Source organism: Antechinus flavipes, chromosome X (genome assembly GCF_016432865.1).
Source record: "Antechinus flavipes isolate AdamAnt ecotype Samford, QLD, Australia chromosome X, AdamAnt_v2, whole genome shotgun sequence".
Classification (NCBI taxonomy): Eukaryota; Metazoa; Chordata; class Mammalia; order Dasyuromorphia; family Dasyuridae; genus Antechinus; species Antechinus flavipes.
Window position 1 is genome coordinate 57,604,832 of NC_067404.1, and position 59,058 is coordinate 57,663,889.

General features: G+C 38.7%; 1 protein-coding gene across 2 annotated transcripts; it reads right to left on the reverse strand.

Moving 5' to 3' along the window:
- Positions 1–7,276: 7,276 nt before the first annotated feature.
- On the reverse strand, positions 7,277–40,036 carry RLIM (ring finger protein, LIM domain interacting). 2 transcript variants are annotated; one of them, XM_051969271.1, is made up of 6 exons: positions 39,874–40,036; positions 20,874–20,964; positions 20,696–20,749; positions 16,417–16,608; positions 15,197–15,280; positions 7,277–14,659 (listed from the first exon to the last, which is right to left on the reverse strand). In XM_051969271.1, exons 4-6 carry the CDS (start codon positions 16,583–16,585, stop codon positions 13,065–13,067), a joined length of 1,848 nt encoding a protein of 615 aa, XP_051825231.1. In that variant the 5' UTR covers positions 16,586–16,608; positions 20,696–20,749; positions 20,874–20,964; positions 39,874–40,036; the 3' UTR covers positions 7,277–13,064. The 2 variants fall into 2 exon arrangements, with proteins under 2 accessions (XP_051825231.1, XP_051825232.1); XM_051969272.1 differs by having other exon boundaries at positions 20,639–20,749.
- Positions 40,037–59,058: the final 19,022 nt, after the last annotated feature.

Consider the following 59,058-nt stretch of genomic DNA (forward strand, 5'->3'; position numbering starts at 1 on the left):
ATGGAAGAAAGGAGGCCAGAAAAGATAAGGTTTTAAAATTAAATAGAGGATTCTGGGAACATGGTAGAGTAGGCCAGAAAATTCTAAGCTGTCCAGATTTCCCCCACAAACAAAACAAAATAATGCCTCAGAGCAAATGAAGAACAGTAAAAATCAACAAGAGTTGGAGAGGAAGAGTGGTCCTCCTGGGATGCTCAGAGGATCCAAAGAAAGATGCCTGGATGGAGATTTGGCTCATGTGACATATAAACACCTCCAGTCTAGGTCCCCTGAAACAGCAAGCAGAGAGCCCTGGAACCAGTTGGGTTGGGAAGCAGCCTTGGCCCTAGCCACAGGAATTTTCACCTTCCAGACAGTATATGGGGAGTCAGGAGCCCCCACTGAGTTGGGAAAAATTGATAATTTGCCTGATAATAAGCTAATAAGCAATGCCCGGCCTAACTGTGCTAAGACACAGCCCCAGATGAGAAGGAATTAACACAAACCCAGTGAGTGCAGAAGCAATAGGGCAAGGAGGACAGAGTTGTGTGTTTCAATTCATGCCATCTCTTATACATTAAAACTAAGGGGGGGGGAGGTTACACCAACAATCTGCTACAATTTTTTTTAATAAGCAGGCAAAATAGGGGGAAAAAACAACCATAGAAAGTTACTGTGGAAATGGAGAAGACTCAGAGGAGAATACAGAAGCAAAAAAAAAAAAAAAAAAAAAAACTTCTTCTCCCCAAAGAGTAATGCCAAATGGTCACCTGCCCAAAAGAATAATACATAGAACTGAAAAGACTTTAAAAATCAAACGAGAGTGAGGAAAAAGATTTTTTTAAAAATAAGAACAATCCAAGAAAAACAAGATTTTGAAAAGAAAATCAACCAACTGGAAAAGATCTAGAATCGTTTTTTAGACCCATTTTAAAAAGAATTTATTGTAAATTTAATATTCTATATCAATACAACTAAAGTTGTTTTAAAGCTTTTAATCTCAAGTAAATGAATCACAATGCATAAAATCTAGCTACACCCGTTCTGTAACTAAAGTGCCTTTTTTCTTTTTTGTCAGGATTTCTGGCATTTTCTCCTGATATTGTTACTCTTGTGTGTATTCTAAGAAATCTGCCATCGTTTCCATCTTCTGTACACATCTTTGAAATAGAGAGTCACTATCCTGTACGATGATGTCTCATTAGATAGTTCTTCTTTCACTAGAATAATTTTTGTTGTCAAAACTTCATTCTTTAGGTCATTCACGGGTTTAGCTTCCCTCTACAATGTTAACCTACCTGAAGATCTAGACTCTTAAGCAAGAAATTAATTCCTTGAAAACTAGAATTGGGCAAGAGAAAGCCAGCAAAGTTAGGAGACTAAGAAATAACAAAAATATATATAAAGAATGAAAAAAAAAAAGAATGTGAGATATCTCATAAGAAAAACTTCTGATCCGGAGAACAGATCAAGAAGAGAAAACATAAGAATAATTACAATAATACAAGAAATAAAGAAAAAAGATCCTATGAGGAAATCTTAAAGGAACATGATAGCCAAATTCTGAAATCCTCAGATCAAGGGGAAAATATTATAAGCAGAAAGAAAAAAATAATTCCAACACGGTGGAGTCACATTTAGAATCATATTAGATCTAGCAGGTCTTAGAACACTATATATTGAAGAGCAAAAGCTCCGGAGTTATGGCTGAAAAGATCATACCTAGCAAAATTAAACAATCCCGAGTGAAGAAAAAAAGGACATTTACTTAACTGGCAGACTTTCGGGATTTTGTTGCAAAAAGAACTGAACTTAATAAAAAAAAATTACATGCAAGATCCAAGACAAATATCAGGTAAACATCAAAGACTAATTACAATGGTTCAGTGAAGACAGTTTGTTTTTTATACAGAGAAATGCAAACTGTCCAAAATTATCATTAATAATTAGATCATTCAAAAGAAAGATTGAAGTAGAGTTGAGTATGTGAAAAAAAAATGAGTAAAACCACACAGAAAAGGCAAAAAAGAATAATTATCTTGTACAAATGAGGTACGAGAGGAAGAACTGACAGAGGAATTAGGTGGGGGAAGGAGGGCTGGTAATTCTGGAACCCTACTGGCATGGGGAATGGATTAAAGAGAGAACAATACATGTACATAGAGTAATGAAAGTCTTCTAAATTCAGAAAGAAATAAGAGGGTAAAGAAATAAGGAGGTGGACAGGATAAGGGAGGGATTTGTAGAGAGAACCCTGCTACATCAGATCAAGGGTAAAGAGAGAACAAAATATACATTTAGAAGAGAATAAGTCTTCTAAATTTACAAAGAAATAAGAAGCTGAGGGAAATAGGATAAGACAGGGGAATAGAAAGGTGTGTAAATTAACGGGAATGGGATAAAGAGAGAAAAACATATATATTCAGAAGGCTTCTAAATTCAGATAGAAACAAGAAGGCGAGGGGAAAGGATGGGGAGAAGACAAGGGAGGGATCCTTGGAAGGGGGGAAGTTAAATAATAGGAGGGCAAAGTAGCATGGAGAAGTAAAGCAGAGAAGTCTGGAGGGACAGGAAATAAGAGAGAAGCACACAAAAATAAAGATCAAGAGAAGTTATGTTACTGCAACATATTTAACATATATAGGACTGCTTGCCATCTTGGGGGGCGGGGAGGAGGGAGGGAGGGGAAAAAACGAAACATAAGTGATTGCAAGGGATAATGTCGTGTAAAAATTATCCTGGCATGGATTCTGTCAATACAAAGTTATTACTAAATAAAATAAAATTTAAAAAAAAAAAAAAGAGAAGTTATGTAAAAAACAAAGCACAAGTAGGAATCATGATCTCAAAGTTAAAGCTAAAATAGATTTTGATTTAATCAAAAGAGAAAAATATACTATACTGTATTAGCCATATTAATCAATAGTGTTTTAGACAATTTAACTAGAAAGTATAAGGTTGGAATATTGCTGTGGTATAGGAAATGATGAATTGGTAGAGTGAAAAAAATATTCTTGTGAGACTTCTTATAAAGGAAGATATTACTCATCTTCAGAGAAGCAGAGTTTTATATAGATGCATATGAATGTATATCTATATCTACGTGTGTAATTATAAATATCTATGTATGTAAATACAGATGGATGTATATATCCACACTTAATTGTAACCTTCCGGGACGGGGGAGGGAAAAAATCAAGTTAAAAAAGTGCACAGCAGAGAATAAAAGAAAAGCTTACAAGGAAGCAAAGAAAAGATAGTTCTGAGCACAATATGTAGTATTTATTCTATACATGCTTTCTTGAAATGGGAATTTATTGCTTTATATTTTGAATCATCTCTTCTGTGCTACTGTGCACATAGTAACTTTTTCTTTTCCTATTTTCTGTTTAAGTTTAAAATAATTTTTTTAAAAAAGAACTAAATAATTATTGTTTCACAATGAGGCACAAACTATTTGTACTCATTTTATAGGGACAACTAATTTTCTAGTTGTCCCTGAAACTCTTTTTGTGCTATTCGCTTTGGGGGGGAAATAGGGAAACTAAATAAAACCGAAGATTTTTTTTTTTCACTTAAAGCTATTTGAATGCAAATAGTCCCCTTCATTTGCTTTCTCTCTCAGGAAAAGGGAGCGATAACTCTAACCGATTTAATTGCCACCACTCCTATCTCCCCTATCGAGCCACCATTCAAACTGTATGTCCAAAGTTTTATATACTTTTCAACTAAGAATCCTCTTCAGAGCATGCTTAAATATTTTACCAGTATTCACTGAGACATCATGGGATCATCATGTAAAAAGGGACAGGTTTTTTTTTTTTTTTAAAGAAAAAACCTCTCTTTTATACATCCAAGGGTCATCTTTTAAAAGTAATCACATTGATAGGCTAAATATTCCATCCTCATTTGGACTCAAAGAAACTGTTTGAAACTCTTCTTTGGGAATTGCCTTCAAAGTCCATAGCCCACTTAGATGCCCTTTGAGGTGGCAAATGTTTATCTTTTGAAGGCAGATTTCATTTTTGCCAACAGTCAAAAGGCCTTTGGAGCCAATTGTGAAAAATGAATGATAAATCAGGGTTTTTGGTGAAGAACAAAATTGAAGTCATAGGACTACTTTCCTCACGTGGGAGGATTCGAACCCAGGATCTTGTGATTTAAAATTCAGAGCTCAAGAAGACATCAGACTGCCTTTTCTCATTTGTACACTTTAGGGGGTATGTGCGCACACATGAGTGTGTGTGTGTGTGTGTGTGTGTGTGTGTGTGTGTGTTACTTTATATTGGCAATTTACACAGCCCCAGAAGTAAAGCCGTAGCAAAAGCTTCAGACGATGATTGATCTACCAGCAGGGGGCTCATGCAGTATCGGTACTAGCAATAAAAAGGGATTGTATGGGAATTGTGACTGGAATGTTGGACTTCAGAAAGTTCAAGTTGCATTTCAGACTTCTACTACTGTGTGATACTGTGGGATACTGGCTTCGGTTTCCCCATCTGTAAAATGGAGATAACAGAATGAACTATCTCCCAGGATGGAGGCTCAAACAAGAAGATCTATGTGATGCACTTTGTAAATCTTAAGGTGCTATATAAAGGTGAGCGGTTACTGTTATTGCCTTGTTTGTATCCTGAGCACCCAGCATCGAGCCTTGCTTAAGAGATACCTAAGTTCAAGAAATATTAAGCACTTATTATGTGCCAGGTACTGCACAGTGCTGGAGCAGACATGAGAGACGGTCCCTTTCCTCAAGGACCAAAGTGTGATGGGGGAAGACAATGATCAAAAGGAAGCTGAAAAGCAAAGGGATGGCCAGATGGAATCTGGCCCAAATCAAGCTGACATGCTGAGAGAATGGGGTCACTTGGGAAGGTCCGGAAGTCCTGGACCACATAGAAAGGTAGGCTTTTTGAACAGTGTACTGCTTCGCTCTCAAACCCTTCGATAAGAAGGGAGAAGCAACTGAAGGAGCTGAGGTGTGGAATATCAAAAATGAAGTCAGTGTGCACCAGCCATTGATGGTCAACGGTGGAGGAGATACACTCGTTAAGGACTTAAGCCACTAGCTTGAGAGGAGACACTTCATCCCCTCTAAGGACAGAGGTAACTGGCCATTCCCTAAAGAGTGAGCCCGGACTAGAACATACTTGTAGTTTTATATGAACTGTGCCCAATACTTGATGAATTGGGGGAAAAAAACCCAAAATGTTAAATTGAACTTGCTGAATTCTAGCATTCACTCAGAATCCCAGAAGAGACATGCTTCCAAAAACCCATCTGAGTTTCATCCCTCTGACTGCGTTTATAAAGACCCAGTATGTGGCAGAAAGAACAAAAAACTTGAGTGTCTCTTACTAGATGTGTGGCTTTGGGAAAAGCAAATAACCTAAATTGGGACAAATAGTTATAGTTCTTGCCCGGGTTCTTGTAAGCAAAACCCCTTTAAGACAGTGACCTACCACTGCTGTCATTTTCATGGTTCTAGGACATATCGGGTTGTACTGTCCACAGTAGAACACTATTTTCAGCAAAGCTCTTCTCATCGTTTCTCTTTGGCAATAAGAACAGCCAGTTATTGAGAGGCAACCAGGAGCTACTCTTCATCTCTTACCATTTGAGTAACGCTTCAGCTTTGCCATCACCGATTTCTCTGTCCAAGTGCTATTTGTCTCGGGAATCATCGCCTGTAAGTCAAGTGTATGGGTGTGTGTATTCTTGAAGGATGAGTTCTTTCCCTTTAGCAATCTAGGCTTAAAAAACCGCCTGGGATGAAGGCTCCAAAGGGAAAAGAGTTCGATGATCCCCAACTCAGTTCTCATCTGCTCAGCAAGTCAGTGTCTAGATACCAATAATGGACCATTGAGACTTGCTTCAACTATGTAATAGTTCACCTTCTTAAATCACTCAATTGACTGTTTTGAAACAAACAACTGCTCCTTGTTGGGAAAAATAAATGTTGAGCCACAGTTCCTAGCCCAATTTACCAGGTAGATTTTCATAGGTGGCTGAGTGGCCCAATTTTAGCTGAAAACACACACACACACACACACACACACACACACACACACACAATCTATCCCTCTTGATTAGGTGATGTGAAAAAAGTCCAGTCACACAAAGAAGAGAAAATGTATAGCACCTCCTCCCAATCGCACCCCTGGCCATCAAAGACCCCCTTCTCCCAGCCTCAGAATTAAAAGGATGTAATGATTTGAAGTCTGAGGGCCTGAGCTTGAATACTGGTTTCGCCCATTTACTAGCTGTGTGACCTTGGTAGACACTCTTGTGGTCTCAAGCTTCCTACTCTGTAAAATTAGTTCTGGGATTTGTAATCTTACAAGGCTTACGAGGGGAAAGGAATAAGCATTTATATAGTGCCTACTATGTTAACAGGCAGTGTGGAGTTTTTTATAAGCATTAGTTCACTTGATCCTCACAACAACCCTAACGAAATGTGTGTGTCCATTTTACAGCGGAAGAAACTGAGGCAAACAGGTTCAATGACCTGCCCAGGATCACTTGGCTGGTATCTAACTCAGTTCTTCCTAATCCCAGGCCTAGCACTCTAATGACTTGCCCCATCAAACTGGGAAACCAATTTTATTAAAAAAAAAAAAAAACTCATCAAAATGTTAAAGATAAGTTCGCAGAATCCAAGTTAGAACTGCCTGGAATAGATGTTCCCTAAAACTCCATCCAGTACCCTCCTCCTTACCTGCGATGCTCCCCCCAAACTAGTAAATCAACAAAAAGGGCTATGGGACCACAGGAGGTACAGTGGGCACATTTGAGAGAGCAGGGATGGGTGTGTGTATACAGCAAAGTGGAGGATTCAAGAGCTGCATCCTAAGGCTAAGTAACACCCTGAAAGGGCACAGGCCTCACTCAGCTCATTACTGAGAAGACAACATCAGCAAGAGCTAAGACATCTAGAGAGATGTTTCGAGACCCCTGATAAATCAGAAAAAAAATCTGACTGTTGAAGTTAAACTATTTCTTTTATACGCTACATAAAGAGAGCTAAAGTTCCACGGGCACACAAACCAGTAGCAGCCTACCCTTTTGTCCCACTGAGCCCCCAATGAGAAGCAAGAAAATTCAAGCCCACGTGGCACTGCAATTCCACTTGTTTAAAGTTCAGGCGATGGAACCGGGAAGTAGAAATAAAATGGCTATCACATCCAATCAAACGTTTTCTTTCATCCATTCAACAAGCATTTGTTGAAGTGAAATGGAACGTTCCCCTTGAAAAGAAAGTTTTAAAAGCCCAAGGAGTGATGGTCAAGCACAAATGATCACTTCATGCATTTTATTGATAGACTATAATTTAAATTTGCAGTATGACATTTACATAGGAAATAAACTCCTCCCAAAAGATAACTATCAAGAATAAACTGTTTTAATATGGCCCTTCAGGGTTTTGCTTTGAAATAAACAAGTTCATTTTTAACAGATTTAAAACATTGTACAAAAAAAAAAGGAAATGCAATACAATCTCATTTAAACACAGGACTTCCCAACCAAAAGATCTGCTGGAGGAGAGTTTTGAGTTCAGATCAAACTGAAGGAAAAAAACCGAGAAATCAGGGAAAGCAAGGCAGCCAAATAGATTCATTCTGAGCTCCATTCTGTTTCTGGAATGAAAGAAGGGAGAGCCTCTCCTGCAGGTCGGGAAGCCGCGGGATGACAAGCACTGGTTAGTTTTCACACGACAGACGTTTTCTAGGCTTCGTGGACGGAGACACAAAGCCAGGTTAGTTGTTCTTCCCCGGTTTCCCCCCCTCCCCAGGTTCTCATGGGCTTCAGAAAGTTCCCAGGTTTGTCACATAGACCCAAGTAAACATCTACCCATAGCAGCACGTCCCCGAAGAAGATAAAACAGGCAGATACAGAAGCCAATTGCACACCTACTGGACTAGATACTCGAGAGTATGACTCGACCCTACTCCCTAAAGCAGCACCAGAACACAGGAGCTAAGAGGAGAGAAAGTCTCAGGGCTCTGCAGGTGCCCACACCAAAGCACAGCAGTATAAGGATCTTTAGTAAAGGAGCGCTAACTATTTAGAATGAAGGCTGGGGAACCTTGCAAGGTACTGCAGTAAGTTTACAAGACAAGGACTGGTAGACGAGCCTTGAAAATACCAAGGCACAGTGTGGCGTAATAGGATTGTTAACCACCTCTGCATCTCAATCAAATATATATGTATATATTTATATATATATATAGGTATATATGCGTGTATGTATACATGTGTTTGTGTATAGATGTGCGTGTGTATAAATATATACATATAGAGAGAAATATGTATATATATATACACATACATACATAGTCACATACACACATTTCTCTCTCAACCCAGGTGGCTATAATGCAACCTACGGGTGTGCTTTCTGAAAGCTGTTTTCAGAACAAAAAACAAATCCTCACTGCAACTGTATTCGGGAACAGATTCGAGACACTTGATTTGGTGCCTATAGAAACGACAAGAGATCGTAATCAAAAAGGTTAAAGGAACAGAATGCTTTCTGAGTCGCCTTGATGAGATGGCGCGGAGCGCACCAGATGGCCGTCTCCAAACTCCAGAAACTGGTGGATGCTCTCACTGAAATCAAGTGGTACAAACTCGCTAAGGATAATTGTTTAGCAATTTTGGTGAAACCAAAGGCCCTTGATTTCAAAACTGGAAAGTTAAAGAAAGGGCAGGCAGCAAATCACCATCAGTTTAGGATTCAAAGAGTCAAAAAGAGTCGCGCACGTCTTTCTGCTACTCGGATCTTTGCCATCGCCCACGACTTGCTGCCTTATCGTCCCGAAGGTCATCCCCCACCCCGATTACAAGTATATGTTTCATCTACCCCGTGGATGGGTAGATAACAGCACTGTCATTATTTATCAAAAGAAAATACTGAAATACATTATACCTTAAAAATAGGTGCCTTGTATGTTTAAGGAGATGATATAGTCATCAGTTAGGTCCATGCCAGGCATATTTTGGCTTTTTTGAACTGAAAAATTAGCACATTTTTAACAGGGAATCATTTAAGGAAAAAAAAAAACCTTTAACAGCTTTTTTTTTTTTCTTTTGGTTTTTTTTTGTTTTTTTAAGGCAGAAAAACCTATCTTATTTTTGAGACTTCAAAGTCCTCCCTTGTCGCAAATGTTGATAAAATTTTGGCCACAAGGTGTCACTATAAGCCAGTTCAAATAAATTACTGACCATAGAGAGAACAGCTTTGTGATGTTCTTTACCCTCCCTATGAGACAGGTATTTGGATTATGACTAAGCTTAAAGATAGCCTTCTTCGAGCCATCCCCATTTGGTAAAGACAAATCAAATTCAAATCAGTAAATAAAATTTCAGAAATCTTGACACTAAGCACCTGAAGGATTATTTATTTATTTATTTTGAAGGGGACGGAGGGAGGTGGGGCAAGGAAGGGACAATAAAAGAAAAATTACTTGAATTAAGGCCAATACCCGACCAGTTTCTAAAGATTCAGATAAAGGTCAACATCTGAGAAAACAGCTTAAAAGATTACTGAGTCAAATGAAATTCTAAAGCTTAAATATCTTGTTACTAGTGTGACAGGAACGATCTGTCTCTCCCCCCCCCACCCCTCCCCCCAAGCAAACCTTCCAGAACCTTCATTTAAGAGTGAGGGAGGTGTACTTTTCTGAGCAGTTATTCAAAGTGCTTCAATATTAAGTGTTACTGAGAAAGCTTGCACTTGTAGAACCTAACACTAACAAATCTCAGTTGAGTTTAGCAACTGCTTAAGTCTCCAAACAAAAATCCTTCAAAACATTTGTAATTAGTTAAAATAAAAACACTCCAGAAAATTCTTTCTGGTTTTCAGTTACCCCCCCGCCCCAACTTAACAGTTAAATCATATTTCTAGGGGTGTTTTGTGGTGGTCGTTGGTTAGCCAAGACCCGATTCCACTGGTGTAGGGAACTTCCAGCATGGAACTCCCCCTCTTCCTCTGCAGTAACAGTCATAGAGAGTTGCTTTAAGCACTGAGAGATCAGTTAAGTGAATCTGCCCAGGGTCACAATGTGTGTCAAAAAGGATTAGAACCCAGGGCTTCTGGCCCCAAAGCCAGCTCTCTATCCACTATATAATGCTGCCTCTATCTTGTTGCTACATTGCACACAGACTTGAGAGAGAGAGAGAGCTGTTATGCAATGAACTAACACTAGAGATGTACAATGAAAAAAAAAGAGAGAACAGGCCCTTCAAAACAATAGGCAAATTGGGAAAATATATATAAATTTTTGCTCTCCACTGTACATCTGATCTGACCCCAGCTAATGTTTGGGGCTTAAGTCAATCTCCATATTCCCAGTAAGATACATAAGTTACAAATTTGTAAAGTTAAAAAATAAAGTATTTATAATTAAGTCACAAACCCCATTCACAATCCAATAGAAGAGTAATGAGTGCTTCTGAAAAAAAGGTGCTTCTATGTTAGAAGCGTCATGTGCATTCTACCGCAAAATAAAAATTCAAACTGTTTCCAGTGCCTATGGAGAACAGCTCCCACACCCACGTTCATTAGTGTTAACTTTCTATATGAGCCGCTTCTTTAATACTTGCTAAAAGAATACATCACAGAAGGTAAAGATAAACGGCTAGAGGTGCTCTGTCCTCAACGAGAACTGCTTCTATGCCTAAAACGTGCTGCATTTGGTTTGGTTCAAAGGCGGCTGAGGTTGGCCATGTCCCACTTCTTCCCCGGGCGATGGAACGCTCCGAGGGAAGATCACTTCTAGCCAATCAGAAAATCAGTCCTGTGGACTTAGAGTGGCTTGCGCAGCCTCAGAAGAGGCAGCAAGGCTGTGTTCCGGAACGTCATGGAATTCCGGAACGTCATGGAATTCCGGAACGTCATGGAATTCCGGAACATCAACATCCAATTTCACTTTTAAACATAGGACAAGATTGGTCATGGATACAGCACAAAAATGACCTCTGCTCATTTTTTGTTGAAATGAGACTTTGGATCTTTTGGACCTTCATTGCAATAGCAGCACAAATTCTTAGTAAACTGCCAGGCTAATGCTGGTTAAGGTACCTAGATAATGTCCAAAGCAGACTCGATTGTTTACTTCGAAGGACATTTGAATGTGCCTGGCCCCCTTGGCCCATATGGTTAGTACTAGGCCAAGGACTCGAAGCTCGATCCCAATTTGAGCTGTTTAAAGTCGCTCTTTGTAAAAAACAAACAAACAAACAAACAAAAAAATCCCGTTCTATGAGCTCCCCCGAGGCAGAGATCTCGGGCGCATCTCTTGGTCACGAGTGGCACCAGACAAGTCGTTGGGCAACATCACACATCCTGCCTCACTACCGAGAAAACAAGCTACAGGTGTGCTTGTGTGCTAGTGCTAGACCACCAACGGGTGGAGGAAGGGGAATCTCAGTAGTGAAATCTTCAACTACAGGAATGAACAGCGCATTTGAGTTCTGAATCTCAAATAAAGCCCGATATTATTAACACTTCAACAAACTGGGGGAGGGGGAGCGGTGCTTAACTTTTTAAATGGACTTTAAAGGAAGAAACATAAGATGGCGTATATATAATGGGACAATAACTAAGATAGACTGAGCATGTTGTAAATTTTAAATAGCAAAACTCTGAAGTGATAAAACCTCAAGGCTCTTCCACTCAGAGCCCGTTTCTGTAGCAACTAGAATTCTGCTAAAATGATTTTAAAGTTTTGCACCGCCACTATCACTTTTGGGGCAGATTAGCCTGTAACATTGAGAAAAGAGTGACTATTTCAGTTCTGTCCCGTGTGTCTGGTGGTCGTTTTTTGTTTGTTTGTTTGTCCGTTTAAAAAACAACACAAAACAAAACCAAAAACGCAAAGTTGCTGAAAATTCAACACAGCCCCTTCATCTACATAAATGGCATCAAGCCTGTGTTGACCTCTTCGTGTAAAACTGGCACATTGGAATGACTACACCTGACCAAGTGCAAGTTAAGCTCTTCAGAGCTTTCTCTCCTCTTACCTTCCTCCTACCCAAAGCTACCCATCACTTCCTTCCTTACTGATGGCATTCCTGAAGTTTCAAACATCATTGCAAAAATGCTCTTTATTGGTCTTGAATACAATCATAGGACTAAGTTCTGAACTTTGCCCTGCTCATTTCAAGTTACTATAGCTGTTCATATAAAGAGTAATTCTAGATAAGTTGTTCTTGACAATCATATATGTAACAAATACAGCTTTGTATCATTGTGTGTTTCTACAGATACTGGCCCTCATTTGAAATGTCATCGTTTTTACATCTAAGCAGAGTGCTTTTTAAATTTTCATTGAATACAACACTGAACTGGAAAAAGTATTGAGCCTCTACAAAAAAAGCCTTACATTTTTAACCCCACCCCCCCAGTGATTTTTATTTAAGCAAGCATAGGCATTTTTATTATTTCCACAAGATAAATATCCCAATTATACTATCATAGTTCACTCTACAGTGTGTGCCAGTGATTGGCTTAGGAGACAGCTATACAATTAGAAGACCCTACCTTTAGTGTTATTTACACTGACATGCCCATCTAATCTGTAATTATAACAAATTATACGATCGATTTAGGTGAATTTAAACTAATGGCTGGAGATGGTAGAGCTTGAATGTAAAAAAACAAATTTACATGAAATCTCATTCCAACCTGGGCTTCCATTTCACATGGCTCTCTCCTGGATGGGATGGGGCTGGATCTTTCAAGATTAAAATGAAAACTGAGAGGACCCATCTCTAAGACATCTTGTTAAAAATAATTAAGAGAAACCAAAACTATGATAAAATTATGTTGAACAAAATCAAGACTTATCGGTATTCAGAGTCAGATTTCCGGGCCCTAAAATGTTGCTGTTTAAAGTAGCTGGCTTTTATTTCAAATAGGAGTTGGGAAAAGGGGTGAACATTTTATTGGAAGCAAAGATGCACTCCAGGATATTACACTTAACACCACTCAAAAAGTGGCCATAAAACAAGTGACATCTTATGTTCGGTTTTTGCCCATTGCTCTAAACAGCCAAACAGCTAGCTCAAAGTCCAGATCTCAGTTAGACCATGCTTTCTCTGTTTCCAGAGGTTAAGACCGCTCTCCGACAAATGGGACAGGTGGAATTTTCCGACAACCAGCGGTCGATGCAGTGAACGTGGTATTCGTGAGAGCAAGGCAGTTTTCGAAGCTTGTTGCCTTCAGTGTATTCAGTGATACAGACGCTACAGGTTTTGAATGCATCGCTCTCACCAAAATTTCTCATTGCCAGGTTGTCGATCTGTTCTTTGGTGAGTCCTCTTGGTTGGTCGTCATCTTCCTCATTCAAGAGGAAAAACTGAGCTAGACTAAGAAAGGGTAAAGAACCGCTTTCTTCAAATGTAACCGAATTCCTGTCTCTATTCCTACCTTCCCGTCTAATGCCTGATGAGCTTGCTTCGTTGCTACCGTCATATAACTCAGAGCTAGTTTCTAAACTTTCAATGCTGGAGCTGCTGCTGCTGCTACTGGGACCTCCGCCGGCACTAGTGCTAGCGCTGACACCACCTCCGCTGCTGCTACTGCTACCCAATCCTGCATTCTGAAGATCTGAGTCTTCGAGACTTGGGCTTAAAGATGGGCCACTAGGGTCTGTATCACTATCACTGTACATGAAGTAGCTTAATTCACCAAAACCAGTCATAATCTGTCTTAACATTGTCTGAATTGCAACTGAAGTTGTCTCGCTCAATCCTGTGTTAAGGATTCTACGAATGGGAATTCTGATAGTGCTGACATAAGTTCTTACTCCAGCTCTCTCTGACCGTGAAAATGTACGCCTAAACCCTCCACGTTCACTTTCGTAAGTGACCGTGTTGTTTGTTGACTGAGATCTCGAGCGAGTTCTGCTAGCTATGCTATCTCTCTGTCTATATTCTCCAGGACGAACTCTTCTCACTTGAAGATCGAGGACTATAGTTGGCGGTCTCTGTCCAGGAGCCAGAGATTCATTGCTGCCACTGGTTTCTGAAGAACCTGATGCCTGAGGGATGTTTCTCATCTCAGAAGCTGAAAACGAAATGGCATTTTCATTCGACAGTTCTGCTCCCATCATGTGTTGTCTTAATGTCACATGCTGCCTGGTTCTGGAACTCCCTTCAGCGTCACTTGTCATAGCATGGTCAAAAGTCTGAGATGTGACGTTGTGATGGCCTCTTCGGGGAAGCTCAGTTACTGAAATCAAAGGTGACCTACTTCTGTCGGTCCTCGCGCGGATCCTCCGTTGCTCTGGGCTCCTGCTTCTTGCTCTTCTCTGGCCTCTGGGAAGAGTTACTTCTTCAGTTAATTCTTCAAGGGCATTCCTCTCAGATCCATGCTGTCTGATGAACGATGACTCGGATGTTGAACTTTCCATGCCACTTGGGCTATTATTTTCTATATCTTCTCTATTGGAAGATTCTGCGGACGGCTCATTTTCGTTCTCTGAATTCTGGGTCCCGTTACGGTTCACGTTTATTTCCAAGCTGAATCTGAAATCACCACTATTTGGATTAGTCCTGCTCACTGCTCTCCAAGATTGATTTCCTCTCTGTCCACTTCTTGTTGTATTTCCGGTCTGTCGGACTGAATTAAGCCAGTCGATGATGGAATCGCTGTTAGAGACATCATCTGTTGATTCTATAAGGAAAAAAAGAAAAAAAAAAAAAGAAAAATAGGAACTACAAAAATTAGAACTATCCAAAAAAAAATGCTGCTTCTTAACTTTCCTAAGATTCCAAAATAACAAAATGAAAACTTAAAAGATTCACAGTAGATTTCACATTGATGGAATAATAGTGATTTACATGCATAGTATTAGCACCTAACTTGAGCACAGTACACAAGTGGATGAGCTCAGAAACAAAAAATGGATCGCTGGCTTCAGCTTCCCTACCTCCCACTTGCAGGGAAACACCATAAAAGCTGAGAAGCAAAGGCCAGAATATTTTTATGTGTTTGAGAGGAAGTAACTGTTCTATGGAAAGGAACTAGCAAGCAATGGGAAAATTCAGTGTAGTTGGGGAAATTACACTGACCAGTCCACTAAAAACATCACAGCAAATATTTCACTCATCTGAGAATTCATATGCATTTGCCCCCATTTACGTATAATTTATGGCCCCTAGTCAATACTTAAGTAGTCCCCCCTTTTAATCTCCCCCAATTATTATATACCTCTATTCTCATCATTGTTTTGTTGTGGGGGACCTTCTTTGATTTGATGAAGTCTTCTCAGTAATTCTTCTTCAGTAATTTCACCTGAAAACAGTTTGAAAATAGTGCTCAATTACAGAGGAAAGAGAAGCAACGAATGCTAATCCTAAAGGGGATGAGATTGAGTTTGGTAGGTAACCTTTTAAAAAAAAAAATCGGGGGGGGGGGGCGGGAAGGAAAGGACCGAGAATAAAGGAAACACACTGCTTCATTCTTTTGGGTCTAGAAAGCCTTGAGAGTCCATAATTAAAATGCAAATACTCCAAGGAAGAAAGTCATTTTGGCAGACCGTGAAATCAGCTAATAAACACAACAGCAGAGAGGCAACTGGAGGGAAGGGTCTGGGCACATCAGCAAAGCCAGAAGGGGCCAAAGACTTTTTTGCAATTTTGCCTTGCAACTCACATACCTCCACCCCCTCCCCATTCCCACCTTACTTTTTATTCCACAAACTCATTTCATTGGTCCACCTTCATTTTGTGTCTTAAGGTATCAATTCCTAGTCTAGACTTTGCTTATAAACTGTTTGCTTAATCTATCACTTGCTGCTATATAGCTAAGGCTAAAACTCAAGTAAGACCCACACTTATTTCATCCTAACCATATTCACAGAAGTGGGCTACGCATATTAGAAACAGCATTATTAATCTGTGCACATCTATAACTGTATTCATCGACGTAAGAGGGATTCTAGAAATTTAAGGCCATCTCAAGAAGCAATGCTTTGTGTGAATCAAAGCACTCGGGGATCTGCAGTGACCAAATTCAACGTCCACCTTACTACTACTCTCCAGAAAAGAGGATGAGAGTAAAATCATAATTAAGCAACATTCGTTGGGAGTCAGTACATGGCAAATGGTGGTAACATGGCTGTGAGTAAGATCAGATAATACAAAGCAATTGTTAGTCAATTAATATAAACCCAAGTGATCTTAGGCAAGTCATTTAAACTCTCAGGACCGTGACTTCCACATCTGTAAAATAAGAGGATCAGGCAAGATGACTTTCAAGTCTCTTCCAGATCTAAACTTCTGATTCTATGAACAGCAGGAGCAAATTCTTGCAAATATTCAAATACAGCGATATAATGGTTAAAGAAACTATCAGGTTGAAAAATCAAATTAAACATTTTCAGGTCAATAATTTATACATGTAAATTCTCAAAACTGTACATAACATACCTGGAGTACCTAGTAAATTGTTATCTCTCATAAGCCTATAATCTTCTTCACTCAGATTATTTACAAAGTGGTAGAATGCTTCTTCCCGATCCAATCGATCCAGTTGACGTCTACGTTGTGTTTCAGACTGGTCAACATTTCCTTTATCGTTAGAATCTGAGCTTTCCATTGTGGCAGATGAATGCAAATTATCTAAGAGACGGAGGGAGGAAAAGAGGTTGCTCATCTTGAAAACAGCATTCAGATCAACCTGTCCTTCTACCGTTAATACTGACAGAATTTATCAGATAGGTAAATATATTCTATATGACTTAGAAATCTGCCTCAAGATTTGATGGTAAGAAAATAAGTTTATTAACAAAGTCAGCTATCTAACAGCTAACCCTTGAAAAGTACAAGTATTAAACTTCTGAGTAAGAATTCAGAAAATACAGAAGCTCGCCAGGAAAATTCAATAACTGTAAGAACTTAAAAGAATATTTTGCCAGGTTTCTATGTAGTCAGCTAGCCATTTTCCATGCTAAAGAAAGTGTACATTTTATAGAATCTAAAGACTGTGAATGATACAAAAATCAATTTTGTTTGGTTTGTGCTCCCCTCCACCTTCCTTCTTCATTATATTTGGATTAAAACAACATTAAAATCGGCCTGCAATCTACAAGCAATCAACAATGGTGGGGAGGGGGAAAAAGGAGGGGATGGGGTAGTATTTCAAATCTCCGACAGGCATGGAATTAACAGTTCTTTGTAAAGTTTCCTTTAATTTACCAAAGATGCTGAGAGAAGTTCTTTTGAGTTGTGTTTGACAAAACAAATTGGAAGAAGAAAAAAGATTCATATGCATGTGAACATGGAAGCAGTTTGTAAGTACCAAGATCATATAGCAATCAGCACTACTAGAGATAAAAACTTCTCTTTACAGAAAAGGAAAAAAAACCCAAACTAGCAAGAAATCTTTTTTTGGAATTACTTGACTTTCAGCTGACTCAAAAATTGGGACCAGTTTTAAGTTCCTGAAGCTCCAAATGTTGTATCTGGAAATGTTTATGGCAGTTGTTGATGTCAAGTTCAGAAAAATAAAAAATTAAAAGAATTTGAAGGTGCTGAATACATAGAAAGCCAAATAACCACAGTGATAAACTGTGGACAGGATACAACTTGCTGTTGATGTGGGAAGCAGTCTGGATTTGTTATGGCAGAGATCAAAATTAATACAAAGACAGAAGAATACAAATATGAAAAAGATACTAGCAAATGACTGATAATAAAATATAAGCTATGAACAGAATGATTTAGACACTGATTCCAATAACTTCATGTAGAAGTATAACTGTTATAAATCAATTGCCCTAAAAAGGAAACCAAAAAGAGCCTAAAAAACATCCCCATTAGCAAACAAGATGCCCTACTTTTCCAAGGGTAGAGAGAGCTATGGCAGCCAAAGACTACACCAATTTCGAATATAAACAGGTTTGTATTAAAGAGAAGAATAGCCGAAGATAAGAAGCATTGCTTAAAAAAATAAGGCAATGGAGGTTAAGACAAATTTTAAAAAGCAAAGCAAAAGATCTGACACTAATTAAAATCATCCCAAGAGTATTTTTAAGGATGAAAATGGAAGGATAACAAATAGAAGAAAAATGGAAAAGAACTTCCAAAGATGATCACAAAAACATCTCTTCATCACTATTAAGAACAGTGAAACCAAGTCATTGGGCCTCTTAATTTTCTTTTAAGTGCTTTCAGAGGCAGAAGTAGCACTAAAGAAAACAGGAGTAACACCTGGAGACAACACAAAGATGAGGTGATTATGGATTGACAAGGTAGCTGAAGGAAGGAAAAATACTAAAGGCATGAAAAAGATCCTGGACTTTCTTCTTTTTAAAGAATAATTAAGAGAGGATCAACAATCACCTATCTACCGGCCTATCTATAAATGTTTCTGGTAACAATCTATATATGCATCGAAGGCATCCTTGATGACAGCATTTGAAAGGATTAGGCAGGCTTTCTTAAGCAATATTCCACAGGAGACATGTTAAATCATCACACAACTAAGGAAGATACATAATACAAGATCCCACTGGGCCTGTTTGATGACTAACAAAAGGTATCTCCTATGCATACATCAAACCCAAGCAAGATTCCTGGAAAATGATAATGGTAGAGACAACTCTGTTTAATAAGCTGTTCACCACTGTCACAGAATTCCACCAGAATCCAAGCTGAAGAAGCATTCTGTCCAGAAAGTGAGCTCCTTCACATCACATCTTTAGGGCTGATGCAGTTAATTAATGATTGCTTCAGACACAAGAAAGTTGCAGAACCTCCTCAAAGAGCTCATAGTCTTTCAAAAGAGGGGGGTCTAAACAGCTCCTCTCCTCTTAATGAAAAATAAAAGGATCAAGAATGCACCTTGCATACCACTACTAGATCTGTACCCTGAAGAGATCAAAGAAAAGGGAAAAGGACTTCTTTGTACAAAAATATTTCTAAACAGCTCTTTTTGTGGTGGCAAAGAACTGGAAATTGAGGAGAAACCCATTGATTGGGAATGGCTGAACAAATTGTGGTATATGATTATGATGGAATACTATTGTGCTACAAGAAATGATGAGCCGGATGGGTTCTGAAATACCTGATAAAGCTTATATGAACTGATGCAAATTGAAGTGAGCAGAACCAGAACATTGTACACAATAAGAACGATATGGTGATCGTGATCAACTGTGAATGACAGCTACTCTGATCAAGACAACAATGCAAGAAAATTCCAAAGGACTCATTATGAAAACTGCTATTTGCCTCAAGAGAGAGAACTGATGAACAGACTGAAGCAGATTTGCTTTCATTGTGCTTCTTTTTATTTTTTGACACGACTAATCTGGAAATGTTTTCATGACTTTGCTTGTATAACTGATATCTTGCCTTCTCAATGAGTAGGAAGGGGATGGGAGGGACAGAAAATTTAGAACTCAAAATTTAAGAGACACAAATGTTAAAAATAAAGTGTGAAAAAAAGAGTATGCATTTTGCTTACTATGAGACATACAGAGCTTATCCACCAGTCTGTTCATCAATAACTTCAACAGGCACAGAAACGGGACAATGAAGAGTTGGGTCCAAAATCAATTAGGATGAAAACCCACTAGAGATTATTGCCTTTGAGGACCTGCAAAACTCTCTTAATGATACCCAATGTTTTTGTGAAACAAGATTTCATCTTTTTAACACTAATATTCTACTGGCGGTTGTGTTTAGCTGTGAATCAAGCCATAAAATAATTAAAAATGAGGTTCACTCAGAAAAATGGAGGATATAAACAAGCTATAAGACATAAATGAAGAATTAAACCTCACCCATAACACAAAGGGATATTCAGATTCCTTTTTTTTCCCTTAATAGTATTTTATTTTTCCAAATATGTGCAGAGATAGCTTTCAACATTCACCTTTGCAAAACTTGGTGTTTCAAATTTTTCTTCCTCTCTCCCTTCCTGCTCCACTTTCCCCCTCCCACCCTCCCAAGCTAGGAAGCAATCCAATATAGGTTAAACATGTGCAATTTTTCTAAACACATTTCCATGTTTACGATGCTGAGCAAGAAAAATCAGCTCAAAAGGGGAAAATACAAGAAGGAAAACAAAACAAGTAAACAAACAACAACAAAAAGGTGAAAATACTATGCTTTGGTCCACATCCAATCCCTCTAGTTCTCTCTCTGCATGCGGAGGGCACTTTCCATCACAAGTCTATTTGGAATTCCCTTGAATCACTGATACTCAGATTTCTGATAATCCCACAGAGACAGAATAACAGTGAAAGCCCAGTTTGAAGGGACTGTAATGGGCCTACATGGCATGATCATAGGAATTTGTCTAGTGCCATTCAAGAGCACACGAGTAAGAAATGATAAAGCAGATGGTGGGGTTAATCTAGGATTAGGGTTTTCCAAAGCATGACTGGTGATAGGCTAGAGGGGCAATGGATTCAAGGTTAGAAGATGGCGTATGGTTGAACAGTCAGCTCACAGGGTTAAGACTGAAGTGAACGAAGTGAGATTAGAATGGAGGCAGCTAGATATAGGAAACAAAGTACAGGACTTGAAGGCAGGAGGACCCGAGTTCAGATCCTGCCTGGGACACTTGCTAAACTGACTAGCCCTGGCAGAGTCACTTAACCTGTGCCTGCTTCGGTGTATGGTTCCTAATAACAGCACCTACCTCCTAGAGTTGATGTAGGAGTAAAATGAGGTAAAATTTGTAAATTACTGTGCAAACCTTAAAGTACTATCAATATGATCGAAGTTCCAAAACTCAGGAAACATGCCAAAACTGTTGTAAAACAGAATAGAAATATAAAAATAAAAACTTTAGTAAGCAGAATTGGAAAACATGTACAAATAAATTCAGCAAACATTTAGAGCATAGCATATTTGTGAAGTCTGGAAAAAATTACCTTTGAAAATAAGAAGTCAAGGTAACCTAAGCATCACTCAGCTGCCACAACACGCTGTGCACTTTGCTTCTCTTTCCTCCAAGTTCTAAATCTGGAATTTGTCCAAAACAGAAAAGGTCAGAGTTGCTATTAAAAAAGTCACAAGAAAAAACATGAAAGTTAACTCATCAAATACAGATTGACAAGCAATATTCTCCTTGCAGCAGAAGTTTAGAAAGGAGTTAATGAGAACTGAGACAACTATGTGGATAGCTTGGTGCTTTACTCGTATCTTCTGAATGGCAAGCCACTGAGAGAATCTATAGGAGGAATTTCTGGGAGGGCCCAGACGAACAAGCGAGGACGGGGATGGGGAAACACGGAGGAGTTGCAATCTGTAGCATTGGAAAGACCATCTAAGTGATGAGATCCCAGATAACTTCAATATTTTAGTATATAAACTTTATCCATAGAACACAGAAAAACACAGCTAGACCAGAAATGAAAAGTACTTTTTATAAGAACATGTTGCACATATATACACGCATACAAAATGTTTAGAATAATAAAAAGGCACAAAAAGTAGAAATCCTATTGCATATGAGACCCGATTCAACCTTTCAACACAACTCCCGATCATGTGTTTTGTTATCGTTCAGCTGTTTCAGTCCCATCCAACCCTTCGTGAGCCCATTTGGGCTTTTCTTGGCAAGATACCGGGCGCGGTTTGCCATCTCCCCATCTTGTCAGGCAATCAGAGGTTAAGGGACTTGTTATGTATTTATGGTAGCTTCACGAAACATCTTTTAACCCCCAGCTTCTAAACCACCCAAATGTTAATTATTTCCAAAGCAAAAATTCTTATCTGACAATTAGGATGGCTTGTTCAGTACCCAAATGGTAACACTTGAATGGTTTGGCCTTAATTAGCATTCCTACTTGGGCAGCATGGCAGTGGCCGGAGGAACCAGGAAGCTCTAGGTGAAAGTCCTGCATCTGACACACAACACTGATGATGGGACTCCCTGGAAGAGTCAGTGAATCTCTCTCTCTCTCAAGCCATTCCATAAGACTACATATTATGCAAGATGTTCATCTGTTTCCTCCAAAAGATAAGTATTTCTATAGCTTTGTGTCATTTTTTTCAGTAGAACAGGTTATTGTTAAAAAAAAAAAAATCAAACTAGATTGTGAGTCAAAAGGCTCAATCTGAAGCACCTGTGGGGGTTGAACAATCCACCAAATCTCCCTAGGCCTCAATTTCCTTATTTGTATGACACAGACTAGATGTCATCTGTAAGGTTCCCTTCAAACGTACTGATTACCTGACTAAGAGACAGACCAAAAACCACTTAAGAGTATTTGTCAAGAAAATGAAGCTTCCAAAAGAAGAAGTAAAATGTCAGCCTCGATACCAAACGCCCCCTCTTATTGTCATTATTCTCATTTTATGCCTTTATCTCCATTTTCCTGCTCTGTAAAATGGGTTGACTCATGCTCTACTGCCTTTACCTTTTATTATGTAGTACCTTTTACCAACTCCAAAATTCAGCACTCCCTCCCAAGAGAAGCGGAGGGCAGGCACGCTAATGACGCTCCTAAGACCTTCACTGAAGCCTCCACAGCCCATATAAACTAGAGAGTAACAGGTGGGCATTACTAAATGCACTCCTCCACCTTGAACACTGACAGAGGCAGAGGGAAATGCCAATAACACTCAGGGATGTTTCTTCAGCATCCTAATGAGCAGGGTAGCTAAGTCTGGCGCTCCTGGTTTACTACTCTCTGACCACCAAGAAAGGTAAATTGAAAAAAAATTCAAGTTGAAATGAACTAAAGACAGAAAAAACCCACCATGATAAAATGTTGCCAACTCACAAGTAGAAGCTGGTATGTGGATGGCAGGAGACTTCCACAAATATTTCAAGTCACAGAAACATTCATTTTACACTAACCCAAAGCCCAACTGCCCCCCTCCTCCAAAAAAGAAAAAACAAAGAAAGATCTAAGGAGAAAAAAATGTGATCTTAATTCTAACAAACCCACAAATTATGCATAATAACCCAATAAATATTCCAGTTCTACTGCTGAGAGGGGAAAGATGATCTAATCTTATACTGCTTGTGTGGACTTTTTCCTGTTTCCAGAATCACCCTCCTTACAAAGAACTGAATGTTACTGACATCAAAGAGACCACAGAGCATCTGATAAAATCAGTTACTTATTCTCTTTCAAACTCTTCCCTCTACCTACTCACCACCCCCATTATCCTTTCTTTCTAAAGCCAGGTAGGGAGGGGAACATTTTTCCCTCCCAGAAAAGACAGGTTAAAAAAAAACAAGCCAGAAGCATGTCTTCTTTCTCCAAAATAGCAGTTCCATCACCAATACAAAAACTAGCAGTTCTTCAAATGTCAGAACAGTCAAGGAAGATGAGAAAAGAAGGCATTAAAATACTGCTAGCATATATATATAACTGCCACTGTCTTTTCTAAACCTCAACTAGTGAAAAGCAGTCTTATTTATGAAACTTTCAAAATCAATCCTAATCTTGGCTAAATGAATCTCTTAATTTCTATGTATGTGTATGCAGCCACGCACCCCCCATCCAATACTAATCTCTTAACACTGGGTGTCTGAGGGCAACCCAAAGCTTCAGGTCCCATTACTTACCTGACACAGGTTGTTGTATCAAATAAGATACTTGGAAAAGCTCTTACCATAGTGCCTGGCCCTTAGCACATGAAAGATAAAATGCTTATTCCCTTCCTTTCCTCTTCTCTTTCACCTCGGATAATCTTGACCTATCAACAGAGTTGCCTGAGGTCCAGAGAGGTTAGGAGAAGTGATCAGAGTCACACAGCAAGAAGTCTGAGTCTGGGGCTTCTTGAGTCCCAGTCCAATATTCTATTTGGTGTAGCTGTCTCTCACAAAGGTGAAATTCTATTTAAATAGCCAAGGGATAGTGCAGATTCTTGGAATTGAACAGACTGGAGATATTTCTTAAAACTGATGTCCCATGAAAACCTTGGTAGCAGGGAAATGTTAATGATAAAAAACAAAAACATGGTCAGGTCCCTGCCAAGGTCCCAGAATGCTTTGGTAATCAGGCAACTAGGGAGAGCAGGACTCTTCTAGCTCTGTTTTTGCTCCCCACAGATGATTACTCAGCAATAACTGTCTTTCAGTTCCTCAAGTCTTTCTCTAACTCAAACATTCAAGGAGGTGATGTGGAGACTTTCAGACAGAATTAAGAAATGGATTTGAAGCACAATCCCACTGGCTTTCTCATGGGCAAGTCAGTTAAATAATTTTTTTTTTTTTTTTGCGGGGGGGGGGGGGGGCGCCTTCAGTTTTCTAATCAGCAATATGAGTTAAGTTAGACAAGAGGATTTCTAAGATTCCCTTTTAGTTCCTAATCTACCAGATGAGAGGAGACTCAGAAATTCAAGGATGTCCAGGATCACATAGTTAAATCTGGCAGTCTATCTGCTATATCTGAGGTGTCAAACTCCTGGTCCTTCCAAGCCAGACTAAAATGTACTTGGAAAATATTTAACAAAATAAATAAAAATACAACAGAGATAATGTAAATTTAATTATGGTCTTCTAAGTCAATGAACCATCTCAAGGATCCCTTTCTATTTGAGTTTGCTACCATTACACTAGATCATTCTGACCAGACTTCACAATTCTATGTATCTCTGGTTTGGGGGGGGAGGGGAGGGCAGAGAAACTACCCATACCACTCAAATTGTTCTTCAAACTAATAAGAGTATGGGGATGAGAAAGAGGAAAAGAAAGAAAAAAAGGCATATTATCTCATGTCTCCTTCAAAGTGAAATGGATTTTACTTAGGTATTTTCTTCCTTTTCCTTAAATGTGTTCCCAATTTTTCACTATCCCCTTTCAGGCCAGTTCCAGCCAGATGAGGAAGCAAGAACAGATTCTAGGAACTATAGTTAGACACATCAAAGTTACTTGACAACATATGCAAGGTTCTGCCACAAAGGAGGAATGAGAGGCTCTTCTTTGGAGCCAAACTTGGTCATTACAATTTCCCAAGATTCAGTTTCCATTGTTTTGTTCTTTCCATTCACACTGTTGCCAAAGTTCTTTTTAAAACAAAATTCTGACAAAAGAGGAAAATAACAAATGCTGGAGGGGCTTTTGGGAAATAGGCACACTAATGAAGTATTTGTAGAAATGTGAATTAGCCCACCCATTCCAAAAAGTGATTTGGAGCTGTTACCAAAAAAAATTACTAGATTGTTCATGCCTTTTGACCCAGCTATATACCACTACTAGGTCTAGACCCCAACAGAGCAAGTCAAAAGGAAAGGATCTATATGGATAAACAAATTTATAACAGCTCTTTTCACAGAAGTAAAAGACTAGAAACTAGAGTATCACCCATTGGAGAATGGCTAAACAAATTATGTATATGAATATATGGGTTCCATGTGAATATGGAATATTACTGTAAGAAATGATGAAATGGACAGTTTCAGGGGATAGTAGGGGACTTATATGAACTGATGCAGAGTGACATGAGCAGAAATAGGAGAATAACTTACATAATGATACAAACAATGAGAAAAACTATTTTGAACAACTTTAGAACTGATGATAAACCATGCTGGAAGACTGAAGATGAAACATACAGAGATATGCTTTACCCCTTGCCAGGGAAGTGATGAATCTAAAATGAGGAATGAAACCTACATTTTTAGACATGGCCAACATGGCCAACTATACCTATGTATTGTTTAGTTTTTCTTTTTTGTCATTCCTCAATGTAGGTGGAAGAGGAAGGAAAGTAAGAGGGAAAAATAAATGCTTATAAATAAAATGCAATGACAAAATTCTAAAAAAATTGAAGGTGTTCCATGGAGTTTGTTATAATGGGATTTTACGTGTTACTGTTTATCAGTAAGTGAATTCGCCCAATCAACCTCAATACTTACTTTAGCAAATATTTACCTATCATTTCTAATCATAAGTTTCTACAAATATGCCTTAAAACAACTGAAGGCAAAATGTGCTAACTTAGTAGAATCCTAGAGTTAAAATAGTTGGTAGATAAAAGTAGGATCTCAATTTTCCTAGCTATTTTATAAACTGCATATACTAAAAAAAAATTCTAATATTTGCAGATCTAATCATTTATCTAATCTAGCAGCAACTATGCACACTAATCTATATACTATAAAAATTAAATACAATACCTTGTTTCTTTCATCACTCACTGGATCACTGTAATACTTTCATCTGTTCTTTCCTTCCCAGTAATCTCAAAAACCCTAAATTTAACCAAAAGTTTATAAAGATAAACAATTTGTTCCTGATTTTGTTTAACCTTATCTACAATTAAGGAAACATAATTTTTTTTTAAATTAAGAAAACACTAGATTTAATATAAGTGAAATCCCACAAGCACAAACTCTATAGAACATCTCTCTTTTATTGCAATGAGAGGTGATATGGAATAGAAGGAAAAAAGTTCTTGATTTTAAAGCCAGAAGACTTAGGTTTGAGATTAAGCTCTGCCATTTATTGCTCACATGATTTTTCCCCTCTGTGAGCCTCAGTTTTCCCCTTTTATAAAATGGGAACACAATCTATGTAAGTAAATGAGAACAGTAAAAGTGTTTGATAAACCCCAAAATCCAAACTCTTAGGGTAAGAACTCACTATTTGATTAAAAAAAAATGTCAGGAAAACTAGAAAAGCAGTCAGACAAACTCAGACAGACCAACATCTCATACTGTATATACCAAGATCAGCTCAAAATGGATAAACAATTTAGACATACAGAGCAATAGCATAAACAAATTAGTGGAACATGGAAGAAGTTACCTGTCGGATCTATGGATTGGGAGAGAGTTCATGACCAAATAAGAGAGAGATTCACGGGAGATAAATTGGATAGTTTTGATTACACAGCATTATAAAAATTTTACATAAAAACAATGCAGCCAAAATTAGAAGAAAAGAAGCAAACTGGGGGGGGGGGGAATCTTTGCAAATTTCTGGGATTGAATACTATTATGCTGTAAGAAATAACGAAGGGAATGGTTTCAGAAAAACAATTTATATAATAACAATATTGTAAAAAAATAATTGTGAAAGACAAGACATTCTAAGGTGGATCACTATAACTTCAAAGGACACATGATAAATAAAATGTTAACCACCTCTATAAGAGAAGTAAATGACTCAAAGTATATATTGAAGCATATCTTTTTTTTTCCTCTTTCTTTTTCTTGTCTCCTTCCCTTACCTACCATCACCCCCCCCCCACAGAGGTATCCCACCATGGTTAACTGGAAATGTTTTGCATGATTTTCATATCTTGCCTTCTCAATGATAGAGGAGGGGTGGAGAGAGGGAAAGAATTTGGAACTGAAAATAAAATTAAATTGAATTTTTAAAAATGCAATAAAATAAAATGAGGGAACCGAACAACATGATTCAATGCAGAAAATATTAATTATATGCAAGAACTGGAGAAAACAGACACAGTTGATACCCTGCATCTCTATAACGAATAAGCTTATAATCATAGGGGAATGCAGATTTCCTAGATAAATGACCCCTTAGTTCTTTTAAGCTTATGTATTTGTGGAATATTTGAAGGAGGATTAGGGAAGGAAAAAAATGACTGGTACATGATGGCAGAAAAATAAAATGGAAAAGCTCAGCTTCTCCTTTCCCCTGCTTGAAATTTAAACATTGAATAATTAAGCACTTTGAGAGTGACCTACTGTAACCCAAACAGAAGCCAAGGAAAGCCTTTCCTTTGTAAGATTATCCTATAGAAAATCATAATCAAATAAAAGCACTGTTTCTGTGATGAATCTTTTAGGACATGGCAAAAAACAAAATGCTATTTCCAGGCCCCATAGAAACACTAACTTGCTCTCCCCCAATTCTTTACCCTACCTTCTTGGAATCATTTCTATTGAGCTTACTGCCTACTTCCAACTTGAGACAATTTCACAGAATTCCCAAGTTGGAAAATAACCGGAGATGTCCAAACCGTAACTAAACAAGGATCTATGCTATCTATAACATTCCTCTTAAATGGATATACAGTTTCCCCTTGAGGACCTCTGGTGATGAAGAACTATTTATCTCCTACATTCACTCCATTTTGAGAGAGTTCTCATGGTTAGCAAATCTTTCTTCACATTTAATTGAAATCTGCCTCTTTGAAACTTCTACTTATTGTTTCTAATTCTGCTCCCTAGGCCTTAAGCATAAGACCTACTTTCAATTACTTCACAAGAAAATGCTCTTTCTCCAATATGAGCTTCATCTTATCCCCAGTTCTTTTAAATGACGTCAGAGACATGGTCCTTTCTTCACTTTGAACACCCATACCTTTCCTTAAAATTTAGTACTCAAAACTGATGACAAAATTCCAGTGGATCTAACCAGGCCCACGGTCAGCAGAACTGCCTCCTTCACTCTGTGCTTATTAAGACATCTGAAGAAGATTTTGTTTTTACTATCATAGCACATTATTGATACATACTGAATTGGCAGTCTAACTCTCCTATCTTTTCCAAGTTTAAAAAAAAAAAAAAAAACTTATCTAGTTTCCTCTTCCTCTATCCTGTACTTGTAATGCTCTAATTTTTTAAACTCCAAATATAGGGCTTAATATTTACCCCAATTAAATTTCCACTCTCTTCAAATCTATTTTACCTAGCTCATGTTCTTCTCTAACACATTCTTTGAATCAACTGACCTTCATTGAAGGAAAACACTTATGCTACCACCAAAGTTTGGAAGATCAATGGAGAGTCATCTTTTTTTTAATTGAGCAAAAGCACAAGAATAAAAAAGGGGGGATCTGTCTTGGGTGTTATTCTGTTAATATTCTTACCAATACTTGGATAAAGGGCTAGATGCATACTTCTCAAATCTGCATTTGCCACAAAGCTGGGAGAGAGAATTAAAGCACTAAATGACAAAATTAGTGCCTGCTAGAGTTAAGGACCAAATCTAGTAAGTTAAAGAGGAATAACTACCAAGTTCAACATTTGGATTTTTAAAAACCAACAATACAAACACAGAAGAGATGTACCTAGACAGAGTCTGTATGAAAAAGATGGGAGTTTTACGTGACAATGGAAATATGTTCAAAAAACTGTACATATTTAACCTATATCAGATTGTTTGCTTTCTTGGGGAGAGGAAGGTAAGGGAGAGAAGTAAAATATTCACAAAGTTTTACAAAAATGAATGCTGAAAACTATATTAACATATATTTAGAAAAATAAAATACTACTGAAACAAATATTTAAAAAAGATGGAATTTTAGGGGACAACAAGTTCAATGGGTCAATGGTATGCCAAAAGGCAGCCAAAAGGACAATGTGCTCCTAAAATGTATTAACAGCAACATAGTGTCCTGTACTGTACACATAATGGTCCTGATGTACTCTGCCTTATTCAGGGCACAGCTAGAATATTTTGTTCCTTTCTGGGAAAAGACATTTGAAAAAAGACGTTGACAAGGTGTACTACATCAAGAAGACGAACTCAGGGCAATAAGGAAATAAGAAAAAAACTTAGGCCATTATTACAAGTGGTTGAAGGAACTACAGATGCCTGACAGAAGTAAAGAAGGAATGTGCAGAAGTTAAGTCTTCTTCACCCCAATTTCTTCTCTTATAGTTGGGGGCTTCAATATACAGGTTGATATGCCACTAAACACCTCAACTCCCACAGATGAAACCCTTACTCCACCTCAGTCACTCAGAGAGACATACTCTTAATCTCACCATCACTCAAAGAGTTCTACTTCTATGGCTAAGAACTCAAAATTCCTTGATCTGATCACAACTTCATTATTCCTAAACCTATTGCTCATTTTCACTGGGACCTCTAGTCATTCCACCCCACCCTGTGATGCCAGACCATTCATCAACTCTGCTCTAGCCTAACTGTCTTCCTTTCTCAATCTTGACATTATAACAATAACTTGAATTCTCTGATCAATTCTCATTTCTAAGCTATATATGGAATCAATTCAAATTTAAAAGACTAAGAGCCATTTCCCAATTGATAAATACTCAAAGCATATGAATAGGCAGCTTTCAAAAGAAGAAATCCAAACTTCAATAGTCATATAGAAAATGCTCTAGAATTCATTAATAGAGAAATGCACATGAAAACAGCTCTGAAGCTCCCCCTCCCGCCCATCAGATTAGCTAAATCAATAAAAAAGGAAAATTACAAGCTAGAGGGGCTAATGGGAAAACAGGTACACTCGTGAACTGTGGAGGAAGCTTGTGAATTGGTCCAACCATGCTGAAAAGTCATTTGGAACCATGCCTCAAAAGCTACCAAACTGTTAATATCCTTTGATCCAGTAATACCACTATGAGGTCTATAACCAAAAGGGATTAAAGAAAGAGGAAAAGAACTTATAGGTACAAAAACATTTATAGCAGCATTCCAATAAAGAATTGGAAATTAAAAAAAAAAAAAAAAAAAAAGAACAAACTGAGGAGGTGCCTATCAATCAGGGAGTACCTGAACAAGTGTATGTGTATGTGACAGAATACTAAGAACTATGAAGGAAACATGGGAAGACTTGTATGAATTGATACAGGGTTAAGAAAACTTGGAGAATAACTCATACAATAACAGCAATATTATAAAAACAAACAAATCTGAAAGATCAACATAATGACCAACTGAGTCTTTCTTCTTTCACAACATGACTATTTTGGAAATTTCTTTTGCATGATTGCACATGTATAACTTATACACAATTAAATATTAAATTACAACCTATATTAAGTTAAAAGGAAGGGAGGGAGAAAATATGGAACTCAAAATTTTAAAAAAAAGTTTTGTTTAAAGCTATATTGAATTGCTTGCTATCTTAGGGAGGGGGAGGAGGAGAGGAGAAAAATTTGAAATAAAAGCTTTGCAAAGGTGAATGTGGAAAACTCTCTTTGCATGTACTTGGAAAAAATAAAATACTATTAAAAATTTGTAAAAATGAATGTTAAAAATCATCTTTACATGTAATTAAGAAAATATTATATATATTATTTTAAAAAACACAATGACCAAAAATTCCAGAGGACTTAAAAAATTTTACCCACCTCCTCATAGAAAAATGATAGACTCAAGAGTATAGATTGAGGTTTTGTTTTGGGGAGGAAGGGGACGTAGCCAATGTGGAAATTTGTTTTGCTCTGTAACAATAAAACAAGGGTTTTATTTTTCTTGCTTTCTCGGTAGGGAGAGAGGAGGTTAGGGAAGCAGAGAGAGGACTGAGAGGTGGGAAGGAAATAATGTAAATCAGAAAGCAAAATAAAAGTTTTTAAAACAATATAACTTTGCACTATGACTTGTTCAATTATACATTGTCCTTAACTCTTGACCTTAATCACTTGCTCCCTTATTCTACTGCCACTAATGCCTGGGTTACCATGGCTGACCCCCACCACCCATCCACCTTCTCTACTCCTTCTCACACACAGAACAGTAAATGGAAAAAATCACTACAAATCTATGCTACCTAATCTCAACTGTACCTTCACTACCATGAGACAATCCTTTTATTTCCCATTCCTATTCCTCCCCGCCCCGTTCTCTTTATTGCACTCCCCACAGCTGTGTTCCAAAGCTTTTCCTCTTTCAAGCTTCCTATTCACCCCCCCCCATTCAGAGAAGGGCCTCACTTCACACTTTACTGAGAAATTAAGAGCCTATTAGCCCCTTCTCCCCTTCAATCCACTTCTCAAATCCCTCTGCCATCATTCCCCAGTCTGACAAAGGCAAAATCAACTCCATTTTTGTTCTTTATCCCATACTCTCCCATCTACTCTGGAAATCTGCCCCACAATCATCCTCCCTACCCTCTTTATAATTTGCTATTTCTCTTTGCTGGCTCTACCCCTGCTGCCTACAAATATCTCCAAGTCTCCTCCATTCTTTAAAAAAAAAAAAAAAAATCCTTCATTTGATCCTATCAACTCCTCAAGGTAGCTAACATCCTATATTTTTCCTTTTCACAAATTCCTAGAAAAAGCTTTCTTCATTTATTACCTTTATTTCCTTCTTTTCTTAATTCACTTTTCAACCCTCCCTACCCCCCACCTGCCTTCTGAATTCATCACTCACCCACGGTTCTCGCCAAGTTTTTTCTCACTTCTCCTGCTCCAAGACCTTTCTACAACATCTGAGATTGCTGACCACCCCTTCCTCCCTGGATTTTCATGACTCTACTCTCCTGGTCAGGTCATTCCTTCTCAATCTTCATATCCTGCCCCCCACCCCCACCCCTACCCCCATACATGGGTGTTCTGCTCTGCTTTGCCGGATTTTTTTCTTTCCCTTACACCCACCCTATTACTTCATTAATTCTCATGCCTTCAATTAGCATCTTAGCAGATAATTCCCCCAGTTTACATATGTACCAGGTCTTTCTCTGGAAGATTTTCTTTCTTTCTTTCTTTCTTTCTTTCTTTCTTTTTTTTTTTTTTTTGGCTGAGGCAATTGGGGTTTAAGTGACTTGCCCAGGGTCACACAGCTAGGAACTGTTAAATTTCTGAGGCCACATTTGAACTCAGGTCTTCCTGACTTTAGAGCTGGTGCTCTATCCACTGTGCTCCAAATGAGACTTCTCTAACCCGATAAGATAGCCCATTGGCATCCAATGCAATGCATCCAAACAATTCTTATTTCCTGCCCAACACACTCCTCTTTTCTAAATTCCTTATTTCTGTTGAAAATATCACCACAGTCCAGTCATTCAAGTTCATAACCTAAGGAGTCACCCTCAATTCTTCACTCTTTTACTCACAACATCCAATGAAAGCCTGGGCAATTCTAACGCCACACTATCTCTACCTTGGACAACTACAGCGGTTTCAGCCCTCTGCAGCTAGGGAGCACTCTGCACACACCACTAAACTGTTAAAAATACAAATCTAACCACGGACACGGCACCCCCACGCCACCTCACCCCCACCCCCCCCCACCCCCCAGAAGCTCCAATGACTCTTGGGGGGGAAAAAAAAAAAGTAGCTCAGCGTGGTGTTAAAAGTCTCTCCAAATGTGGCTCCAGCTTACCTTCCCAAGCTAATTACACATTGCTCCACATCACAAACTATGATCCAGACAAACCGGCCTGTTTTTTCTGCTCTCTATGTAATATTCTCATTAATAATGGAAGATGCATATGTAACAGGCATAAAATGGAAGAAATGAACCCCCTAATATACAGAAAGAATACTGATCTGAGCACTGGAAAATCGATATTTGAAACTTGGCTCTATCACTAGCAAATCACTCAAATTCTCCAAATCTCAGTTTTCTCATCTATAAAGTGAGGATACGTATGCTTATTGTACTACCCCAATGGATTACCAAGGAGAAAGTTTTGTAAACTATAAAGTACGCAAAAGAATAAGAAGCAGGCGGGGTAGCTGGGTGGCGCAGTGGATAGAGCACCAGCCTTGAAATCAGGAGGACCCCAGTTCGAATCTGGCCTCCGACACTTTTAACACTTCCTAGCTGTGGACTCTACTTCTAAAACATTATTACATCAGGGCTAATTTTGATATTTTTGTCAGACTAAGATAACAATTGAATACCAAGAAAGTAAAAACTCATAATGGCCATAATATCAACTGCATGCTTCCACTAAGCAAGTGGTATACCGATATGCTTTATAAGGAAACTTTACTTTGGGAACACAGACTAATAGGCAAAGCTAAAAGGATCACTTATCATTTTAATCACAATAACTTTGAAGTTGAAATTTTTGTCCTGCAGGCAAAATGCCAAAATGGGTCATCATCCAGCTCCTGTAAGAGAAAGTTCACAGATTAAAGAACTGATAACAAAAAATAAATGTCAGGGCCAAATTTCACCTATTCTATCCATATAATCATTCTAAGAGAAGCAAAACCGTGTCGAATATACGACGTCCAATTCTCCCATTTTTACCCAAATCCAAAAGGAAATTATAGGATCATATATTGAGTTAAGTTCCAGAGAAGGACTCTTGAGGTGATCTAAGCCAACCACCTCAGTTTTTCAGAAGGACTGAAGCCCCAATGGACTGAGATGACAGTGAGAGAAAAAAAAAAAAAAAAAGAAAGAAATCACAGCAATTACCATAATTCCACAGCACATTCTATATATTGAAATTTTTTTAAAGTTCGGGTTAAAAGCAACAAAATCTAGGGACAGAACTTTTCCAAACACTGGAAACTTGCAATATACTAAGCCTTACTACATACTGAAATTTTTTAAATGCTCAGTTTAAATGCAAAAAAGTCCAAATTTTTCCAAACATTAGAAACTTGCAAAGTACTAAGCCTTACTACATATTGAAATTTTTTAACTGCTCAGGTTAAAAGCAAGAACACTTTTCCAAACACTAGAAACTTGCAATGTACTAAGCCTTACCACATATTGAGATTGAAAAAAAGCTCAGGTTAAATGCAAGGAAATCCAGAGACAGAATTTTTCCAAACACTAGAAACTTGCAATGTACTAAGTCTTACTACATAGTGAAAATTTTTAACTGCTCAGGTTAAAAGCAAGAACACTTTTCCAAACACTAGAAACTTGCAATGTACTAAGCCTTACCACATATTGAGATTGAAAAAAAGCTCAGGTTAAATGCAAGGAAATCCAGAGACAGAATTTTTCCAAACACTAGAAACTTGCAATGTACTAAGTCTTACTACATAGTGAAATTTTTTAACTGCTCAGGTTAAAAGCAAGAACACTTTTCCAAACACTGGAAACTTGCAATATACTAAGCCTTACTACATACTGAAATTTTTTAAATGCTCAGTTTAAATGCAAAAAAGTCCAAATTTTTCCAAACATTAGAAACTTGCAAAGTACTAAGCCTTACTACATATTGAAATTTTTTAACTGCTCAGGTTAAAAGCAAGAACACTTTTCCAAACACTAGAAACTTGCAATGTACTAAGCCTTACCACATATTGAGATTGAAAAAAAGCTCAGGTTAAATGCAAGGAAATCCAGAGACAGAATTTTTCCAAACACTAGAAACTTGCAATGTACTAAGTCTTACTACATAGTGAAAATTTTTAACTGCTCAGGTTAAAAGCAAGAACACTTTTCCAAACACTAGAAACTTGCAATGTACTAAGCCTTACCACATATTGAGATTGAAAAAAAGCTCAGGTTAAATGCAAGGAAATCCAGAGACAGAATTTTTCCAAACACTAGAAACTTGCAATGTACTAAGTCTTACTACATAGTGAAATTTTTTAACTGCTCAGGTTAAAAGCAAGAACACTTTTCCAAACACTAGAAACTTGCAATGTACTAAGCCTTACCACATATTGAGATTGAAAAAAAGCTCAGGTTAAATGCAAGGAAATCCAGAGACAGAATTTTTCCAAACACTAGAAACTTGCAATGTACTAAGTCTTACTACATAGTGAAATTTTTTAACTGCTCAGGTTAAAAGCAAGAACACTTTTCCAAACACTAGAAACTTGCAATGTACTAAGCCTTACCACATATTGAGATTGAAAAAAAGCTCAGGTTAAATGCAAGGAAATCCAGAGACAGAATTTTTCCAAACACTAGAAACTTGCAACGTACTAAGTCTTACTACATAGTGAAATTTTTTAACTGCTCAGGTTAAAAGCAAGAACACTTTTCCAAACACTAGAAACTTGCAATGTACTAAGCCTTACCACATATTGAGATTGAAAAAAAGCTCAGGTTAAATGCAAGGAAATCCAGAGACAGAATTTTTCCAAACACTAGAAACTTGCAATGTACTAAGTCTTACTACATAGTGAAATTTTTTAACTGCTCAGGTTAAAAGCAAGAACACTTTTCCAAACACTAGAAACTTGCAATGTACTAAGCCTTACCACATATTGAGATTGAAAAAATGCTCAGGTTAAATGCAAGGAAATCCAGAGACAGAATTTTTCCAAACACTAGAAACTTGCAATGTACTAAGTCTTACTACATAGTGAAATTTTTTAACTGCTCAGGTTAAAAGCAAGAACACTTTTCCAAACACTAGAAACTTGCAATATACTAAGCCTTACCACATATTGAGATTGAAAAAAAGCTCAGGTTAAATGCAAGGAAATCCAGAGACAGAATTTTTCCAAACACTAGAAACTTGCAATGTACTAAGTCTTACTACATAGTGAAAATTTTTAACTGCTCAGGTTAAAAGCAAGAACACTTTTCCAAACACTAGAAACTTGCAATGTACTAAGCCTTACCACATATTGAGATTGAAAAAAAGCTCAGGTTAAATGCAAGGAAATCCAGAGACAGAATTTTTCCAAACACTAGAAACTTGCAATGTACTAAGTCTTACTACATAGTGAAATTTTTTAACTGCTCAGGTTAAAAGCAAGAACACTTTTCCAAACACTAGAAACTTGCAATGTACTAAGCCTTACCACATATTGAGATTGAAAAAAAGCTCAGGTTAAATGCAAGGAAATCCAGAGACAGAATTTTTCCAAACACTAGAAACTTGCAATGTACTAAGTCTTACTACATAGTGAAATTTTTTAACTGCTCAGGTTAAAAGCAAGAACACTTTTCCAAACACTAGAAACTTGCAATGTACTAAGCCTTACCACATATTGAGATTGAAAAAAAGCTCAGGTTAAATGCAAGGAAATCCAGAGACAGAATTTTTCCAAACACTAGAAACTTGCAATGTACTAAGTCTTACTACATAGTGAAATTTTTAAAATGCTCAGGGTAAAAGCAAGAAAATCCAGAGACAGGACTTTTCCAAACACTAGAAACTTGCAATGTAATGTTCAGGTTAAAAGCAAGAAAATCCGGGGACAGAATTTTTCCAGACACTAGAAACTTACTTTCCTTTGTGACATCTCCCACCTTACTTCTCTAAAAACTGTTGAAACAGAAGCTGAGTGATTACCTCTCAATGATATCATATGTATAGGAAGCTGGACTAAGATAAATGATTATCTAATGAGTCTCTTCCAATTACAGTAATCTGTGACTGTGGTATGTTTCTGATCACAAGTCAGGTGAATAGGAATACAGCTACTAAATTATGTTATTGTAAATCAGCAATCTGAGATATGTGAACCACTAAACTGACAAATGGTAGAAACAATTCTGATTTAAAGAATTCCAAAATCAAACAACCTGTAAAATTTTACTGACTACACTATAACGCTCTGTGATTTTTCATGTGGGAACTCCCAACAGATTCAGAATTAAACTGTTTATAATTTAATATATAAATCCTAGGGAGTTAAGGCATACAGTGAAGTGACTTGTCTAGAATCACACAGCTAATAAATCAGAAGTAGGATTAAAACCAGGTCTTCCTGGTTTTAAGTCCAGCAGTCTATCCACCAAACTCAATTATCTCTAAATTTTAAAATATATGCTTACTTAATCCATAAAGATGTAACCAAGGTGAGATGAGACTTCCATTTTCATAAGGAACTCTGAGAATCAAATTCTGCCAAACAACGTAATAAAAAAGTCAATATTACAATAGTATTTGTCTGCTTTGCTCCCCAAAGAACTTCCATTTAGATGTTATTTATCAGTATTAGCCAATCATGTATATTATTCTGTAATTAGCAAAATTTATTTTCAAACTTTCTAAGGCAACTACGACTATAACTCCTTGAAGGTACTAACCTGCATTGGCAGAGGGAGTATCCTCTCCTGGGAGTTCCCCACACCAATGAAATCACCAGTTCAGTCCCAATCTCTATATTTGGACACTAGCCTTTGAATTAGGTGACAAATGAACAATTTTGTACTTCTTTTATCATTAATACCCAACAATCTGCAAGTCATTATATGTATTTTATTTTCCTTAGTAGAAGAAAGTTTCTCTTGTTTTGAATGATTAAAACATTTTGATATAAGGAGCCTTATATCAGGTCCCAAATTCTAAGATTTAAAATAACACATATACATATATATGTTTGTATGTGTGTGTGCGCACACACACACAAACACACACACACACAAACACACACAGGAAGATCTTGCATTGAATTTCCACTTAAGATATATCTACGATTTTTTAAAAGAAAAGGTTTTAAAACCTTATTCTATACCAAAACCCCTTAATGCTAAATTAACACTAATAAATTATCTACATCTTAAGACACCATAATTTAAATACAATGAGACTACTTTCTTTGACTTAGAGGAAAAAATTAATCATTCTTAATTCTTTCTATAGGGTACGAAATTCTCTGACATATATAGAATCCAAACATCTGAACCACAAATCAGCTTAACGGTAAAGTAGTTAAGAACAAAAGCCCACTAATTAGTATTCAAAAAGATCATTAGAGAGATTGAGAAGGTACTACAATACTGAATAAAAATGCCCAATCCTACCAGTCAACGTTTCCAGAATCTGACAGGGGCCAACGTAACAGAAAAAGATTTACCACAAAACATTAGTTTAGAGGAAAATCTAAAGGTATCGTCTCATCGTGAGAATAGGATTAAGTCGTCAAACAGCATAAATGGAGCCAAGGCCGACAGACATTTCCCAAACAGTAATCTTTTTTTCAAAGCTCAAATGCCCATGGTAAATTTTCCCTCCCAGACCTTGAGAGTATTCTGTTACAATTTTACAACGCTTATCTTCCTCGTGCTCAATATGGCTGAAATTCTGTTAAAACTGCGCTTTCCTATCTTCAAGTCTGAAACTGCTCATGAGTCAGCCCGAACAGGGAGTGTTCCCTTGGCTTGTACTGAGCAGATACCTTGTCCTTGATCACTGTGGCCCTTCAAAAGGCTAAGCCAGTTACTAGCAGTTGAACAGTTAATTTTTTTTTAACACAAAATTCTTAATGCAAATCTCTTAACTCAAACGCATTTCATTAGCTCAGATTCTACAGGCATAAATTTTGGGTCTCTAACACAGAACTAGTACCCCCGGTACAATACCGTACAGTTAACAGGTGCCTCTAACAAAAAAGGGGTTGCCAGGCCTAGGGTGCAAGGGCTAACCTGTGGAGTAATTACGGAGAAATGATCTAGAGTAGAAATGTGGCTGCTGTCTCCTCCATCTTGAAATTAATCAGCAGAAGAGAAAACGGGAGAGAGAGTCTAGTAACCAACCGGCAGGCCCACCAACAAACGGAGATCGTGACGCGATGGTGAACGCAGCTGGCTAGCAACAAGGCCTGCGTAAAGCCTCAGTATTTAAACGCTAACTTACTTATTTTTTACCCTAAATGAAAAATTAAATGTGACTTAATCCAACTCTTACCTCCTATTCGAAAGCCCTACTCCTTCCGGTTTGAAGTGAGGGTAAAACAGCAGACTCTATCTGCCCCAGGGAAGGAATCCTCCGGGGCGGGGGGCGGGGAGGGGGAGGAGGGGAAGGGGGAGGGGGAGGAGGGTTGAAGCGGGGAGGAGCTCGGCGCAAAACGAACGGGCCCTACAGAATGGCACAAAACTAAAGCTGTAGACATTAAAAGGCCTTTGGATACCTGACAGTTTAGTTTCGATTCCCACTTCCCCAACCTCAAAGGGATGGAGCCCGCCCCCCCTAATTGGGGGAACCCCCACCCCGAGAAAAGTCCCCTAATCCCAGCGATGAGAGGCGGGTACCTCATCCCCAGGGCTAAGCTTTGGAATTAGGAACTGGGGGGAGGAGGGGAAGGGGACAGCCCGAAGGGCTGGGGAGTCAGGCGAATCGCGGCCAAGGCCAAGGTCCCTGGGCTTCAACCGCCATCGCCAACCTAAAATGGCATCGGCCGAGGGACTTGGCCGAGAAGCCCGCCCCCTGCCCTCCCCTCCTGTCTTCTCAGTTCTCTCCTCTCCCCGCGCAGATCGGCTGCCAGGCCCTGGGCCCGCCGACCAGATCTCCGGGACATTTTGATAGGAGACAGAGAAGGAGAAGGCGGAGGGAGGCAAAGACAGTCGGGGCGGCTCCTCCGCGGGTTCCCCGACTCCCGCCCGGGGTGTCCCCGGGCTCTCGCCCGCCCACCGTCACTTACTAGGGGTCGCTGATGGGACGCGACTCGTCCGCAGGGCCTGCGGCGACTGTTCCCGCCTCCTGCCACCCTCGTCTGAGCCCGGTTGGGGAGACTCAGTGGAAGAGGCTGGCCGCTGCCCTGCACGTCGTTCAGGCGGCCATTTCCTTCTCCATTGTTACCAGGGAACCGCCGGAAACGACTCCCACCAAACACAAAGTGACGGCACAACGCCCTGCTTACGCACGGCCCCACCCCACGGCCGTTGGACCAATCCGCCCGAGTCTCGCGAGATTTGCCTGCGGAGGAACGCGCGCGAGATGACGGAGGCTTCACGCCCATCATGTGACGGCCTTCCGCGCCATCTTGAGTCGAGACCGAACCCTCGAGCCCGCGGAGCTGCAATTACTTACCTCATACCACTAGAAATGGCTAGCTAGCAAAGGACGCGTCCTGAGTAGTCTCCCCTCCCCGACAGCGCAAAAGGGCCGACCCACGAATTCGAGGCCTTAACGGCAAGCCTCCATTACCCCAGGGCCGAATGATTCTCAAACTAGGGCTGGTGGTTTGGGTCACCCCTTTGCCCCAAGGCTGTAACCCTCTCTTAGCCTCCCTTTCTCCACCGTGATAATGGTCCTCAGTCCTGTCCAGGCCTCCTATTTACTATAACCAATCACTCAGCTCATTTTAACAGTTCAGATAGTAGTGAACCATGATATGCATTCTCTTCTAGAGCCCTAATGGGGAAAATTTTTCTAAATAGATAAATAAATTCTTCAGCCTACTCTAATAACATTCAAAATCAATATTAAAAGCATGAGACTTGAGGCAGCTAAGTGGTGCATTAGATAGACCGCTAGCCTTGAAGTCAGGAGGACCTAGGTTCAAATTCTGCCTCAGATACTTTACACTTACTAGCTGTGTGACCCTGGCCAAGTCACTTAACCCCAATCACTTTGGAAAAATTAATTTAAAAAAAAGCATAAGGCTAACTGGCAATATAATGTTTTAAAATAAAATTCAAAAAAAAATCTCATTTTCACCAATATCCTTCCCCCCAAATCTGATCATTCCCTCATTACGTGCATGGAAATTACTGGACTTCTCACAAACTAAGTCTGTGGCACATGAAAACAAGCAGGAAGATGTTCAATGACAGACCAATGAAGGGCTCTTGTGTGGCCTATCTTAAGACAGGCCTAGCTCAGGTGAGCCATGGGGTAATTGATTCTTTTGTCATGAAAAAAAAAAATATATATATATATATATATATATGTCATGAAAAATATATATATATGATGAGGTTTGTATCCCCTCAATTCCTGGTGGTGATGAGGTTAGTGGCAATAAGAGAATTGTTAAAATCCCTCTCTGGTTGGCCTACAGGTTTAAAGTGAAAGAATTCACTTATCCTGAATTATTATTGGCAAAATGAAAGTTTATTTTTGGATAGAAATCAGTTTGCTAAGAGACTGACTTCTATAGTGGCAAAGTCCTGTTAGGGAAATGGAATCTGGCACTGAGAAGAGAATGCCTTCTCATTAGGCAGAGGGTCCTAATAGCTGAGCAAGTTACTTTAGGCCTTCTGCCAGAAGTGAGTCCAGAAACTTCCCTTTAAAAGAAGTCTTGAGACTTCAGGACTCAGGTTCCCAGGTTTAGATGCTTATTAGTATCTAAACCAGATCTCCTATTGGGATTAACAACACTTCAAAGGGGGGGGGGGGCGGGGGAGGAGGGGGATTGACCAGGATTTCTAATTGAATCAAAGGCTCTGGCATTCCGGAAAGATAACTTATCTGGGGAGATATGCCTTCTCTGGGAGGGGCTGAGACTCCAAAAGGGATCACAGATCATAAGGAAATACAGATTCTGAGTGATAATCTTAAAGGGAACACAGCTTCAGTAAAGGGAACAGTTTCCCTCTCACTTCATCTCCAGGGGTCCTCAAACTTTTTAAATAGGGGGCCAGTTCACTGTCCCTCAGACTGTTGGAGGGCCTGAATATAGTAAAAACAAAAGCTTTGTTTTGTGGGCCTTGAAATAAAGAAACTTCATAGCCCTGGGTGAGGGGAATAATTGTTCTCAGCTGCCACATCTGGCCCTCGGACCAGAGGACCCCTTCTATGCTAAATTTTCAATGGATTGTAATCTGTGTTAGTATCACACCAATAGATCCTTGAAGTTTAAAAAAAATAATTTACATAGACAGTGCTTTAAAATTTTAAAGTTTTTTCCTCCAAACAATTATGTGGAGTAAAAGAATTATGGAGCTCTTTTTATAGCTCAAAAATAGGTTCCAAAAGTGGCTTGCCAAGGTTAACACAAAAAATACACTAAAACCTATTTTGAGCCTAACTTTCAGGTATCTTTGTGATTTGATGTTATAAGTTAGAACAAGAAGGATCATGCCTATCATGGAATGTTCTTCAGCCCCAGCAGGCAATAAATTGACTAAAATCTGGCCCTCAGTAGCCCCATTACCTAGTGTATAGCTTTACATAGGGGAATCTGCCACATCAGCCAATGTTATGGTTGTCAATGGAAGTCTGTGGGAAGTTGTGAATATAAAGGGATACTTTTGAACCTTTTCAATATTTCTTAATTTCAATAATTTGTCAATTGAAACAATATTTCAATATTGTCTTAAAATCAAAGATCTTTTAAATAAAGAGAGAGTATGCTACCCTTCGTATGCTTCAAAAAAGAGAAGGGGAAAGAAAAGGCAAGTTTCAAAGGCCAGGAGTCTGAGAATCCAAGTGTCCAGGACCCCAGGCTGGGTGTTATAGCCAGCCCAGCAACAAGGCCTCAAAGAGCACAGAGACCAGTAGCAATGTCACTTTAGATGGAAACTTGGTAGGAGCAAAGTTATAAAAGAACTAAACTAGAACTTAATCCTTCCTCAGATACTGAGGGGATCTAAGGAATATTATGTCCTAAGGTGTTGGAGGGGATGTACAAGTATTTATATGCTTATTTTTTAAGTAGCCCTTTGTAAAATCAAACTGATGTTAAATGGAACTGGGATACTAATAACCAGACCCCTTACTGGGGTAAATACAGCCAGTGGGAACTTAAGGTGATAGCAGACAAAAGAGATTCCCCACAAACCCATCAGAATACCTGAGAACATTGAGGGAAACTCATAAGAAGCCTGATTTTAGAGAATGGGGTAAAGGCATACATGTTATGTCATCGCTTTCTAATTAGGAGAATTCCAAGTAGTGCTAGGCTCAAAGGTTGCCTCATAGGTCACCCCAAGTTCCAAAATTTGGAAATCTTGCCTTCTTGTCAACTAGTCAGTCGATAGATATTTATTAAGCACTTATTTATTATATGCTAGACATAGTGCTAAATACAAACAAGTTATACACAGGATACATTGGAAAAAATCAACTGAGGGAAGGCACTAAAATTAAAGATGAATTGGGAAAAGCTTCCTAGAGAAGGTAAGATTTTAGCTAGAACTTGAAGAGAGGAGGAAGAGATGAGGAGGGACAGACATCCAGGCATAAGGGACAACCAGTGAAAATGATTGAAGACAGGAGTATCTTGTTTGAGGAATTCTAAGGAGGCTTGTGTTATTTAAACTGATAAATGCATGAGAAGGCAGAAGGTGTAGAAAGATTGGAAAGATCGAGGAGGCCATGTTGAAAAGGACATTGAATGACAAACAGGATTTCGTATTTGATCCTAAAGATCATAGTGGGGCCACTGGAAGAGATAACATGATCAGACTTGCATTTTAGAAAGATCATGTTGGTAGCTAAGTAGAGAATAGATTTGGAGTAGGGAGAGACTAAAGGAAGAGGGACCAGCAGATTATTCTTATAATTCAGGCATGAGGTGATAAGGGGTCTGCACCACAGTGGTGGCAGTATTAGAAGAGAAAAGGGGGGCATATGTGAAAAACATTATGAAAGAAGAAATTGACAGGCCTTGGCAACAGATTGGATGGAGGCAGGGTAAAAGATAGTAAGATGTTGAGAATGCCATCTGTATTTAGAGTCTGGCTGATGGGGAGGATGGAGGTACTCTCAACAGTCATGAGAATGAGTTCAGTTTTGGACATGTTGAATTTAATTAAGATGTTTACATCCAGCTCAAGATGTCAAATAGACAGTTGGAGATGTAAGAAGAAGTCAGTAGAGATGAGGGCTGGATAAGTAACTGGAGAATCATCAGCATAGAGATGATAATTGAATCAATGAAAGCTGCTTTAATCACCAAGTGAAAGAATATAGCAAATATAGAAGGGAAGACGGTTCAGAACAGAGCCCTGTGGGATATCCAGGGTTAGGAGGCGTGCCTAGATTATGATTGGAGGCTTTGGTAACTGATTAGTACCACTAATAATTGGAGCCCCTGATATAGCATTCCCCGGAATGAACAACATGACTTTCTGACTGCTCCCACCATCATTCCTTCTCCTTCTGGCATCTTCAACAGTTGAAGCAGGCTCTGGAACAGGGTGGACAGTCTACCCACCTCTAGCAAGCAATCTCGCTCACGCAGGAGCATCCAGCAAATGTGACTGAGAAGAAGTAGTCAGAGAGGTAGGAGAAAGTAGTGTCATGTGAACCTAGAATTAAAAGTAGGTGATTAACAAGTGTCAAGATCTTCAGGAGGGGGGAGGAGGAATAGGAACACGAAAAATCCATTCTATTAGACAATTAAGAGGTCACTAGTAATTGTGGAGAAAACTATTTAAATTGAATGACATCAGAAGCCAGACTGGAGAGACTTAAGAAGGTGAGAGGAAAGGAAGTAGATACGTGTTCCTCTTGAATTTAGCCAAAAAATGGAGGAGAAATATGGGACAATAGCTAGCTTGGCTAGATGGATCAAATGGGAGGTTTTTTTGAGGATGAGGGAGACTTGTGAATGTTTTTAGGCAGTAGGGAAGCAGCTGTACTATGGAAGTTTATGGGAAGTTTGCAGATATAAAAAGATTTGGAAAAGCCACTGTGGTGAGTGACATTAATGATTCAACTAAGGAGGTGTAAAAGGATTGCCTGGCTACAGTAAAGGCCCTGTTGAGATTACTTACACAATATAAATTTGTAGTAGATTCAGGCAGCACAGTTTCATGATTTTTTCCAATTTAGTTTAGCAGCAGCAGGTAAAAAGAAATGAAGGTAATGGAGACTGGGAATGATCCAGGGCTGAGGATGAGAAGGGTGAAATCAATAATAGGATAAAGAGATCAAGTATTCAAGAGAAAAAGAAAGTGGGGGGGGCAGGTAGGTGGCTCAGTGGATAGAGCACCAGCCCTGAAGTGAGGAGGACCTGAATTCAAATCTGGTCTCAGGCATTTAACACTTCCTAGCTGTGTGACCTTGGACAAGTCACTTAATCCCAATTAAGGGATCAACAGAAAAAGAGGAGGGGAGAGGGAGAAGAGGGAGGAGGGGGAGACGAGGAAAGTGTAGAGTTGAACTGCTTCATCAGAGGAAGAGAGGAGAGTGTAGCCAATGTGGGGTGATGATGTGGAAAAGAACAAAGGAGTCAGGAGATTAGTGGTCCTACTGAGAACAAAGAAAAGAGTTTGGTTGTGCATACCCTTTGACCCAGCAGTGTTTCTGTGGCTTTATATCCCAAAGAGATGTTAAAGGAGGGAAAGGGACCTGTATGTGCAAGAATGTTTGTGGCGGCCCTTTTCATAGTGGCCAGAAACTGGAAACTGAGTGGATGCCCATCCATTGGAGAATGGCTCAATCAATTGTGGTATATGAATGTTATGGAATATTATGGTTCTGTAAGAAATGACTAGCAGGATGATTTCAGAAAGGCCTGGAGAGCCTTACATGAACTGATGCTGCATGAGATGAGGAGGACCAGAAGATCATGAGATACTTCACCAACAATACTATAGGATGATCAATTCCGATGGACGTGGCCCTCTTCAACAATGAGACAATTCAGGCCTATTTCAATGATCTTGTGATGGAGAGAGCCATCTGCATCCAGAGAGAGGACTGTGAAAACTGAGTGGGGATCACAACATAGCATTTTCATTCTTTCTGCTGTTGTTTGCTTGTATTTTATTTTCTTTCTTTTTTTTCCTTTTTCATCTGATTCTTCTTATGCAACAAGATAATTGTATAAATATGTATGCCTATATTGCATTTATACTTTTTTTTTACCATGTTTAATATATATTGGATTACTTGCCATCTAGGAGATGGGGTGAGGGAAAGGGGGGAATTGGAACTCAAGATTTTGCAAGGGACAATGGTGAAAAATTATCCTTGCATATGTTTTGTTTTGTTTTTTGCTGAGGCAATTGGGGTTAAGTGACTTGCCCAGGGTCACATAGCCAGGAAGTGTTAAGTGTCTGAGGTTAGATTTGAATGCAGGTCCCCCTGACTTCAGGGCTGGTGCTCTATACACTTCACCAACTAGCTGCCCCTTTTGCATGTGTTTTGAAACTAAAAAGCTTCGATTAAAAAAGAGTTTAAGGTTTCAAGGCAGAGAGAATTGGAATTACAGATTTGTGATTAAATGAGGGAATTTTAGAGTACATTAATATGGATGTGGAGTCCTTGTCAGTGATGGCAAAATCAAGTATGACCATCTTGGTACAGAGGTGTGCTGGGGTGGAAGAGCAGGCTATAGAAAATGTGCAACTATAATTGTAGAAATATGTAGAGAAAAATAGCAGATATTTAACATATTAGATTACTTGCCATCTAGAGAAGGGGGTGGGGGGAGGGGGAAAATTTGGAACACAAGGTTGCAAGGGTCAATGTTGAAAAATGATTCATGCATATATTTTGAAAATAAAAATATTTAATAAGAAAAAGAAAATGTGCAAGTTGAGGAAATGAGAGGTAAAGGTATTTGAGACTATCAGGATGTTTGTTAAAGTTCTCTGGTATGAGGTCGGGAATCAGACAGAAGGGAAAGACAGGCACTGACATCATTAAGGAAAAAAAGAGTACCAGACTTTTGATTAGGTAGCTATGCATCGGGTGAACCTCAAAGGAAGAAAAATTACTGAGTGATAGAGGAAGGGAGGAGAGTCTGGAAGTGGCAATAGAGAGCAAAGAGGATTCTAACTCCCCATGTCAACCAGAGAGTCAAGAAAATGAATAAAAATGCAGCCAGTAAGGGAAAAGGTAGCCAGGGAGACTATGTTATCAAGAAGAGCCAAGTCTCAATCAAAGCGAGAAGATAAAAGGAGTAGAAAAGCAAAAGTGTAAAACGAAAGCAAGGTTGACACCCCCAGAGTACATATTCCAAAGAGCACAAGGGGTGGGTAGCTTTAGCATCTTATATGCAGGGGGAGGTGTAGATTGAGAGAGGTGGGAATATGGGAACAATCAATGGAGGATGGAGCTTATATAATAACAACTAGGGGTTCAGAATCACACGGATAAGGAGAGTATGACTGGACTGGAATTGGGTTAATCATTGCTGAAAGAGATCAAGAGAATTTGTAACATCCATAACAAATCATTCAAGGTCCAGACTGGTGGTAGTTATCTTCTGAGGTTATTAGGCAACTCAGGTGAGGGTACCAGTTTGGGAAGTTGACAAAGTACTGTTTCTTTCCTATTCCTGCAGTGGGCCAGGCCAGGAGATAGGCAGGGGGAACAGGAATAAATGGCATCTCTGTCCCCTGAAGGCAAAAAATTCCCTGCAAATAAGTCAGCTCAAGGAATCAGAACTCCAAAGAACTGCATGAGAATGCATAACCTTCTTGAGCAGAACATCTCTCATGACAGAAGGGAGTCATGCATATGGCCTGGGTGCTGGGACGAATGGTACAAAGGACTCAAGACCTAGATGATCAAGAAAACTTTGCATTCAGCTCCAGGTAACTTCTTCCATGGGCTAATAATGCCAGACTGAAAATTTTTTTAATGTTAGAGGCAAAGTTACTGCTTGCTTTTTGAAGAGAGGAATAATATGGTTTACCATGTGAACATTAGGAAGGTTATTTTAACAGTTGTGTAAAGGATGTTTTGGAAATGGAAGAGACTGAGGATAGGAAGATAGTAAAGAGGAAATTACAATAATCTGAGCAAGAAATGATGAGGGCCTGAAAGGGCTAGAGCTATGTGAGTAGACAGAGGGAAAATGTGAGAAATGTAATAGAAGTATAATTGAGAGGACATAGCAAATGTTCGCATGCATGAGAGTGGCAGGGAATGTAGGAGAGGGAAGAGTCAAATATGATGCTTAGGTTTTGAAATTAAATAATTGAGAATGTAGTGATGCCATCAATATAAACAAAAGAGTTTGGGGAAGGGGTGAATTTATTTTTTAATTGTTGTTTTAAAATCTTTTATTTTTTCCAATTATATGTAAAGACAATTTTTAATATTTACCTTTTAAAATTTTTAGTTCCAAATTCTTTTCCTTTTTCCCTCCCCTCTCATTGAGAAGACAAGCAATTTGATACAGATTTTATATGTGCTGTTATTCAAAACGTATTCTCACATTAGTCATGTTGTGAAAGAAAATACAGATCAAAAAATTACACACACACACACACACACACACACACACACACACACACACAGAGTAAAAAAAATGTATGCTTCAATCTGCATTCAGACTCCATCAGTTCTTTCCCTGGAAGTGGATGACATTTTCTTCAAAAGTCCCTTGAAATTGTCTTGGATCTTTGCTTTTCTGAGAATAGCCAAGGCATTCACAGTTAATCACTGTATAATATTGTTGTTACAATATATCGTGTTTTTCTAGCTCTGCTCATTTCACTTTGTATCAGTTTATGTGAATCCAGGGTTTTTTTTTTTAAAACATCTGATTCATCACTTCTTATAGCACAATAGTATTCCATCACAATCATATACAACCAACCATTCCCCAGTTGATGGGCATCCTCTCTAATTCCAGTTCTTTGCCACCACAAAAAGATCAATTATAAATATTTTGTACATAGAGGTGTTTTTCCCTTTTTTAAATCTCTTGGGGATTTAGCTGTAATTGTGATATTACTGAGGGTATGCACAGTTTTATAACCTTTTAGGCCTAATTCCAAATTGTTTCCCAGAATTGTTGGATCAGTTTACAACTGCACCAAGAATGCACTAGTGTCCCAGTTTTCCCACATCCAAAAGGGTGGATTTAGGAGAAAAGGTGATCCATTCAGTTTGGTACATATTAAATTTGAGGTACCAGTACCAGTACCTGGAATAGGATATCCAGGAAAACGTGCCTAGCGAAGAGTTAGGTATAATAGGCTTGACAAAGTGACAAAGATAGATAAATAATCCTCTGCTTCCAAACCCTCTGCTCTTTCCATTTTACCACATGAAGATTTTAAGAATAGCAGTTCCAGATATGTGAACCATATAAACTAAGTCATTATGTCAAAGGGTAGAGATGATTGGTTGAGTCATTTCAGTCATATCCAACTCTTCATGACTCCATTTGGGTTTTTCTGGGCAAAGATACTGGAGTGGTTTGGTATTTCCATCTCCAGCTCATTTTACAAATGAGGAACTGAGGCAAGCAGGGTGAAGTTACATGCTCAGATCCAGCCAGCAAGTGTCTTGTCGGCGGCTAGATTTGAACAAGATTCCAGATTGCATGCTCAGTGCTCTATTCACCGGGCCACTTAGTAGCCCTATAGAGATTACAGCTGCTAACATATTATGATGCCCAAGTGAACAACAAGATGGGAACAAAGAAAATTTAGTAAAACTTTTTCATTCTCATTTCCTTACGTTCTATGTCTCCCTTTCTCTTTCTCTCTTTGGCTCACTTTGTCTATCCCTCTCTTCTTTCTCTGTTAACTAGCCCCAAGGAAAAAACTTTGACATTTCTCAGCATGTTTATGAAGGACTGATTGATTGAATTAAGGTTTATGTCCGCAGTCATTCCTTTTCAAAGCATGTGGGTTGAATGTTTTATATTAATCTAATAAAAAATCAAATTAATTTGCTTTTTCCTTGTATGCCATCCCCGATTCATTTTTATCTCTGGTGGGGGTCAGTGTCCTCAGTAGGAAAAATTGTTTAAAAGCTTCTATTCCCTTAAATGCTTTCTCTTTTCCTTAGATGAACTCAGTGTTTTAAGGATTCACGGCCCCATTTTCTCCAAGAGGCTGTGCTGTACTTTCTTTATAAATCAACACCCACTAAGCATCTGCTTAGTTTATTTAGCTTAAACACCACCCTCAATACCTAAAAGAAGTTTTCATTTTAGGAATAAGTGTAACATGGTTGACTCTGGTCTCATTCCTCACTGCCAGGCCTGTTAAAGTTCCAGGGTATCCTGAAGGGGTTAGAGTATCTCTCTTCTCTACCATTGGTTTAGCCCCTGCCAGCTGTGTCTCCCCCAGTTTAGGAACCCAGTAACTAGTACCCCATTTCCATTTAAATACTTCACATTTTTAATATGTAAAAGACTGTTGTAAAAGGCAGCTCTTTGTAAAAGAAGAGCTATTTTACTTCACAGATACAGGAAGAACGACTACTCTCCTGTGGAGAAATATCTTGGATATTCTGCCTTTGGAGGCATAATTTCCCCTATAGCATCTTGGTGGATTAGGCTCATCATTTAGTTGAGTTCCTACATAATATCAGACTCCCTCCCCCAAATTCATATCCAAAGCCACTGAACTAGGACTCTGCAAGGCGTGAAGAGTAGGCTAGCTGTAACACCTGGCTTGGATTCCTATACTCCTAAATTCCCATAGCTTGAGCTTTTGCTCCATAAAGGCATTTTCTCCAAGCTACTAAACATGAGCACGGTTTCTAAAACTTTTTCCACTCATGACTCCTTTTCACCCAAGAAATTGGCTGATAATAAATCATAATTTTGTGACCTCTGCATTCAGTTCCAAGATACCATATGGGGTTGGCACCCACAGTTTAAGAAATTGGAGACTAGATGATTTAAAGTCTCTTCAGACTCTAAATTCTATGAATTTATATGTAGGAACAGTGCATTACACATAGTCTTTTAAAAAATATTTTCTTAAGGGTTTTTAATTCGCAAAAAATATGCATGGTAAATTTTCAACATTAACCCTTGCAAAACCTTGTGTTCCAATTTTTCTCCTTTTCCCTCACCCCCTCCCCTAGATAGCAAGCTATCTAATATATGCACATGGTCTTAAATGTTGGTTTTATGAATGAACAAATAAGTTGTCATTCTCCACTAAAATGCATTCTAGAAACAGAAAGTGTACTGTAACAAATATTCTAGGACAGATAATCAGACAGTAGAAGTGAAATTTCTGTTGTCTGGTTAATTACATTAGTAGCAGGGGGAGCTCACATTTACTGCTCTGTATGTGCTTCAGATATTACAACAACAGTGATGGATCATTAAGGATCATTCATTCCTTTACATTCTGTTCTTTTTGTGAATATAAAAATGAAGCAATTCTGAGTATTGAAGTCAATGCTGATTTATATGTCCAAACATAGTTTTCAGATGTTTTGGCTTAGAGTGCACAGGACAGTCTATCAATTTGTGCAATAAAAGCTACAATAAGAACAGCTAGGTGGCACAGTGGATAGAATGCTGGGCCTGGAGTCAGGAAGACTCGTCCTGAGTTCAAATTTGTGACCTATTTACCTCAGGCCCTCGTCTGGAAAACGAGCTAGAGAAGACAATGGCAAACCATTCCAGTATCTCTACCAAGAACACTCCAAATGCAGTCATGAAGAGTAAGACAATGACCAGTGAGCCCAATCAATAATCATTTCTTAAGTATCTACTATGGACTGTGCTAGGTGCTTCATTAGTCATTTTTCACTCATGTCTTGCTCTTTCACATTCTTTGGCTCATTAGATCACCCGTTCCCACCTAAGGCCCAGGCTCAGGTCATCTATCTGTGTTTCTATTCTTGCTACCATGTGGTATCAATAGTCATTTCTCTGCCTTTCCCCCCCCCCCCCCCATCTTTTCAGAGGTAGATTCCAGTAGACCCAACATGACCTGTAGCTGGGAAGAGAAGAACAAATAAGAGCTTTTCTTACCTAGAAGCCAGCAAAGACTTTGCTCCATCAGCTCCAAAGTCCCCAGTCCTTTAGTGCTGAGTCATCCACGGCCACTGAAAGGAGGTAGGGGCTTTATCATCCCCCATATAGCTAAGAATTGAATTAGCACACATGATTGACAGGAAGCAGACAGGGTAGTTCTGTGCATACCCTGTTCCATAGGGATAGAGAACTTGAGTTTAGAGGGCACATACTCATATTAAATATAGGGAAGTAGAGGTTGATAATGTGATAGTCGAGATGATACTGACTATGCAACCTCCGCTTTTAAGTAGAAGATGCATAATCATTTGTGTATATTATCAACCTCTACTTAAAAAGAAACCCTTTTATAGTTCAAACAATTCAATAATAAGGAACCCATGCATTAAGTTATACAATTCATTCATTCCCCATAATCTCTGACGGCTACTCCTAGAGCCCTGAGGGGAAAATGTAGCTGAGCTCAGTATACTGACTGGTTAGGGAAACTGGGAGTTTGTTTAGTTGTCTCAGAGCATGGGCTTCAATATTCTTCCTTATACTATGCTTATCTGTGTGCAAGTTGTTTACCATTCCCCCCAACACAAACACTCAATTTCCTGTCTAGTAGAATATAAATTCTTTGAAATAAGAGGTTGTATTATTTGTTTTTCTTGTGTAAGGAACCCCAAAATATCTAGTCGATCTTGAGACCATTACTGTATTATAGCTTATTTCAACAGTTGAATATAACAACAATGACTTTGATCCTCTGAGAAAGGTTAAATTGTGTTTGGTATCCTATGTTTTTGCAATTTTTTTGGTGCTTTTGTTGGAATCCCTGAAATTTTGAGGGATATAGGCTGGCAATTTGATAGGCAGAATTTGACAGATGTTAAAAGCAATGTTTAACCCCAAGTCAGATAGTTGGCATGGGCTAAGAACTTCAAGCAACAGAGTCGGTCAAAAGATGAAAATTAATCTTAACCAGAGGGCTTCTGCCTGCTGCTTGGTGGAGTGTGAATGTCCAAGTTTCCATGTTATGCCCTGGGGCTGTGTTATTAACAGAGCAGTAACTAGCAGCTGAACTCAAGCATATAAATAGTGAAGATCAGCAGATGTTAACAGAGAGCAGCTCCTTAAATATGGCAATTGCAGATCAGTCCACATGACTAGTGGAGAAGTCTGGCAGAGATATGACACTTCAACACGATACCCAGCAAGAAGTGGAGATTAGGGCACAAGATCACTGGAGAATGTCAATAGTCCTGCAGCATCAGTGATATAAAATGCCCTGACCCCACGTGGACTTCTGTATGCAAGCTCCTTATATGTACTCCAGTCACATGGATCACTTCCATACATGTTTCATATGTGTTTATTTCATCCTTCCTAATTCCTGGTCACAAGTGTTTTCTACATGTGTATATTCCGCCTTCCTATATTGGTGGATATATTACCCTGGTGTTCTCCTGTGTATGGGGATCCTTTTGTGTTCACTTAATTTTATGATGCTATTTGATTAAATGCCTTGCTTTGAGCCATGTCCTTTTTTTGTTGACTTAGTAAAAATAAATATCAGTGGGGGCTTATAAGTTATGAGTGGGTGGCTTTCTGAGGGCTGACACGTGAGGGACACCTCAGGTGCTGTGCTTGCCATCCCTACTGCCTACCATAGTACTTTGATTATAGTAGACACTTTAGTAATTGTCCAATGGAACCCTGAACATGAGGAAGAAGTTAAATTGTGTTTGGTATCCTATATTTTAGAAGTCTGGGACATGATTTTAGTAAAAGTTTCATCATTGGGCAGAGCCAAGATGGCAGAGTAAAGGCAGACTCACCTGAGCTCTCCCAATTGCCCCTGCAAACAACTTAAAAATAATACCTCAAACTGAATTCTGGAGCAACAGAACTCATAAAAGGATGAAGTGAAATAATTTTCTAGCCAAAGACAACTTAGAAGACTATCTCCATGAGTTGAGGGTAGAGTACAATCCAGCACAGGCCATACCTCAGCAAGCCAAAAGCAAGTCTTGGGGAGTGACTGAATAAGTAGCAATGGCTTCTGGAGCTCTTAGCCCACAGCTGATAAGAGAGTCGCACAACTGGGGGGCAGGTAGGTGGCACAGTGGATAGAGCACCAGGCCTGAAATCAGGAGGACCTGAGTTCAAATGTGCTCTCAGACACTTAACACTTCCTAGCTGTGTGACCCTGGGCAAGTCACTTAACCCCAATTGCCTCAGCAAAAAGAGAGAGAGAGAGTCGAACAACTGGCCAGAAGGTGATTACAGGAGACCCTTTGGTAGCAATAGATGCAGGACTTTGTTGCGTTGCCCATATGCAGCTTTAAGTCACAGTCTCGGAGCAAGGAGTAGCTCACTAGAGCATATAGTCACAGGGGAGCAGAGATCCTGCTCATAGTTCTAGGGTGAAATAGGGCTTTTGATTACTCACAAACCAGAACACAGGCCAGGAGAAGTGACCACACCTATCCTTAGATCATATCTCCTTGGAAGAATTGGAAACTTAGAGACCCCCAGAACTAGGTTTAATAGCAGCAGCTATCTCTGAAGCTTGGGACAGTTCCTCCTTCATCCCAAGAGCAGAGCCCAATTTTAGTATGAAGTTAAAAGTCATTGGCAACAACAACAACAAAGAACCAGACAATAGAAATTTACTATAGGAACAGGAAAGGGAAAAAGACAATTCAAAAGAAGACAAAAAAGTCAAAACACCTACTCAAAAAAAATGTGAATTGAAAAGGAGATCAGAGAAGATTGAAAGAAGTGTGAAGTATAAACACTTCCAGGATAGTTGTGCTGAAACAGCAAGCTGTTGAACCCTGGGGCTGACTAAGTTAGGAAGCAACCTAGACCTCTTTCACCTCTCAGTCAGTGTGGAGTCTTGATTCCTAGAAGATTAGGGAAGCTCTGCTGATAAGGAACACCAGGCCCAGTTATGTAAATAAAATGTGGTCCTGGGTAAGAAGGAATCAGCACACACCCAGTGAGTGTAGAAGCAGTGAGCAGGGAATATTGCTGGCTTTGGGCAGAATTTTTGGTTTGGGGGTTGTAGGCTAGAGGGGAGAACTAAATGAGGACCTGAGGTCAAAGGCACCATATCCCAAATGAATAGTGATGATTACACAATAATAGGGTACAAAATGAGCAGCAAAGGAAAATTAACTCAACCATAGAAAGTTGGTATGGGAATAGAGAAGACTGGTGTTCATCTTCAGAGGAGGATACTGAATTGTTTTTTAACAATAGCCTTTTATTTTCAAAATATATTCAAAACAAGAGAACTGTTTGGTTCTGCACACATATATTGTATCTAGGATATACTGTAATCTAGTTAACATGTAAAGGACTGCTTGCCATCTAGGGGAGGGGGTGGAGGGAGGGAGGGGAAAAATCGGAACAGAAGTGAGTGCAAGGGATAATGCTGTAAAAAATTACCCTGGCATGGGTTCTGTCAATAAAAAGTTATTTTTTTAAAAATATGCAAAGATAATTTTCAGCATTCACCTTTCCAAAACCTTGTGTTCCAATTTTTTCTCCCTTCCCTTCCCTCCAAAGAGTAATGTCAAATGGTCACCTGCCCAAAAAGAATTTATGGAAGAAGTTTACAAAGACTTTAAAAATTAAATGAGAGAGATTGAGGAGAAACTTTAAAAAAAATAAGAACAATCCAAGAAAAATAAGATTATGTAAAGTCAACCAATTAGAAAGGAGATCCAGAATCTTAAGGAAGAAAATGACTCCTTGAAAACAGGAATTGGACAAGGGGAAGCCAGAAAAGTTATAACATATAAAGAATGAAAAAATAGAAGAGAATGTGAGACATCTCATAAGAAAAACAACCAATCTCTAAAACATATCAAGAAGAAAAAACAAGAATAATCAAACTACCTGAAAGTTATGACCCAAAAACCCAAAAAAAATCTTGATATTATAACACAAGAAATAATTAAAGAAAATTGTCCCAAACTGTTAGAACAAGAGGAGAAAGTAGAAATAGAAAAAAAAATCCACTGATCATCACCTGAAAGAGGTTCTACAAAGAAATCCTATAGGAACATCATAGCTAAATTAGGGAATGCCCAGAGCTATAAAATCACACATACCTTTTGATCTAGAAATACCACTACTAGATCTGTATCCTAAAGAGATTTTTTTAGAAAGAAAGAAAGGACCTCTATGTACAAAAATATTTGTAGCAACTCTTAGTAATTTCAAAGAACAGGAAATTGAGGGGATGTCAATCAATTGGGGAATGGCTGAACGAGCTTTGATATGTGAATGTAATGAACTACAACTGGACTATAACAAATGTTGAGCAGGATGATTTCAGAAAAACTGGGAAAGACTTACATAAACTGATACAAAATGAAGTAAGCAAAACCAGGAGAACATTGTGCACAGCAACAGCAATACTATATGATGAGAACTATGAATGACTTTGCTATTCTTGGCAATGCAATGATCTAAGACAGTTTCTGAAGAACTCATGTTTAAAAAAATGTTATCTGCCTCCAGAAAGAGAACTGATGGAGACTGAATGAAGATTGAATCACACTTTTTAAACTTCCTTCAGTTTTGGGGAGAATGGGATTGTTTGTTTTGCTTTGTGTTTTCTTTTGCAACATAGATAGTATGGAAATATGTTTTGTATAGACTGCACACATATAATCTATATCAAATTGTTAGCCTTCTCAAGATGGGAAGGGATTGGAGGAAGAGAATATAGAACTCAAAATTTTGAAAAATAGATGTTAAAACTTTTAAAATATTTTTACAGGGGCAGCTAGGTGGTGTAATGGAGAGAGCATTAGCCCTGAAGTCAGGAGGACCTGAGTTCAAATCTCACCTCAGACACGAAATACTTCCTAGCTGTGTGATCCTGGACAAGTCACTTATAACCCCAATTGCCTCAGCAAAAAAAAAAAAATTACATATAATTTAGAAAAAGAAAAAAAAAGAAAAATTTGATTCAGGACAGTTTTTTAAATAACTCTTAATATTAATATTAACATCTAATAATTTAGGGTTAGGGTTAGGGTTAACCCTAATAATTGCTTCCATTTCTATGGCAGAAGTACCTAAAAGGCCCTGGGCCTCAAGTCAGGAAGAACTAAGTTTAAATAAAGCCTCAGACAGTGGCAGTGTGACTCTGGATAAGTCATTTAACTTCTGTTTGCCTCAGTTTCCCCAACTGTAAAACAAGGATAATAATAGCATCTACTTTGTAGGGGGTGAGCATAAAATGAGTAATATTTGTTAAGAAGCTCTTAGCAAAATGTTCTGGCACATGATAGGTGCCCTGTACTTACTCTGTTCTCCCCTTCTACAAAGCAATTTCTCTACAACAGTCCTGTGAGAATGATTATTCTTCTTTTAAAGAGAGTACTCTAAGGGTTAGAGAAGTTAAATGACTTTACTAGATAAACTCTCAATTATCTAGAAAACTTGGTCTTCTAGAAGAGGGATTCTTAAACTTTCTCCACTACCCTTTTTCACCCAAGAAATTTTTATGTGACCCCAGGTATATAGTTTTGTAAAATAGGTACACAAATCAAACATTTACTGACAAAAAAATCATAATTTTGGGACCCTCACATTCAATTCTGGGTCACTACCCACAGTTTAAGAAGCTTTGCTCTAGTTATTTGTTCACCAATGGTTCTAGTTAGTATCGTAGTTTTCCTAGCTATAAGCATTACTTCCCCTTTCTGTTCTGAAGAAGTTGTCCACAGCTTCCTGTCCTTTTGTCTTCTAAAGGTCTTGGAAAGTATTCAAAGTACTATGTAATTTCAGATTTCAAGCAAGCATTAGCAGTTTACCTGCCTATTTTTGTACAAGTAAAGCCAGATAGAAGAGAATGAATTTTCATCTATTCGTGATGTATACTGTATGCAACTGTATATAACTGTTGGGAAGGGTGATCCTATTTGTTTGGAAAATATATCCTGTAGGAAAACTCCTACGTGAGATCCCAGGATCCTTGAATTTCAGCATCAGAAAGGATTTTAGAGGCATGTGGTCCAACTTACAACTGAATAGGAACTTCCTTCAAAAGAAGTGGTTGTCCAGTCTTTAATCTGAAGATCTTCAGTGATGGGACACTCACTATCTACCAATTATACCTTTGGATAGATCTAACAGCAAGTTTTTCCTTGTGTAAAACAATAATCTGTCTCTTTGTAACTTCTCTCCTTTGCTACTATTTCTGTCCTTCAGAGTCAAGCAAATCTTGTCTAATCTCTCTTCTACATGGAAATCTTTGAAAAACATAAAGATAGCTTTTGTGTCTCTCTAGGCCTAGAAGTTTTCTCTTTCTTCAGGCTAGAGATCGCAGAAATGAAATGACAAATGTAGTTCCAGAAATTTACCTGTTATGACTCAGGACTTGTTTCACCTTAAGGGCAAAGGCCCAGTAAATTCATTCATTATCCAATTATCAGGAACTCACCGAAGGGTTATAGACCCCTTTTGTCTTTTTTTTTTTTAGTGGTTAGTTTACACAGGCTTACCCCGTCTTAGCCTGCCTGTCAGAGAAAAGAAAGTGAGATAAAGACTTTAAGATTCGGTAGGCTTGAGAGGACGGCTGTTTTGAACTTTTCTGTGCCCTATAGGAAGGGAATGTTATTTAATTTTGCCAGAGTTGAGTTACCAGGAAACACTGATCTTTGGTTCAGGGAAATTCGCTTATGCCCACGAAAAGCAAATCAAAGAAATCGGGACATGTCTTTGTTGTGACTGAGCTGAAGATTCTTAGGTTTTTGAATCTCAGAGCAGCTATTGGACCAAGTAGTATTGTTCCCATATTACAGGAAACTGAAGCTCCCAAAGTTTAAGTTGTAACACCTGAGTGCAGGCCCCCAACTCACAAAGTGAGTCCCCCTGAGGAGTATGACCCAGGTTTAAGATACTCTTTGGATCTCTATCTATTAAAGTTATATGTAGAGGACACATGTGGAGAGAACCACAGTGTGTGAAATGTATACAGCCAAGGAACATGTGTAGAGAGCCAAATATATAAGTAACATTTGGCCAGGGCACACATGTGAACAGACACACATATAAAGAACACAGGGCAGTATATCCACCTGGAAAAGATCACATGGTTAGACCATGTGTAGGGAGGAAGCATGTAAGGAGAAATGTACACAGAAGGAATATACTTTACTTTTCCTGGTGGGTGGAGGGAGATGAATGTAGAAAACATATATGCAGGGGTAATTCAGGCCTTCACTGCAG

Coding starts and splice junctions, on each gene's coding strand:
- RLIM (XM_051969271.1), bottom strand. CDS start 16,585: ATGGAAAGCTCAGATTCTAACGATAAAGGAAATGTTGACCAGTCTGAA. Junction 15,281..16,416: donor CAATTTACTAGGTACTCCAG/GTATGTTATGTA, acceptor AACTGTTTTCAG/GTGAAATTACTGAAGAAGAA. Junction 14,660..15,196: donor AAACAATGATGAGAATAGAG/GTATATAATAAT, acceptor TTTTCCTTATAG/AATCAACAGATGATGTCTCT.